Here is a 71,742-nt window from a genome sequence, read left to right as displayed (position 1 = left end):
ATGATTTGTAATTATGTTCTGCCGCCGACTATATGCTCAAGACAAAATCGGCCCTCGGCTGAATCTACATATAGTTGACGATCCCTGCCTTACGGTATCAATACAGCTTTAATAAGCCTGGCTCTGAAGCACCACCTCGTGGCCAAAAGTAGAAAAGCATATAGCTGTAAAGCATTCAGTATCGGACAGAGGAGGTATATTACGATCCCATTAACGCCTGGGGTGGGAAATTCGTATCAAAGCCTGCTATTAGTAGTGGCTCGGTTTATGGCTTAGACAAGCCAACGGAGATAATAATGTATTGATTTTTCTTGTTCACTGTACCGACAGTGCAAGCCCTCTACACACTAGACTAGATGGTATACTACAGGATAGGGTGGAGTGGGGTCCAAAGTGATATACACTCCCAAGGGCACATAGGCTGAGTATGCACTCTGCTCTGATAGTGCTCTGCTTGTAAATATCGTTATGTTTGGGAAATGCTTATGTAATATTGCTGTAACTACACCCAAAAAGAGGCCAGAAACATTCAGTAGATGGATTGTGTTTGGACACATTCTCATTCACCATTACCTTAGTGACCACTGCCTGATTCAGAGGGGTTGGGTTATATGCGACAATTTCCTCTCCGTGGGATCTGTACTGAGAGAGTCAGGGCCTCGTTTTAACATCTCACACAAAGGACGGTTTATATCTGATTCAACTTGTACTTTAAAAACTGCCACTAAGACACTTGAATCCCCCAGTACTACCTATTGCTACAGCAACCCAATCTCATCAAGCTTCCTTGTTAAACACGGCACAACAGTTCCCACAAGCAGTCATGACATTCAATTAAAATACCCCTTTGTATCAATTGATATACATGATTACACGCACTGAGTATCCAAAACATTAATGACACCTGCTCTTTCCATGACAGGCTGGTCCAGATGAATACAGGTGAAAGCTATGATCCCTTATTGACGTCACTAGTTAAATCCACTTCAAAATCAGTGTAGACGAAGGGGAGGAGACGGGTTAAAGAAGGACTTTAAAGCCTTGAGACATGATCGTGTATGTGTGACATTCAGAGGGCGAAGGCAAAATATTTAAGTGCCTTTGAACGGGGTATGGTAGTAGCTGTCAGGGGCACTGGTTTGTGTCTAGAACTGCAACGCTTAAACACAATATTAGGAAAGTGGTCCTAATGTTTTGCATAGTAGTGTACACTGAGTATACCAATGACAGAACACCCTATAGTCTGCTTTGCCTGTGACAAAGGTGCCACGACTTCCTTTGGGCTGTAGTGTGCCAGAACCCTTTACTTTAATATAATGTTCGGCAAAACAATCTGCACAATTTTAATTGCAATTGTTCTACATTTTATTGCGTCAGTGACCACTCTCAGTATTTGCTAAAAGAGAGCACCACACGTTTATCCACAAGGCGGCAGCATTGAATAACCTTTGGAACGCATCCTTCCACATTAACCGGTGTGGACAATGCAACGGCATTAACAATGCAACGGCAAATAATTCATGTGTTACTTTCCTCAGCTCCTGCAGTGCCTCTTGCCCCATGATGCGTACAAAGTAGGGTTTTTGAGCACAAAACAAAGATAGAAGTGGGTGATGCATTAAAGGTCTCAACATCACGACAACATGCAGTAATCAAAAGAAAACATAGCATTTGAATTCGAACTGAAATCATCCTAGAACGTTATAAAACACATACAACATATCCCAACAACACATGGCAACACTAAACACTACATTCTAAGAGTGGACCAAAAAACTACATTCTACACCAATTCAAATAGCTCTACATTGCTACCAAAGAGAAAATATTCACTGCAATTTGGTGGATAAGTAAGTATTTTTATCATAAATTAGAGCTTCAACAGGTTTGCCATTTATCCATAACTCTAGCTCCAGTCTCTAAACTACCATAGCAGACAGGTAATGTTGTGTGTGCCTCTGAGTGTCAAAGGATGGGTTCATATACATCCTATCAGCTTTGGGGTCCTCTATCTGCCTTTGAGAAGTCCCTGTGTGGAATGTGGTGGAGCTTGGCCCTGGAGGAGCCTTCAGTGGACAACTCATCAGTCTGGGACCTCCATCCTGTCAACACCACTGATTGGCCAAAGGAGCCAATGACCTCAGTGTTTGACCAGGTTGAGCGTGCCATCAAAAGGCCCTCGCCCCTGGCTTTCAGCAGGCCTGTAAAAGGCCTTAGGGAGATGAGCCTCTCTCTCAGCCTCCACTGCTTCAGTGACAGGGCAATACTTCCCACTGACCAGCACGATGGAGACCTTTGCTCACTGTCCCACAACCACACTCCACGAGAGCTCTATATTTAACTAAAACATATATACTGAATAAAACAGAATTGTTCTTTTTACAGTAAACTGTTTTGTGCCTTTCATTTACTAGCATTACCATTCAGAATGATGATATTCAGATACATTTTATGGGTTGAAATGTATATTAAACAGTATTATGAACTGCGTAGTTTGGGTGCTAGATGGCGCTGCAGTGGATAGCAGCCTTCTTACGGCCCCTGACCAATTCTGCTATTTTGTGTGGGTTTTTTTGTACCCTGATCCTAACTTTTTTTTTATTTTTAAATGCCTACTTCAACGAGTCGGCTGCTCCGGACATTCCGTTTCCTCCGGAACAGGCCCTAAGCCCCAGGACTCGAAAGAGGAAGTGGCGGCGAAAAAGAGGCAGGCCAGTCTGTAACATTGGCGATCAAACAAGAAAATGCACATTGAAAGGTTTCTCTTGGCCGGTGATTTTAATGGAGGGAAACTGAAATCCATTTTACCTAATTTTTACCTGTGCAACTAGGAGGTGAAAAAATACTCTAGATCATCTTTATTAAAAACACACAAACTCATGCAAAGCCCTCCCTCACCATCTTTTAGGAAAATCAGACCATAATTCTATCCTCCTGCTTCCTGCTTCCAAGCAAAAACTCGAATAGAACGTACCAATATCAATACGGAAGTGGTCTGATGATGGTTTCCCAAGCACAGACTGGAATATGTTCCGGGATTCATCCGATAACATTGAAGAGTTTACGTCATCAGTCGCCGGCCTCGTTAAAAAGTGCATCGACGACATCGTCCCCACAGTGACTGTACATATCCCAACCAGAAACCATGGATTACAGGCAACATCTGCACTGAGCTAAAGGCTAAAGCTGCTGCTTTCATGGAGTGGGACAATAATCCGCAGTAGTGGAGCGTGGAAAAAAAAGAGTAGCCAAGTCAGAAAAAAAGACATTTTACACCTACGTGTTGTGATAATTGCGTTGTTTGCTGTATAACCAGTTTGTTCCTATGACTTGACACTGTGATATATAGGCCTAAGGCCGAGGCAATAAGAAGACACAGTGGCAGAATAAACTCATCCACACCTTTGTTTCATCACAAAACCGGAGGAGAGCAACATCTGTCCAGTATAAAGTCCACAAAACATAATGCATGAAACAAACAGTTACATGACCTACAGCATGTTCAAACATGTTAATGTTTCCGACATTTTCGGACTACTAATCAACCATTGATTTAGAACCACGGAGAGTTACTGCAAGTCGCAAAGAAAACATATGCTGCCTCCACTATTCACCACCATTTCAACATAATCTACCTATACGAATACAGTGACAACTCAAAGATCACAAAAACTATTTAGTCCAATAAACGTAAGTTAGTTGTTTTTGGATTGCTTACACACTAAAATTAAAAGTAGTACATTAAAAGTAGCACACTATTAGCAAAAATCCAGCATGAGTTCATTTACGTAGATGAGGCTGGGTTCAACCTGACGAGAACACGAAGGAGGGGAAGAAACATTGTCCACAGGGCTATACATTACATTTACATTTAAGTCATTTAGCAGACGCTCTTATCCAGAGCGACTTACAAATTGGTGAATTCACCTTCTGACATCCAGTGGAACAGCCACTTTACAATAGTGCATCTAAATCATTAAGGGGGGGGGGTGGTGAGAAGGATTACTTATCCTATCCTAGGTATTCCTTGAAGAGGTGGGGTTAGTCAATGTCCCAGGGCAACGTGCGGGTAATATAACACTCTGTGCAGCCATTACACAGAATGGGGTCCTCCCCCGCCATGCCAATATGGGCCCTTACAACACAGCACTCATACTTACATTCTTGGACCAATTGCACAACATAACAGCAGCAAATCAAAACGATCATATGCAATACATTGTTGTCTGGGACAATGTGTCTTTCCACCGCTCTGCTCTGGTTCAGAACTGGTTTCAGCAACATCCACATTTCACCGTCCTATATCTTCCACCATACTCTCCATTCCTCAACCCTATAGAAGAGTTTTTCTCGGCATGGCGGTGGAAGGTATATGATCTCCGTCTCCAGGCTGAGGTACCCCTCATCCAAGCCATGGAGGAGGCCTGTGACCAGATGGAGGTAGCAGCAATGCAAGGATGGATTCGTCATTCAAGACGTTTTTTTCCCAAGGTGTCTTGCTAATGACAGCATTGCCTGCGATGTTGATGAAATTCTCTGGCCAGATCCAGCTAGGCGGAACGACAATGTCTAGTTATTTTTATTTATTTTTTAATTTAACTTACAATACGTAAAGTGACGTTTGGTTACAGTATTATGAATCTCCATGTAAACATTTTGTGCGTGTTGAAAAATAAATGAGTTTCTTCAGTCTGCAACATTGGTCTTGTGTAGTGTTTGGTGAATTTACATTATATTTGTACTTTGTTGATAGTAGCCTACTCTAATCATAGGGAAGTAGAAGTGCTAAAAGTGTTTTAGGTTTATCACAGCAGAGTGTAACTCGTGCAAACAGAGTATAGTAATGTGAAACGTGTGTGTGTTTCATATGGTAACAAAGTGTGTTTAAAAAAAATAAGTGTATAGTTTTTACAAGAGTGTTTAATTTTGCAAAGGATCTGTATTGTTTTGCTAATTGGGTTTGTGGTTGTGCTAATTGTGTGTAGTGTTTTGAAAACATGAGCCCTGTTTTGAAAATTGTGCTTAAGCAATCAAAAAAGACTGTAAATATGATGTGGCTGTCCATGGTACTGATTGTGTGTGTAACTAGAAAAAACATGTTGACTCACCCTATTTTTAGAGAGACGCCAATGCCAACCTCATCTTTCCTGTTGCCTAAATGATCTGACTGTCGTACAGTACACACTTTTAGTTTTTGTTGTCCTAGTCTACCTAGCTAAAATCCTTGCTAGCTAGCCTATCTCCCTTCCATGGGCAACGATGCGCCAGGCCAGCTATTTAACATTAGCCTACTATATATAGCTACATGTTGAAATTCCATCCTCTCACGCCAGGGGCACAATGTATGGTTGGATTAGAATCACCATTTTAATCATTTGCCAGTATGGAGAATTAAGTAAAACCACAAGTCCAAATCCCTATCTATGCTAATTTAGGAAAGGGACAATTTTAGCTAGCTAGCCACCGGAGGATAACGACAACAATTCAAGTGTTTTTTCTGTCAATGACATTTGGCTTCTGGTGTGATGTGATTGGTGCGAAGCCAAATCCCAACTGGCTTCCCTTTTGGGGTGATCCAGGACCATTCACAGCTGAGCATATTCAGTTTAGCTCAATGCTAAAGCGGCTTTTATTATTTATATATATTTTTTTAATCAAGGGAGGCCAAATGCTCGCTGGCTTTCCTTGCATTCAATGCTACGGTGGCAGCAATGTCTTACTCTTTTTGACCAGATGGCATCAGATAGATGGGCTACACACGACACATGCCATTTCGTTCACTTTGATGCTTTCTCCAGTGAGAGAGTCAGCTTCTTGCGAATGTAAGGACATTTATGAAACAGAGAAGAAAGATACAAAATAATGCAATATTTTCTTCTTGGAACATTTTTGGGGAAACCTAGCGTTCGTTGGCATCTCCAAATACATGCCACTGCTAATCTGGACGGTTATACAAAATCCTGCTACAAACGCCAATGAGCCATCAAACAGACAAAGCGTCAATACAGGGCTAAGAACAAATCCTACTAAGCTGGCTCTGATGCTCAACGGATGTTTCAGAGCTTGCAAACCATAATGGATTAAAAAGGGGGACCCAGTCATGAACTGCCCACACCAGCCTACCAGATGAGCTAAATACCTTTTATACGTGCGTCGAGGCAAGCAACACTGAACCATGCATGAGAGCACCAGCTGTTCTGGACATCTGTGTGAGCTCGCTCTGCGTAGCCGATGTGAGTAAGACCTTTAAACAGGTTAACAGGGTCGGCAACTACACATACGCAACGCTGACCATCAACACCAGGGCCCCTCACGGGTGTGTGCATAGTCCTCTAGCATACTTCCCGTTCACCCACGACTGCGTGGCCGTACGTGACGCCAACACCATCATCAAGTTTGCTGACGACACGGTAGTGGTAGGACTGATCACCGATGACACCACACAGCCTATAGGGAGGAGGTCAGAGACCTGGCAGTGTGGTGCCAGGACAACAACCTCTCCCACTACATCAGCAACACAAAGGAGCTGATCGTGGACTACAGGAAACAAATGGACGGCCACTCCCCCATCCACATTGAGGGGGCTGTAGTGGAGTGGGTTGAGAGCTTCAAGTTCCTCACACACACAGTTGTGAAAAGGGCATGACAGTGCCTCTTCCCCCTCAGGAGGCTGTAAAGATTTGGGATGGGTCCTCGGAAAATAAACAAGTTCTACAGCTGCACCATTGAGAGCATATTGACTGGCTGCATCACCACTTGGCAGAGGTGGCACCACAGGTTCAAAAGGGGTTTGGCAAAATTAGTATGTGTCTTGTCTGGGGCCTGGAGTTTCCTGATCTCCAGGTAAAACTCTGGGTCCTATTTGTAGGCTATGACAGGATCCAACACTAATGTTTTTTCTTACTGGCCCGAACAGAATTTCTACTGGCTCAGACATGGTGTAGTTTTTAAATGCATTGGGCTCATGCAGGCCTGTAGGTTGGCATGTTTTCTCTCTATAAGCAGCCATTAAAAGGCTATATTTGGTTATTGTGATGTGTATTAAAAAGCTGTTTTAAGATACTTTAGCAATGGAAGTCATTACTATATTCTTTAGAATTACATTGTTTTAATTGCATGAATTTTTGTTTTGTTAAAGTATGTCATTTTGAGAATATATATTGTTTTACATCTCAAAATAGCACCCTACTCGTTTAAGAGATCTGCGTTCTCCCATCTGCATTCTCCCTGCTAGTATGTTGTTCACTACTTAAAAACTTCTTAGGGCTAGGCGTATCGTTAGCGGGACAACTTCCAGTGAAACTGGAGAGCGCACAATTCAAATAAATAATCATGAAAATTATGGATATTAAACATGTAGATACACACAAGCGTCTTACATCAGTTGAAAGCTTAAACTCTTGTTAATCTAACTGCACTGTCCGATTTACAGTAGCTATTACAGCAAAAGCATGTTGTGAATGTTTAAGGACGGTGCCCCACATCAAAATATTTTTCCACCGGCACAGGTTTCATAAATTCACAAATTGCGATTAAATATTCACTTCACTTTTTGAGAATCTTCCTCTGATTTGTCATCCAAAGGGTCCCAGCTATAACATGTAAACTCCTTCTTTATAGCCCAAAAAGTCTGCTTAGATGGCGCCATCGATTTGAGTAATCTACTCGTTCAACATGCATAGAAAGTAATCTGAAAATATACCCCTGAACTTTGTTTCAACAAGTCAAAATGTTACTATTTACTCCGGGGCCTAAAAGGTTTACTTATGTAAATGACATTCCCTCAAATAAATAAACTCAGCGAGCAGATTGACGGGTGCTTCATTTTGCGCAGGACCGCTTGCACGTGCCGTGCATGTAGTTATCAACTTCCGTTCTGCTCGAGAAGTTGTGAGTGTCTCGTGGGAGTTTCGTGGAGCTTGAATGAACGGCCAAACATATTGCTAAATTACAAATAGCACGACTTTTCTGCATGTAGTTTCCAATGGTAGGAATGCGACAGAGCATGTAAATGTTCAACTGGAACGCAAAAATGCACTGAGAACTGGCCTGGTAGGTGCTGCTGCTCTGTCACCACACCAGATGGAAAAGTAGTGGGGTAAATGCGGTTCTCTCTGCTACCGCACGGCAAGGGGTACCAGTGCACCATGTCTGCAACCAATAGGACCCTGAACAGCTTCTACCCCCAAACCATGAGTCTGCTAAACAAGGCTGCTAAATAGCTAATCAAATGGCTAACCCAGCCACCTGCATCGACCCTTTAAAAATAAAATCTCTTGCACAAACTGTGCACACACACTGGTCTCTACCCACATACTCAAGCTGACACTGCAACAGACACCCACACAAAACGTGCACACATGCATACGGACGTCAAGCACTCCTGCTACAGCTCAGTCTACTATTTATCCTCTTGCCTAGTTCACTTTACACCGAGCTGAAATAGAAGATCCCAGAAATGTTTGATATGCACAAAAATATTATTTCTCTCAAATGTATTTACATCCCTGTTAGTGAGCATTTATCCTTTGCCAAGATAATTCATCCACCTGACAGGTGTGGCATGTCAAGAAGCTGATCAAACAGCATGATCATTACACAGGTGCACCTTGTGCTGGGTACAATAAAAGGCCACTCTAAAATGTGCAGTTGTGTCACACAACACAATAGCACAGATGTCTCAAGTTGAGGAAGCATGCAATTGGCGTAGGAATGTCCACCCGAGCTGTTGCCAGATTATGGTAGATGAACATTAAATTGTCTCCAACACCATTCTAGAGAATTTGGCAGTACGTCCAGCTGGCCTCACAACTGCAAACCACGTATAACCACGCCAGCCCAGGACTTCCACATCCGGATTCTTCACCTGTTGGATCGTCTGAGACCAGCCACCCACAAGGCTATTGAAACTGTAGGTTTGCACAACCAAAGAACTTCTGCACAAACTGTCAGAAACCGTCTCAGGGAAGCTCATCTTCATGCTTGCCGTCCTCACCAGGGTCTTGACCTGACTGCAATTTGGCGTCGTAACCGACTTCAATGGGGAAATGCTCATTGTGAGCTCTTTATGGATGAATCCCAGTTTCAACTGTACCAACCTCGCCTTCTGGGTGATAGCAGGGTGAACAGGCCGTGGCTCGGGTGGTTGATGTCCTTGACAATCTTTTTGTCCTTCCTGTGACATCAGGTGCTGTAGGTGTCCTGGAGGGCAGGCAGTGTGCCACCGGTGATGTGTTGGGCAGACTGCACCACCCCCTGGAGAGCCCTGCGGTTGTGGGCGGTACAGTTGCCGTACCAGGCGGTGAGACAGCATGGCAGAATGCTCTCAATTGTGCATCTGTAAAGGTTTGTGAGGGTCTTAGGGGCTGTTGCTCTTTCTTCACCACACTGTGTGCGGGTGGACCATTTCAGATTGTCAGTGATGTGTATGCCTAGGAACTTGAAGCTTTCCACCTTCTCCACTGTGGTCCTGTCGATGTGGATAGGGGCGTGCTCCCTCTGCTGTTTCCTGAAGTCCACAATCAGCTCCTTCGTTTCGTTGAGGGAGTTATTTTCCTGGCACCACTCTGCCAGGGCCCTCACCTCCTCCCTCTAGGCGGTCTCGTCATTGTTGGTAATCAGGCCTACCACTGTTGAGTCATCTGGAAACTTGATGATTGAGTTGGAGGCGTGCGTGGCCACGAAGTAATGGGGGAACAGGGAGTACAGGAGGAGGCTGAGCACGAACCCTTATGGGACCCCTGTGTTGAGGATCAGCAAAGTGGAGTTGTTGTTACCTACCTTCACCATCTGGTGGCGGCCCATCAGGAAGTCCAGGACCAAGTTGCACAGGGTGGGGTTCTGACCCAGGGCCTCAAACTTAATGATGAGCTTGGAGGGTACTATGGTGTTAAATGCTGAGCTGTAGTCAATAAACAGCATTCTTACATAGGTATTCCTCTTGTCCAGATGAGATAGGAAAGTGTGCAGTGCGATGGCGATTGCATCGTCTGTGGATCTATTGGGGCAGTATGCAAATTGAAGTGGGCCTAGGGTGCCAGGTAATGTAGAGGTGATATGATCCTTAACTACCCTCTCAAAGCACTTTTTGATGGCAGGAGTGCTACGGGCCGATAGCCATTTAGTTCAGTTACCTTTGCTTTCTTGGGTAGAGGAACAATGGTAGACATCTTGAAGCAAGTGGGGACAGCAGACTGGGATAGGGAGAGATTGATTATGTCTGTAAACACTCCAGCCAGTTGGTCTGCGCTCTGAGGACGTGGCTAGGGATGGCGTCTGGGCCAGCAGCTTAAATGTCTTCCTCGCATCAGCCACGGAGAACGAGAGCCCACAGTCCTTGGGAGCGGGGCCGCGTCAGTGGCACTGTGTTATCCTTAAATCGGGCAAAGAAGGTGTTTAGCTTGTCCGGAAGTAAGACGTCGGTGTCCACGACGTGGCTGGTTTTCCCTTTGTAATCCGTGATTGTCTGTAGATCCTGCAACATACATGAAGACACATAGGGGAAGACACAAAGGGGAGAAGCTGCTACCTGCTGCAGTTCATACAGTACATCACCAGTCCAAAAATAATAGAATGACATGAAGTTAAAGCATGTCAATCAGCTTTAATTCACCAAATAAATTAGCATGTACAGGAATTTGACTACGTGAAATGGTGCTACCACAAACACAATACACATAGATGCAAATCCACATACAGTATGTACACTATGAGCACAATAAGCTACATTATAAAATGACGCATGTGTAAAGGCTGTCACGCTGCTTGCTTAGCGAGTGCCACTTCCTCTAAAGTCAGCCCACACCTGGCGGAATCTCAGGACCTTTGCCTCACAAACACACATCTCTCAAGCGTCTTAGCCAATCGCACCACCTCAAAAGCTAGCTAATAACAGGAGGAATGGGCCCAAAAATGATCCTTTTTTTGGTTGCACTTCCTGCAGCCAGTATTGCTTCAAACACGCATCACTCGTTCGCTTACAGCCAGTAGTCATCCAAAGCCCATCGGATCTACACGTATCACATAGGTCACCTATTTTGGATTCAAAACGGCGAATTTCGCCAAAAGGTGACTAGTGTCATCCCTGTAATAAGGAGACACAAACGGGACAATTAAGGCTGAGGATTAAGTTTCCCACATCCCCATGTGCTACACATGTACGGGATGTGAGGAGAGTGCAAAGAGCAATGTGCAGTTCTGGGATAATAGTCCAAGGTGCATAGTCTGTGGATAAGAGGTAAATCGTGAACCAGGTGGATGGTTGGTGAGGGCCACGGCACAGGGGATGAAACTGTTCAGGTGGCTTTGAGTCAACACTATACATGTCAGCTAGTACAGTGAGTGAAATCACTGCAACACTTAACAAAGAGCTGCAGCAGGTTTCAGAGTGGGTGGCAAGGAATAACTTAGTCCTAAATATTTCTAAAACTAAAAGCATTGTATTTGGGACAAATCATTCACTAAACCTCAACTAAATCTTGGAAATAATGTGGAAATTGAGCTAGTTGACGTGACTAAACTGCTTGAATTAACCCCAGATTATGAACTGTCATGGTAAAAACATTGATACAACAGTAGCTAAGACGGGGAGAAGTATGTTCATAATAAAGTGCTACTCTACCTTCTTAACAACACTATCAACAAGGCAGGTCCTACAGGCCCTACTTTTGTCGCACCTGAACTACTGTTCACTCGTGTGGTCAGGTTCCACAAAAAGGGATTTAAGAAAATTGCAATTGGCTCAGAACAGCTGGCAGCACAGCTGGCCCTTGGAAGTACAGAGAACTAATATTAATAATATGCATGTCAATCTCTCCTGGCTCAAAGTGGAGGAGAGATTGACTTTGTCACTATTTGTATTTATGAGAGGTATTGACATGTTGAATGCACCGAGCTGTCAGTTTGAACTAATGGCTCACAGAGGACAGCCATGTATATCCCACAAGAGGTCTCTTCACAGTCCCCAAGTCCAGAACAGAGTATGGGAGGAGCACATTACGACATAGAGCCATGACTACATAGAACTCTATTCCACATCTAGTAACTAATGCAAGCAGTAAAATTAGATTTTTTTTAAACTGATAAAAACACACTTTATGGAACAGCAGGGACTGTGAAGCAACACACACATACATACACACACACGATAACATACACATTATACACACACATTCACATGGATTTTGTTCTGTAGATATGTGGTCAAAACCTGCTGTTCTGCCCCTGAACAAGGCAGTTAACCCACTGTTCCCCGGTAGGCCGACATTGTAAACTGACTGGCCTAGTTAAACGAAAGGTTAAATATAAAATATATATAAAATGTGGTAGTGGTGGAGTAGGGGCCTGAAGGCACAACAGTGTGTTGTGAAATCTGTAAATATATCATAATGGTTTTTAAAAAATGTATAAACTGTCTTACTTTTGCTGGGCCCCGGGAAGAGTTGCTGCGTTGGTAGCAGCTAATGGGGATCCATAATAAATACAAATACTCTGAAACTGTGGAATTGTCCTGTACAGTACTGAACAGCCCGCTGTCATTTCATGCCCAACCCACCTCGTGGAGAGCTATTGTTTAGCAATGACTATCACACACATTCAGTATAGAACAATCTTTCTAACCAATTGACAGCAGCTGGTCATCATCCTCTCTACGTGACAAATGTCCTATGCACAATGCCTTCATACAGCATCAAAGGAATTTGAGGAACTTTCAGTACCAATGATTAAGTTAAAATGGGTGATTGGTGGATGTCGTGGTTCCCTGCAGGTAGTCTCCAGAGTGCTGTGCATACAGGAGAGCCAAGGTAACCTACTTGGAACAGAATGGGCTCCTGTACCTCCGGTCTCTTGTCAGCTGAGCTGAGAACAACTTTCACCACTACATGTTGGTGACAGTGGACCTACATGGAAAGAGGGATGGAGAGAAAGAAAGAGTTTAAGGTCAATCTCATTTATTGTAACTGCACAAAAAAAGTGACATTTACAAATCTTTATTTCAATCAGATTGTATATCTCAAATTATGCAGTTAGCCATTGTTGTAAACTGCTATTATTTGATTAAGAGCCTGACCTCTTTTGGCTACCCATCCTCAATCACTGACCTCTTCCCCTGTCGGTTCTCACCCTGCCTCTCACCCCGTCATGCTGGTCTTCCAAGTCCTCCTTTACTAAACCCATATTCAACTTAGGTACAGTGCTCTTAGTTAAACCAGAGACGGTATATTAAACTAAACCACATGGTTAAACGTTAGCGAGCTAGTTAGCTAACGTTACCTGCTTTAATAACAGAAGACCAAATAACCACTTACTTCAATTTCAATATTGAAATCATAGTTGATTAGCTAGTACCTCTACTGAAAAACTATTGAACCTGACTCTTTATTCTTGTCAGCCATCGTTCATCTTTCACTGTGCCCCTTTGACCTCTATGGTTAAAAATCTGGTTAGAGAACAGTCAATCCGTGATTGGTCCAACAATCTGACCAAGTGGATTTCAGCAGACTGCAACAGCACAGGCTGTGTTCATTTGGTGGGTATAATTTGTGGAACGTTCCAATAGGAATCTGTTCCAAAAACTTCGTAAAGAACAAGATTTCCAACAAACAACGCATACAAAGTAGCGCGATCAATTAACCTAGCTGCAGAATAGGCATCAACTCACCACGTAGTTTATTCTTAATGTTTGTCCATAGGCTACCAGAGTGAGGACCGACATGTTTCGGAATAAACGTGGTGAAATACCTCATGTAAATAGTCCACTCTCTACTCTTTTTTATCCGCCCGCGATACAACTTTGAATGCGTTGTTTGTTGGATTCCTGTTGGAATGTTCCACAAATTATACCCACCCTGTTCATTGGCTAGAATTTCCACCTGTTATAAAATTATATTAAGCAGTATCGAAAGAAAACTGGACAATTGGTGTGAGGGAGAAAATACATCCGTATAGGAACGCGGCGTATTTCTGAGTCTTGACATGTAGGGATTTCTTCAGGCGAACAAAAAAGATCTGCCCTGTTATTAATTTACTGCATGCAGAAATGTTGTTGTACTCGCAAGCTCTCAAGTTTAATTTGCGCACCACGCTGGCCTGCGTTCGCCAGACCCGTCCCCTCTCGCTCTACATTTGTTCTCTCGCAACTCAAGTGTTGGTTCGCGCAATTATATTGATTTAATCTTTATTTAACTAGGCAAGTCAGTTAAGAACAAATTCTTATTTACTATGACGGCCTACACCTGCCAAACCCGAGACAATTGTGCACTGCACTATGGGACTCCTAATCACGGCCGGTTGTGATACAGCCTGGATTCGAACCATGGTGTCTGTAGTGATGCCTCTAACACTGAGATGCTATATGCTACTGACCGCTGCGCCACTCAGTAGCTCAATGATGTTTCATCTTTCGTGTGAGCACCATCCCACCCCATTCGACTTTTGAATTGCATTTGGCACAATACATGCACCACATGACCAACTACTCTCTCAATCCAAAATCATGGGCATTAATATGGAGTTGGTCCCCCCCCCATTGCTGCATTAACAGCATCCACTCTTCTGGGAAGGCTTTCCACTCGATGCTGGAACATTGCTGCAGGGACTTGCTTCCATTCAGCCACGAGCATAAGTGAGGTTGGGCGATTATGCCTGGCTCGCAGTCGACGTTCCAATTCATCCAAACGGTGTTCAATGAAGTTGAGGTCAGGGCACTGTGCATGCCAGGCAAGTTCTTCCACACTGATCTCGACAAGCCATTTCTATATGGACCTCGCTTTGTGCACAGGAGCGTTGTAATGCTGAAACAGGAAAGGGCCCCAAACTGTTGCCACAAAGTTGGAAGCACAGAATTGTCTAGAATGGCCTTAAGATTTCCATTCACTTGAACTAAGGAGCCTAGCCTGAAACATGACAGCCCCAAACCATTATTCCTCCTCCACCAAACTTTACAGTTGGCACTATGCATTGGGGCAGGGAGCATTCACCTGGCATTCGCCAAACCCAGTCGCCCGTCAGACTGCCAGATGGTGAAGCATGATTCATCACTCCAGAAAACGCTTTTCCACTGCCCCAGAGTCAAATGGCGGTGAGCTTTACACCACTCCAGCCGACGCTTGGCATTCCGCATGGTGATCTTAGGCTTGTGTGCAGCTGCTCGGCCATGGAAACCCATTTCATAAAACTCCCGACAAACAGCTCGTGCTAACGTTACTTCCAGAGGCAGTTTGGAACTCTGTAGTGAATGTTGCAACCGAGGACAGACGATTTTTACGCACTACTGTTTTCATCTCTTGGAAGTTCCTTTCTGTGAGCTTGTGTGGCCTACCACTTCATGGCTGAGCCATGGTTGCTCCTAGATGTTTTCAATTCACAATAACAGCACTTACAGTTGACCCGGGAAAGCTCTAGCAGGGCAGAAATTTTACAAACTGATTTGTTGGAAAGGTAGCATCCTATGACGATGCCAAGTTGAAAGTCACAGAGCTCTTCAGTATGGCCGCGCTACTGCCCATTTTTGTCTATGGAGATTGCATTTCTGTGTGCTTGATTTTATACACTTTTCAGCAACGGATGTGGATGCAAATTAATTACTTAAATCATACAATGTGATTTTCTGGATTTTTGTTTTAGATTCCGTCTCTCACAGTTGAAGTGTACCTATGATAAAAAATTACAGACCTCTACATGCTTTGTAAGTAGGAAACCTCCAAAATCAGCAGTGTTATCAAATACTTGTTCTCCCCACTGTATAGTGTAGTTACCTCAATTACCTTATACCCCTGCACATCGACTCGGTACTCCCTGTATTAGCCATGTTATTTTTACTTGTTATTGTTAATCATTATTCACTGTGTATTTATTCCTCATGTTACTATTTCTATATATCTTTAACTATGCATTGTTGGAAAGTATGCATTTCACTATTAGTCTACGCCTATTGTTTATGAAGCATGTGCCAGATGGGTCCTTGATGCTGATTGGCTGAAACAGCATTTCAGCCGTGTGTATATCGGACAATAATCCACGGCTATTCAAAAATACTTGTTTACTGTTCTATTTACGACAAAGAGCTGTATACAGGCACTCCACTTTTCGCATAAGAATTTACCTGTGGTATATTGGCTATATACCACACCTCCTCGGTCCTTATTGCTTAATTATAATAGTCATTCCAATGGAAGCACATCTCTTGGAAGGTTGATCCCAGGCTCATCACTGTATGTAGATTGTAGACACTTTTTTTCTACAACACATCACTTTCTGTCTTTATTTTTCTCTCATCTGACCCTCTTTTCCTTTTACTCTGTTTCTCTATATCTACCCTTCTTTGTCTCTGTCTCCCCCCCCCTCTCTCTCATACCACAGGGCCACTGGTCCTAGTGAGTAATGGGGTAATTAGACCAATCATGCTGCAGAGACACAAGATGAATTCTGTGTGCTCTCCTCTTTTGTTCTCCGCTAAAACCTAATCAGGTTTCTTTCCTCAACATTACCTGAGAGAGACCCTCTCACCCCTTATCCCCCTCCCTCCTTCCCCACCTCTCCCTTCACCCCTTCTCTCTATACCCTCTTTCATCCTACTGGGGTAGACTTCACCCTTCTCAACCTCGGTTATCCTCCCCTCTTTCAGTAAGATCTCAAACTTTTCCTTGTCCCCGTTTCCTCCCAGTTCGTTCACAACCTGTTTCAATTTTTTGCTCACCTCTTTCCTCTATTGGGAACTGAGATTGCTGGTTGAAGATAGAGAATGTTCCTTCTTTTCTACTGATTTTCAACAGAACATTGTGGCAAGTGGCAGCAACATGCTGATTTGTGACTGCAACTTACCTTTGAATATAAAATTGGCAATACTAAATTAAGGACATGGACCAGACAATTGGAGAAGTTCTTTGGCCACTATATCATTTTTCTTCATATACCATGAGAGTTAGGGTTTGTTGAAAGTTCCCACGAAAGTCACCTCCTTCCTACTTGTAATTGACTTGGGATCCTGGGTGAATAATGGGCTTCCTGTTAAAAGGGGTTGCTATTGGCTAATGAAGCTGAACGTGTTGTTTGCCCTGTCCTCCTCCCCCTACCCATCTCCCTCCTCTCTGCATCTCCTTCCTCTTCCCACTTACTCATACTTCTAATGCAGACACCACATGTGTGCATGTGTTTGTGTACATGCAAAAGGGGGTAGGGGTGCAGATGTGTGTTTGGAGGGGGAATAGGTGTGTTTGCATGCATGTGCGTGTTGTGTGTATTCATGTATTTGAAGAACACATATGTTACCCAGCCTCAGGAGACAGGGGACATGATCACACCACTTGTCATCCTGCCTGACCCTTAACGCTTCGCCACACAGTCAAATCAATTAGGGATCTACATAAACAAATATGCATTATACTGTCCACCTGCCCTTATAGACCTATGAGTTCATTCCTTCTCCTCTAATTCAATCCTATCCAATTGATTGGATTTGTGGTTTTGATGGGAAACGGAGAGGCATTTGCATTTCCATTCCAAAAGTACAGGTAGGGTTGAACACCTCTTTATTTTTAGTGTCAAAGTAGAGGTTATGGCCCTATGTGCTTTGACAAGATCACATACTGTAGCTGTGGGAGAGCGGAGGATCCTGTTTAATGGCTTTGGGTTCGTGCATTCCAGATACAAATCATAATATCACACACACTCATCATCACAAGCACATACACACACACACACAAACAAGTTGGATACAGTGTCAGCCGCAAGTCCAAGCTCTGCAGCAGTCTAGTCTTGTTTTTAACAAAACTGTGACTGGTGCATGTGCAGGTAATGCAAGCTTTTTACTGGTATTTTGTTAGTACGCATTACTGCCATGCTCTAAATCCTTTACACATTACTTTTGTGTTTTTTGTGTGTGTGTGTTCCTTTCGATTTACATGACAACATAATGAATGCACATATTGACTGTAAACTATTATGATTAATGAACAGGGTGGCTTCTAATGATATCCCAGAGGACATAGAGAGGGTGAAGATGGCACCTCTCATGGGTGACATCTTCATCAGAGTTCTGAGGGTTTTCACATACAGCAGTTTGTCAGTCGGGACATCAAAGACGCTATACCTTCAGAATATGTATGACGTAAGGGTCAGTGCAGTCAGTTAAAAAATACATCTGGCAGTGGAGAAGAAGAAGGGAAAGACTGTCATTCGCTTTTCACTGGCTGAAGTCAGTGAAGGCTAACCAGCCAAAGGGGGATAGAGAGAGAAACATGGAGAGCAAGGTGGGGGGAGTTCAGGCTTCCACAACTGATCATAGGTTTTTGAATTACTAAAATGATATATTTTTTAATGGTAAAATGTATGAATCAATCCTGAGACTCTAGAGTAAAGAACTAAGTACAAGACATTGTAAGTAAAGTAATTGCTCTACCCATTGGCAAGCTTGACCAATAACTAAACATTGAAAATAAAGATCATCAAACATCTCTGAATAATATGTTTATAATAGAGAAAAGAAATAAAGAACAATAACATGCTTAAAGACTTCATCTCCCATGGTGCCATACAATAACACGTTGCGTAGCCACGCTTCGCCGGAGTTGGCGGGTACGAGGGAGGCACTGGATGGCTATTGTCTGTAGCTTTACGCAAAAACGAGAAGTGTCCTTTTAAAATATATTACAAGCTGATCTTTACATAAGATAAGCACGACATCTATATATATTTTTTAGATAAACCATTGGTGTAATACTGGTTTTCATTTGATAAAATTAACTCAATTTCCGACAATTCATTCATTAGAGTCAAATCTCTGTGAAGGTAAGTGGCTAGTTACTTCACCATCGCCTTTGCTCTTTAGCGGTCCCCCCAGCGTTAACCTTGTATTATGCACAGTGGGTGATAAACATATCTCCATAGGCCAATATATTGACACGGCAATGTGCATATTGCTACATTGTTGCATGCGAATTCTGTTTTGAGTGTTCAATGGTATTGTTTTCGCGCGAGTTCGTGTAGATTGCTCTCGTGCTATGATTCAGGTCAACATGGACGACTCGTCATTCCATCTCGACAGCTCTGGGGGGGGAAAGAACCCCCTTAGCACCATCATGTGAAACGGGATCTGCTGATGGCATAGTGAACGGGTTGGTTAATACATTGCAATTGTGTGTATGTAGCCTTCTACATTTCCCCTGTATTCGACCATTTTACTTGGTTGCACTGCGCGATTGCCCGTTATTATTGAAGTAGGAAAACGATTTAGGTTGCTACATTTCATTACCCCCTTTCGGGCAGGAATGTGGCTCGTCGAATTGGTTACTCCTAAAAGAGAGGAAACGTGCTGTAGCAAAGAAAGGACTGCTTATTAGACATATATTTGCATCGATTTACAAGTGGCTAAATTCACATCATTGATTGACATAGCCCGTTAATACGAACAGTATAGCCACCAGCGAACTGCAGCGTTCACCTAAAATCAATGCTACCCCAATAGGGCAATGGAATCAGAAATCATCACCTTCTTGAAATGACTTACATTTTGAAACGAACTGTTGAATTGCACGTTAAAGCTGGCACTCAAATGCGTTGTTTAGCCTACACAACATTTTGATGATACTGAAAAACGTTGTCTTATTGAATTATGCTTTGAATACATTTGTTTTTGTATGATAGTGATGCTTTACCCCCTGCTTACCCCAATGTTGAGTTAGGAAGGGGTGGGGGTAAGTGTTTTCTTGGTGTTGTGTGTTCCATAGGGTAAGAATCAGGGTGTCTATGTGCCCCCCTCTTCTCCTCCAGACATTCCCTTGTTCTCACCATGTTTGTTTTCTACCAGTGGTTTGTAGTGATTGTGTGCCTAAGTTGATTTGAAGCTTGACCCCTTCATGCTGAATCTCATGTAATTTGATGTGCTTGACTGTGTGATTGCTGGTCTGATTGATATGATTGTGCTTCTGACATTTTAAACTTTCCAAACATATTAGTAGGTGTGCGTTGGTCTGCACCACATCAAGGCTACAGCCCAATGGAATGTTCAAGAACTCGTATAGTCCCTACCCCCTGCCGAGATCATGTATTCAAGATGGGTACCAACCCCTGGGGCTCTCCTCTGGGAATCATGCCAACAGTGTACCATCCCATAGACTCTCTAGTCATAAATATTTCTGGAAGTAGTGATGACAAACCTAAGAGGGCTTCTAGTCAAATATTTGCTTTTCTGTGTATTTGTTTGCATCAGTTGCAGACTTGCAGTACAATGCATGCCAGCTTTTTTTAATAGAAACATAATATATCGTAGCTCCATGCGTTTTAGTCCTGACCATGTAGTAGGAACTATATTCAAAGATGATTTTAGAACTAACCCAAGATGGACCACAGCCTGTTTCCAAGAGGCGCATATGGCTTTTTCTGTTTGTAACAGAATGGAGGTTTGTTCACAGAACTGTATTGAGATCAAATGTTTTATAGATGAGAAAATAAGCAGAATGTCGGCCAAAATCCATCTCGCTCCATCTTCTCCCACTGCCAACCACTGGTCTTCCTCTGGTCACCATATTTGGTGGTGAGCGGAAATGCCAAACTGGATGCTTCACATGTACACAGCCGATAGAACAATGAGACAGATGTTCCATCTGTGCTGTCGTGGTATGCATACATTACACGTTAGTAATTTATTTGACTGTGAGAGATGATACCATGTGGTTATCTTACCGTTGTCATTCTCTCCTGCCTTCTGTGATATCTCCCTGATGCCTCTGATCCATGACCCCCCCCCCCCACCCCCGGTTCTCCCATCACCCATGCCTAAGTAACACCCCTCCCCTCTCACCCTGTTTAGCTCTGTTGACAAGGAACCCGCTGGTTCCACTGCCTTCTCCCAGCCTGAAAATGAGTGAGCCTACCACTACAGAACCCCCTAGCGATGTGACCCCCATTGTTACTACTGGTGTTACCACTGAAGGTGTAGATCAACCTTCTACTAATGCAAACGGTAATCCATTGTTTCTGTCTTGTGAATGCAATGGGGGTGGGTGGTGGACTGGCCAGCTTCGGCAGAACCTAAACGGCCGCAAGCGGAAATTCGTTTTTTTGGGGGGGGGGGTTAAAAGACAATGCCGTAGCTTTACCCATGATGTTGCACAAGGATTTAAGTCAGTCGCTTTAATCAAAGTATGATATATTTGGGCTTGAAGTGATAACTTCAGATATTTTCCGTGTCAATGTGTTTCCCCTATGTGATGACATGCTAATACTTTTCAGCCTCAAGTTTTTCCACTCCACATGGAAATCACCTCTGGAAGATCTCAATTGCATAATCCTCGCGTCCTCTCTCGTCTCCTTCTCAAAACGATTGGAGGATAAGGTCAGAGGGGAAGGACCTCTGGCTTTCTCAGCCAATGGTTTTTGAGAAGATGAGGATGTGAGGGTTCTGCAATTGAGATCATTCCCTCTACGTTCCTTCTCACCTCCAATTCGTGAATATGTAATGTTGCTTGCATCATTTTTCAGAGGTGGAACCTAAGCAAGCTTTTCTGCTCTGGAAGAGGATTTACCTCCAAATATTTTTTTATGGGGCCTCCAAAGGATTCTCTCTTACTTGGCTGCCCATCTTGACAAGATTAGGGGGATATGTACTAGGCTTGGGCGGTATCGAGATTGTCATACCTTCATACAGACCTTGTGCCATACCGGGAGATAATACTGGCACTGAACACGAGGGGTCGTGTTTTCAAACACCACTGATACTCGGTAATCTGAAGGTTAGCAATGTAAAAAGTACATCTAAAATTCCATAGAGAATGCTAACTAAATGCTAACAAGCCAATTGCAAACATTTTGTAACTCAAAAATTAGTTTGTAACTCAAAAATCAGTTTGCTGCACGCGAATAACAAATATTAGCCAGCAGGGCTCTTGATCCCGGAGGGGGTTCTCTGCTGTTACCAAACAAATGCTTGATTTTGGAAGAAGCTAACCACTTAGCAAGATAGCTAACTAGCTTCTAAATTAGCAAACTAAATGCACAACTGCAAAGCATTTAGCACATTTAGACAGTTAACTTAATAGTAATAAGATATCTAGCTGGCAAACATTTAACTGTGAATTCCATGCTGTAATTAGATTACCTGGCGCATGCTCCACAACAGTGAGTGACTCAAGGCTCCGTTCTCTTGTCTTTGTGTGCTTGTAAACAAATCACCTGACTGTGGACTAACGTAAGCTTCATAATAATGTGACAGCTGAAATCTAACATATTACAGGCATTTACTTAAGTAGCTATAAATATTCAAATTTATTAAAACATTTCAAATAAATAGTTTAAACAGTATTGGAAAAACCATCCCATGGCTTTTTTCTAAATACCCCGGAATACGGTATAGTGCCCAAGCCTAATATAATGCACTGTGTCCACCCTCTAAACACACACACACACACACACACACACACACACGCATTCATCAACTATGCACTCATGTGACTGTTTGCTTTGATAGTCATCCTTAACACCATCTTGTCCATCCTCTTTCAGATATTTATATTATTATATTTTATTTATATTATATCCAAGAATCTTATAGGTCGTGACCTTGACTTTTTCAAGGGTGCAGACCCTCCCTTTGATGTTATGGTCCACGCTAGAGGTGAACCATAGTTTCAAAAAAAATTGGTAGCACTTTTTTTTGTTGGCTAGTCGAACTGTAGATGCTCTACAGACTATCAGTAACATTTCAACTAATTATCTGCCAAACCTTTATCATAACTCTAAACGTAGCCCTAACCTTTACCCTAACCCTTATGCTCAACCTTAACCTCACCAAGCAGTTGCATATCAACAGATAGTTTGTTGATAGATCGTCTGTCGATGCTCTACAGATAATATCCAAATAAAGTGTGACCGAAACCTTTCATTGGCTGTGTGTGGCACCTCTTATCCTTTGCCCAACCTGTATTTCTATTTGGGCTTCAAATCAGCAATGATAGTGCATCCTTCTCCATGACAATGTATGTACACTACCGTTCAAAAGTATGGGGTCACTTAGAAATGTCCTTGTTTTTGAAAGAAAAGCAAAACATTTTGTCCATTTTAAAATAACATCAAATTGATCAGAAATACATTGTAGACATGGTTAATGTTGTAAATGACTATTGTAGCTGGAAACAGCTTTTTTTAATTTAATGGAATATCTACATAGGTGTACAGAGGCCCATTATCAGCAACCATCACGCCAGAAACGAATAATTTTATTCTGAAACTCGTCAGTCTAGGCTATTCCGTGCGAGAAATTTCCAAGACATGGAAGATCTCGTACAATGTTGTTTACGACTCCCTTCACAGAACAGCACAAACTCTAACCAGAATAGAAAGAGGAGTGGGAGGCCCCGGTGCACAACTGAGCTAGAGGATAAGTACATTAGTGTCTAGTTTGAAAAAACAAACAATTCACAAGTCCTCAACTGGCAGCTTCATTAAATAGTACCCTCAAAACACCAGTCTCAATGTCAACAGTGAAGAGGTGACTCCAGGATGCTGGCCTTCTAGGCATAGTTGCAAAGAAAAAGCCATATCTCAGACTTGCCAATAAAAATAAAAGTTTAAGATGGGCAAAAGAACACACACTCGACAGAGGAAGATTGGAAAAATGTGTTGTGGAGAGAAATCTAAGTTTGAGGTGTTCGGATCACAAAGAAGAACATTTGTGAGACGTGGAAAAAATGAAAAGGGGCTGGAGAACTGCTTGATGCTATCTGTCAAGCATGTTGGAGTAAATGTGATGGTCTGGGGGTGCTTTGGTGGTTGTAAAGTGGGAGAATTGTTCAGGGTTAAAGGGATCTTGAAGAAGGAAGGCTATCACTGCATTTTGCCATTCCATACCCTGTGGACGGCGCTTAATTGGAGCCAATTTCCTCCTACAACTGGACAATGACCCAAAGCACAGCTCCAAACTATGCAAAAACTATTTAGAGAAGATGCAGTCAGCTGGTATTCTGTCTATAATGGAGTGGCCAGCATAGTCACCGGATCTCAACCCTGTTGAGCTGTTGTGGGAGCAGCTTGACCGCATGGTACGTAAGAAATGCCCATCAAGCCGATCCAACTTGTGGAAGGTGCTTCAGGAAGCATGGGGTGAAATCTCTTCAGAATACCTCAACTAATTGACAACTAGAATGCCAAAGGTCTGCAAGGCTGTAATTGCTGCAAATGGAGGATTCTTTGACGAAAGCCAAGTTTGAAGGACACTGTTTCAATTAAAAATCATTATTTATTACCTTGTCAACGTCTTGACTATATTTCCTATTCATTTTGCAACTCATTTCATCTATGTTTTCATGGAAAATAAGAACATCTCTAAGTGACCTCAAACTTTTGAATGGTATTATATGTCCTTGAAATGTTAAGTCCTTGTGTCCAGTCCCCATACCGAACACCTTAAAACTACCCCTGGAGCATACCAAGCTCATCTAACTCCCTCTAAAAACAAATCCATGAGGATCTCTCTTTGAATACAGAAACCCATTGCCATGGTTTGGTTATATTTACAGACTTACAAAAACCCAATTTGAAGGTGGATCAACCAGATGCTAGTTATTCAGAGTCAGAGATCTTGAGGCACACTGAAGCCTACATCAGAGAGCCCTTCTCAACATAGTCCTCTACAATTCCATGAACTGTAATGAAAAAAGTGTTGGCAAACAGGGTTGATGATAAAAAGGTACAAAGGTTGCCATTCTGCCACTGCTGCTTAATTGCGAAAAAGACCACAATTTTGTATTTTGATTGGCAAATCAAGTCCAACAGACTAGATTTGGACTTGAATCCAACGTTTTGTCACGAATCGCTTCTGTGTAATCTGACCATAGTGAAGTGTGCCCATAGTCATTGGGGCTTTATAGCTGTGAACAAAGTCTTTGTGGAGTCTAACCAAACTGTTCTGCACTCCTTCCCTTCACCAGAGCCCCCCAAGGAAGAGGTCAAGTTGGCAGCAACAGCAGGGAAGAAACAGACCAAGAAGAAGGTGGAGGAGGTGGTAGAGGAAGAGGAGGAGGAATATGTGGTGGAGAAGGTGCTGGACCGACGGGTGGTAAAGGGACGCGTGGAGTTTCTGCTCAAATGGAAAGGCTTCTCAGAGTGAGTTGAGACTTGATGCTTGTAATGCTGTAGTCACAGAAATGAAATGATCATACATTACATACAATCCTGTATACATTTTTTATTATAATTTTGCATCTCCTTATTGGTACCTATGGGGTAGTGGCGCTTGGGGAAGCTTGGGGGCCTTGTTGCCATGCAACAGCAGTTGTAAAAAAAAACTGGGCCCTCCGGATCTGCAACAGGTCGGACGTATTGGACGCCATTTTCCTCGCAGAGCATGTTGTGCAAGGTCTACAATGGTCTCCAATGTCTTTGGCTTGTGACAAGTGGTGGTGTGGAACACTTGCCAGTGGTTGGCAAGTACAGTGCATTTGGAAAGTATTCAGATCCTTTGACTGTTTCCACATTTTGTGACGTTTCAGCCTTACTCTAAAATGGATATAAAAAAAATGGCCCACATCAATCTGCACATAATACCTCATTATGACAAATAGCTTTTTTATTTTGCACATTTGATTAAATTTACATAAGTATTCAAACGCTTCACTCTGTACTTTGTTGAAGCGCCTTTGGCTGCGATTACAGCCTCGAGTCTTCTTGGGTATGACGCTACAAGCTTGGCACACCTGTATTTGGAGAGTTTCTCCCATTCCTCTCTGCAGATCCTCTCTAGCTCTGTCAGGTTAGATGGGGAGCGTTGCTGCACAGCTATTTCAAACCAAATATTTATTTGTCAAATGCGCCGAATACAACACAGTGAAATGCTTACATACAAGCCCTTAATAACCAACAATGCAGTTTTAAGAAAAATAAGTGTTTAGTAAAAAATAACATAATTAAAGAGCAGCGGTAAAATAACAGTAGTGAGGCTATATATAGGGGGTACCGGTTAGTCGAGGTAATTAAGGTAATATGTACATGTAGGTAGAGTTAAAATGACTATGAATAGATAATTAACAGAATAGCAGCAGTGTAAAAGATGAGGGGGTGGCAATGCAAATAGTCTGGGTAGCCATTTGATTAGCTGTTCAGGAGTCTTATGGTTTGAGGGTAGAAGCTTTTAAGCCTTTTGGACCTAGACTTGGTTCTCCGGTACCGCTTGCTGTGTGGTAGCAGAGAGAAGTCTATGACTAGGGTGGCTGGAGTCTTTGACAATTTTTAGGGTCTTCCTCTGACACCGCCTGGTATAGAGGTTCTGGATCGCAGGAATATTGGCCCCACTTGTATATTGGGCCGTTTGCATTACCCTCTGTAGTGCCTTGCGGTCGAGGCTGAGCAGTTCTCATACCAGTCAGGATGTTCTCGATGGTGAAGCTGTATAATTATCCTTTTGAGGATCTTAGGAGCCATGCCAAGTCTCTTCAGTCTCCTGAGGGGGAATTGTCTTTGTTGTGCCCTTTTCACGACTGTCTTGGTGTGTTTGAACCATGATAGTTTGGTGATGTGGACACCAAGGAACTTGAAGCTCTCAACCTGCTCCACTTCAGCCCCGTCGATGATAATGGGGACATTCTCGGTCCTCCTTTTCCAGTAGTACACAATCATCTCCTTTGTCTTGATCACATTGAGGGAGAGGATGTTGTCCTGGCACCACATGGCCAGGTCCCTGACCTCCCTATAGGCTATCTCATTGTTGCCTGTTATGTCATTGGAAAACCTAATGATGGTGTTGGATTCGTGCCTGGCCGTGCAGTCATGAGTGAAGAGGGAGTACAGGAGGGGACTAAGCACGCACCACTGAGGGGGCCCTGTGTTGAGGATCAGCGTGGCGGATGTGTTGTTACCTACCCTTACCACCTGGAGGCAGCCTGTCAGGAAGTTCAGGATCCATGTCAGAGAGAGGTGTTTAGTCCCAGGGTCCTTAGCTTTGTGATGAGCTTTGAGGGCACTATGGTGTTGAATGCATTTTATCCAGGTGCATAAGGGCAGTATGGAGAGCAATAGAGATTGCATCATCTGTGTATCTGTTGTGGTGGTATGCAAATTGGGGTGGGTCTAGGGTTTCTGGGATAATGGTGTTGTGAGCCATGACCAGCCTTTCAAGCACACCGTGGCTACAGACGTGAGTGCTACGGGTCGGTAGTAATATAGGCAGGTTCCCTTAGTGTTATTGGGCACAGGGACTATGGTGGTCTGCTTGAAACATGTTGATCTTACAGACTTGGTCAGGGACTGGTTGAAAATGTCAGTGGAGACACTTGCAAGTTGGTCAGTGCATGCTCGGCGTACACATATCCGTAACCCGTCTGGCCCTGCGGCCTTGTGAATGTTGACCTGTTTAACCTCTAGCGTCGAGCAATCCCATATCCGGGAGCGTAATCATAGCCTCAAGCTCATTAGCATAACGCAACATTAACTATTCATGAAAATCGCAAATGAAATGAAAGAAATATATTCACTCACAAGCTTAGCCTTTTGTTAACAACACTGTCATCTCAGATTTTCAAAATATGCTTTTCAACCATCGCTACACAAGCATTTGTGTAAGAGGCATTGATAGCTAGCATAGCATTAGCCTAGCATTCAGCAGGCAACATTTTCACAAAAACAAGAAAAGCATTCAAATAAAATAATTTACCTTTGAAGAACATTGGATGTTTTCAATGAGGAGACTCTCAGTTAGATAGCAAATGTTCAGTTTTTCCTAAAAGATTATTTGTGTAGGAGAAAACGCTCCGTTTTGTTCATCACGTTTGGCTAAGAAGAAAAACAGAAAATTCAGTCATGACAACGCCAAACCTTTTTCCAAATTAACTCCATAATATCAACAGAAACATGGCAAACGTTGTTTAGAATCAATCCTCAAGGTGTTTTTCACATATCTATTCGATGATAAATCATTCGTGGCAGTTGGGTTTCTCCTCTGTAGCAAACGGAAAAGTCCTGGAGCTGGAGATTACGCAATATTTGCGACGGAGGACACCAAGCAACCACCTGGTAAATGTAGTGTATTATGGTCAATCTTCCAATGATATGCCTACAAATACGTCACAATACTGCAGACACCTTGGGGAAACGACGGAAAGTGTAGGCTCATTCGTGACACATTCACAGCCATATAAGGAGTCATTGAAACACAGCTCCTTCAAAAATCTGGGGCACTTCCTGTTTGAAATTTAATCTTGGTTTCGCCTGTAGCATCAGTTCTGTGGCACCCACAGACAATATCTTTGCAGTTTTGGAAACGTCAGTGTTTTCTTTCCAAAGCTGTATGCATAGTCGAGCATCTTTTTGTGACAAAATATTGCGCTTAAAACGGGAACGTTTTTTTATCCAATAATGAAATACCGCCCCCAGAGTTTCAAGAGGTTAATGGCATAGGAAGAATCCCGGGAAACATATTCCAGTCTGTGCAAGCAAAACAGTCCTGTAGCTTAGCATCTGCTTGATCTGACCCGTTTTTTAAATTTACTGAGTGACTGGAGCTACCTGCTTTCGTTTTTGAAAGCAGGAATCGGGAGGGTAGAATTGTGGTCAGATTTGACAAAAGGAGGGCGAGTGAGAGCTTTATATGTGTCTGTGTTTGGAGTAAAGGTGGTCTAGATGTGTTTCCCTCTGGTTGCACATTTAACATGCTGGTAGAAATTAGGTAAACCGGATTTAAGTTTCCCTGCGTTAAAGTCCCCGGCCAATAGGAGCGCCGCCTTCTGGGTGAGCATTTTCCTGTTTGCTTATGGCCTTATACAGCTCATTGTGTGGTCTTAGTCACAACATTGGTTTGTGGTGGTGAATAGACAACTATGAAGAATATAGATAGTGTGGTCTACAGCTTTTCATGAGATACTCTACCTCAGGCGAGCAAAACCTCGGGACTTCCTTACTATTAGATTTCGTGCACCAGCTGTTGTTTAAAATATACATAGACTGCCACCCCTTGCCTTACCAGAGGAGGCTGTTCTATCTTGCTGATGCAGCGTAAAACCCGCCCGCTGTATGTTATTTATGTCGTTGTTCAGCCACGACTCAGTGAAACTTAGGACATTGCAGTTTTTAATGTCTCCTGCGTAGGGTATACGTGATCGTAGTTCATCTATTTTATTATCCAATTACTGAACGTTGGCTAATAGGACTGATGGTAAAGGCAGATTACCCACTCACTGTCGGATCCTTACAAGGCACCCCCCGACCTACGTCACTAATATCTCCGTCTCTCCTGCGAATGATTAGAATGAGGGCCTTGTCGGGTGTGTGAAGTAGGTCCTTTGTGTCGACTCGTTAAAGAGAAAATATTCTTCCAGTACGAGGTGAGTAATCGCTGTCCTGATATCCAGAAGCTCTTTCTGGTCATAAGAGAGAGTTGCAGAAACATTTCGTACAAAATCAGTTACAAATAATGTGAGAACACACAATAGCACCATTCCTTATGAAAGAGCCATCTCCTCATGCACCATTTTCAGGTCTCAAGAGATGTTCAGTTGAGTTCAAGTCCAAGTTCTTGCTGGGCCACTCAAGGAAATTCAGAGACTTGCCCCGAAGCTATGCGTGCGTTATCTTGGCTGTGTGCCAAGAAAATCCAGCACGGTGAGTTATGTGGCTCTAGAAGGTTCTCAAGCCGAGAAACAGCCTCCTCCATTTGCAATAACTTAACTTCAATTCATTTTTAACGTTGTGAAAGTGACAACATTTAGAAAAGTCCCAGAATCACAAGACTAGGCGCATTGAAACTGCCTCGGCCCATGGAGACGGACCCTAAAGTTTCTGTCCGATAGTTCTCATGGACCCCATAGCAATGCTCGTAAAAAAGTGCATTTTCAGAACTAATTAAGGTCGCTGCTCGGGCTCCGAATGACCTATTGAACCAAAACCCGGGATTCTGGGTCGCCTCAGCTAGGCCTAAACATAATGTCAGAACTGCACCTGCAGCTTGAATGTAACTGTTTTTGAAGTTTAAAAATATATATATATTTTAACAGGAGGCGCTGCGAATTGTGGGCCGACTCTGAAATATGTGATAGTTGGCTTTTAAAAGAGTTGGACAAAGTGAGTTTGTTGTCAGTATGATATCTTATTGACTGATGGCAGTATAATATATTGGTATTGTACATTTTATATTGCAAATGGACAGTGTACATTTCCATGTATATTTTTTACCGGGTAGGCCAGTTGAGAACAAGTTCTCATTTACAACTGCAAACCGGCCAATATAAAGCAAAGCAGTGCGACAAAAAAACTACAGAGTTACACAAGCAAACGTACAGTCATTAACACAATAGAAAAATCTATGTACAGTGTGTTGAAATGTAGAAGATTAGGAAGGTAAGGCAAATAGGCCATAGAGGTGAAATAATTACAATTTAGCATTAACACTGGAGTGATTATATGTGCAGATGATGATGTGCAAGCAGAGATACTGGGGTGCAAAAGAGCAAGAAGATAAATAACATTATGGGGATGAGGTAGTTGGGTGTGCTATTTACAGATTGGCTGTGTACCGGTACAGTGATCGCTGTACAGTAAGCTGCTCTGACAGCTGATGCTTAAAGTTAGAGGGAGATATTTTTGCAATTTGTTCCAGTCATTGGCAGCAGATAACTGGAAGGAAAGGCGGCAAAAGCAAGTGTTGGCTTTGGATGACCAGTGAAATATACCTGCTGGAGCGTGTGTTACGGGTGGGTGTTGCTATGGTGACCCATGAACTGAGATAAGGTGAGGCTTTACCTAGCAGAGACTTATAGGTGACCTGGAGCCTGGAGTGGGTTTGGCAACAAATATGTAGTGAGGGCCAGCCAACGAGAGCATACAGGTCTCAGTGGTGTGTAGTATGTATATGCATTTAGCTTTACTAGCATTTAAAAACAGTTGGAGGCCACTGAAGGAGTGTTGTATGGCATTGAAGCTCGTTTGGAGGTTTGTTAGCACAGTGTCCAAAGAATACAGAATGGTGTCGTCTGCGTAGAGGTGGCTCAGAGAATCACCAGCAGCAAGAGCGACATCATTGATCTATACAGAGAAAAAAATTGGCCTGAGAATTGAACCCTGTGCCACCCCCATAGAGACTGCCAGAGGTCTGGACAACAGGCCCTCCGATTTGACACACTGAACTCTATCTGAGAAGTAGTTGGTGAACCAGGCGAGGCAGTCATTTGAGAAGCCAAGGCTATTGAGTTTGTCGATAAGAATGCAGTGATTGACAGAGTCGAATGCCTTGGCCAGGTCGATGAAGACGGCTGTACAGTACTGTCTTTTATTTATGGTGGTTATGATATCGTTTAGGACCTTGAGCGTGTCTGAGGTGCACCCATGACCAGCTCGGAAGCCAGATTGCATAGTAGAGAAGGTACAGTGGGATTTGAAATGGTTGGTGATCTGTTTTGTTAACTTGGCTTTCGAAGATTTTACAAAGGCAGAGCAGGATGGATAAAGGTCTATAACAGTTTGCGTCTAGTGTCTCGCCCTTTGAAGAGGGGATGACCGCGGCAGATTTCCAATCTATGGGGAGCTCAGACAATACGAAAGAGGTTGAATAGGCTAGTAATAGGGGTTGCAACAATTTCGGCACATTATTTTAGAAAGAGAGGACCAGATTGTCTAGCCCAGCTGATTTGTATGGATCCAGATTTTGCAGCTCTTTCAGAACATCAGCTATCTGGATTTAGGTGGAGGAGGGGGGGATGCTTGGACAAGTTGCTGCAGGGGGGTTTAGAGCTGTTGCCCGGGATATGGGTAGCCAGGCTGAATGCATGGCCAGCCCCAGAAAAATGCTTATTGAAATGATCGATTATCGTAGATTTATCGGTGGTGACAGTGTCTCCTATCCTCAGTGCAGTGGGCAGCTGGGAGGAGGTGCTCTTATTCTCCATGGACTTCAGTGTTCCAAAACTTTCTGGAATTAGTGCAACAAGGATGCAAATTGCTGTTTGAAAAGGCTAGCCTTAGCGTTCCTAACTGACTGTGTATATTGGTTCCTGACTTCCCTGAAAAGTTGCATATCGCGGGGGCTATTCGATGCTAATACAGAATGCAACAGGATGATATTGTGCTGGTCAAGTGCTGTCAAGTCGGGTAAACCAAGGGCTATATCTGTTCTTTGTTCTACATGCTTATTTAAGATGGTGAGGAAAGCACTTTTGAAGAGCAACCAGGCATCCTCTACTGACGGGATGAGGTCAATATCCTTCCAGGATACCCAGGCCAGGTCGATTTGGAAATGCCTTCTCACTGAAGTGTTTTAGGGAGTGTTTGACAGTGCTGAGGGTTGGTCGTTTGACTGCAGACCCATTACGGATGCAGGCAATGAGGCAGTGATTGCTGAGATCCTGGTTGAATACGGCAGAGATGTATTTAGAGGGCAAGTTGGGCAGGATGATATCTATGTGGGTGTTCATGGTTACAGATTTAGGGTTGTACCTGGTAGGTTCCTTGATCATTTGTGTGAGATTGAGGGCATCTAGCGTAGGTTGTAGGACGGCCGGGGTGTTAAGCATATCCCAGTTTAGGTCACCTAACGGTACGAACTCTGAAGATAGATGGGGGGCAATCAATTCACATATGCTGTCCAGGGCACAGCTTGGGGCTGAGGGGAGTCTATAACAAGCAGCAACGGTGAGAGACTACTTTCTGGAATGGTGGATTTTTAAAAGTAGAAGCTCAAATTCTTTGGGCACAGACCTGGATAGTATGACAGAACTCTGCAGGCTATCTCTGCAGTAGATTGCAACTCTGCCCCCTTTGGCAGTTCTATCTTGTTGGAAAAAATTGTAGTTAGGGATGGAAATTTCAGGATTTTTTTATGGCCTTCCTAAGCCAGGATTCAGACACAGCTAGGACATCCGGGTTGGTGGAGTGTGCTAAAGCAGTGAATAAAACAAACATAGGGAGGTTGTTAACAGGCATGAAACCAAGGCTTTTGCGATTACAGAAGTCAACAAATGAGAGCGCCTGGGGAATGGGACTGGTGCTGGGGGCTGCAGGGCCTGGGTTAACCTCTACCTCTACGACCAGAGGAGTAGGATAAGGGTACGGCTAAAGCCTATATAAACTGGTTGTTTAGTGCGTTCAGAACAGGGAGTAAAATGAGCAGATTTCTGGGTGCGGAAGAATAGATTTAATGTACAGACAAGGGTATGGTAGGATGTAAGTACAGTGGAGTTAAACCTAGGCACCAGATAAGCCAGATGAGGTCACTACATGTGTGGGGGGGTGGGACAAAACGGCTATCTAAGGCATTGGGCAGGGCTGGGGGCTCTACAGTAAAATAAGACAATAATCACTAACCAAAACAGGAATAGACAAGGCATATTGACATTTGGGCGAGGCATGTGTCACCGAGTGATCATAGGGTTCAATGAGAAGCAATAGGTGATTCAGTTAGTCGCTACTACGCTAGGCGAGCCTGAGACACGGCGATTCAGACAGCTAGCGGGCCGAGGCTAGCAGATGGGCCTTTGGCAATGTCGCAATGGTAGAGCCTGTTGAAACCACCTCGGACGATTACGTCAGCAGACCAGTCGTGATGGGTCAGCGGAGCTCCGTGTCGGCAGTAAAGGGTCCAGGCCAATTGGCAAAAGAGGTATTGTAGCCTATGAATTAGCTGGTGGACCTCTTCGGCAAGCAGGGAGATTTTTATTTTTTAAATTAAAAAACAACTTATTTAACTAGGCAAGTCGGTTAAGAACAAATTCTTATTTTCAATGACTGACATGGGAACAGTGGGTTCACTGCCTTGTTCAGGGGCAGAACGACAGATTTTACCTTGTCAGCCTGGGGATTCGATCTTGCAACCTTTCGGTTACTAGTCCAGCGCTCTAACCACTAGGCTACTTCCCGCCCCATGGGCCTAGCTAGAGGCTAGCTCAAGGCTAACTGATGCTTTCTTCGGGACAGAGACGTTGAAGGTGAAGACCGCTAGCTGTGGCATACTGACCAGTAGCTTGTAGCTAGTAAGCTGGCTAGCCTTTGATGGGGGTTCTGGTTCTAAAGTATAAAAATAGCAGATCCATACTACATTGGGTGAGGCGGGTTGCAGGAGTATACTCAGTCTGTTGATGGAAAGTGAGATTAAAATATATATGAAATAATACAAGGAAACTATATTTACAACGGGACATGATGGGACAAGACAAAACACACTTCCGACTGCTACGCCATCTTAATGAGGGATTTACTGAAGGGTTTACCATCACCAAATGAACAGGCAGAAATCAACACAAACAAGCGATGGAGAGGAACCACTATCACTGCTCGGCCATCCATAATTCAACAAGCCAGTCAATTGGGCATTTCTGCAGCATGTCCAATTCGTGATGGTACAATTGGAAATGTACAAATAAGGGATTTAATAACACCAAATGGACAGCTGAAATCAACACCAAGGAGCGATTGGACAGTGTCCATTACACATGCTATATTGTCAGTGTGAACATGCTCTTCTGCAAGTTGACAGTGTCCATTGCATATTCATAAGGACTTCCTGTTTTGAAATGGACATGCTGAATCAACATCAATGATAAATTCTTAGTTCCTATGATCAAACATGACAAATAGATAACATTCGTGATCTATCATTTGTTCAGTATGTATGCCATTTGGACATGGTTCACTAACTTTTGGGTTCGGAATCTGACTTCCTATGATCATATATGGCAAATTGACAAAACATGGGCCTTATGGAACAACTCAATAAAATAAGACAATATATCCAGGAAGTTACTACATATGTATAATATGATGTTTTAAAAGTGTGAATTTATTTTGTGATTTTGAAAATGTCACCCTTGAGACTTGAATTTGTGACCATTTCCCATATGGAAAATCTACGGTAGCGCTCACTCGCCACCTTTGGGATTTTTGGAGTATCACACTTGGCATTTGCCATGTTCCGCTTGCAATGTTTTTGATGATCTGTCGTTTATTTGTGGTATTTGTGGTTGTGTATATCGTTAGCCTAATGCCAGTAAGCTGCCATTAATTTTTGTCCATTTCATGGGGGTCTCCCCTTACTTGTCTTCATGGTTGTCTCATTGTCATGATGACCATCTAATACCAACATCAAACATTGAAAAATTAGGTTAGCTATTGCTCACCAGTTGTCAGGAATCGCAGAAATGCTGTCCTTGAAATTGGTGTCTTGATTCCTGATTTAGAGGGGCCACCAACTCCACTAGCGTACGGAATTGCTTAAGATACAACCGTGAAAGATTATGGAACTGGGGTACATCACCCAATTCCCGCTCCCTACACAAGTTTGCGTATGCTCCTTTTGGGCCCTATAAAATAATTTATTTTTTTGCCTAATTCCGTTTGTTTTTTCCCCCCATTTTTATTATAGAACAAAATTGGATGTTGTAAGTCCACAACAGTGCTTAAACCACACCAGCAGACCACTTTTGAGGTCTGGGAAAAATATACATTTTTGGGTGTAGATACCCTTTTTTATATTCAAGTGTGCAGCCTGGCACCAGCGAGAGACCTGTAGCACACATGATTTTAGATTAGTTAAACAAATCACCATTGGATTGATGCAAATAATAATTCTGCCAGGTAGACAGACTACTTTGTAGTAAACATTTAATTGAGAAGGTTTTTGGGAAAGCCTTGTAGTTATCATCATCGCTAATGGCTATGTGGCAGACACACTCCTGCACACACAGGGGCCCCTTCAAAGTTAAAGAAAAATATGAATCCCTTATGCTTTTAGTTCATGTCTTATTATAACCTTGGGAAAATACATTTTCTAAATGATAGATTACATTAAGTTGATGTCCTAAGTTCAATAAATGTTTGAATATTCCATTTTAATGTCTGGATTCTGTCCGGGTTCTCCATATTGCAGATTTTATAGGGCCCTACTCTTTGGGCTTTGCACAGCATACGTGGTCTCTCGAGTGGCGCAGTGGTCTAAGGCACTGCATCTCAGTGCTAAAGGCATCACTACAGACCCTGGTTCGATTCCAGGCGGTATCACAACCGGCCGTGATTGGGAGTCCCATAGGGCTGCGCACAATTGGCCCAGCGTCGTCCGGTTTAGGGTTTGGCTGGGTTAGGCCGTCATTGTAAATAATAATTCATTCTTAACTGACTTGCCTAGTTAAATAAAAAATAAAGCATCTGCCAAGGCCTGATAACCTAATTCTAGGATTATTTGAACCATTGAGTGAAATCACAAAACTTGACCTTGGGTCAAGTTCTTTCTTCTTTCCTTTGTTTGTTTGTTGTTGCTCTCGTTGGTTACTCTCGTCTTTCTACAAAGAGTCAGTAGCCATTGCAAACATTTCCATCTTTTGCTGGTCCATGGTGACACAGAGATGGGACTTGCTTGGTCTTCGGCTGCTGTATATTTGGCATCCGTCTGTTTTGCTACTTTATCTTCAAGTGTTGCGGTGGTAGTCCTGCTGTATATTTGGCATCCGTCTGTTTTGCTACTTTATCTTCAAGTGTTGCGGTGGTAGTCCTGCCACATCGGGCCCTGCACCCCCCCCCCCCATGTGCTATTACGACCACATTGGGATGATCTCAATTGTTAGTTGTTCCCTGGCCTGGGGAACCTTCGATCAGTTAGTTCTGGGGGGTTTGGAACTGAATCATCTGATGGTTGGAGCCCAGGTACAAATGGTCCTTTTACAGGTAGTGTCTTAGTTTGGAAATGCAAGCTGTTGTAGTCTTTTTAACCTGTATTTGTTTACCACAGTGAGGACAATACATGGGAACCACAGGACAACCTGGATTGCCCTGACCTGATTGCGGAGTACATGCAGAATCATCATAACAAAAAAGAAAGCTGCAAGAAAGAGTCTGGTGGCAAGAGGAAAGCTGGCGAGTCTGACACAGAGGCAGGGGGTGAAGAAGGCAGGCCCAAGAAGAGGAAAGATGAGGTGAGAGCCTGTACTTGGTGTCAATATTAAAGAACATGCCTGATACTATAGACCGTGAATGTGGCCCTGTACTGAACCTTTTCTCCTTATCCATCACTCTTTCAGGCAGAGAAGCCCAGAGGCTTTGCTCGTGGTCTTGACCCCGAACGGATCATTGGAGCCACGGACTCCAGTGGAGAGCTGATGTTCCTCATGAAATGGTGAGTTCTGGGCTGCATTGGGATTTTGACCCTTTTCGCTATACGGTACTGGGAGAGTGGAAGATTGGTCAAATACTAGTTGTCCCCTCGAAAAAAAGTGGGACATAACTGATTGAAGTGGCATCACCCTTAAATTCTGTCTCCACAGGAAGAACAGTGATGAGGCTGACCTGGTGCCGGCCAAGGAGGCCAACATTAAATGTCCACAGGTGGTCATCTCCTTCTATGAGGAGCGCCTGACATGGCACTCCTACCCCACCGAGGAGGAAGAGAAGAAGGATGATAAGAACTAGCCACAGGTCCAGGATGAACGGGGGTACAGAGGGTGGGGTTTACAGTGGAGGGTGTCGGATAGAGAAGCTGATTTGTTTCAAAACCTTTCTGCAAACCCGGACTGTTACAACTAAAACAGAGGTTGACAGATGGGTAGGGATGATACAACTTGGCAAGGAGGTGAGGTGGGGGGGGGGGGCATGGGTAAATACAACTCCTAAGTCTCAAGATCACTTTATCAGGCCTCACTTTTGGGTCTCATCAGCTAGAATCATGGGATAAGTAGTTTTCAGTCCCTGAGCACTGAATTGCTTCAAAATCACCAGCTCCTCATACTGTAGTTTCGCCTCTGAAAAGCTTTTGTCAAGATACACTTTTGAGTTAGCGAGGTATCACTAAAGCAGCTGAGTTTACAAAATGGAATGGTCAGATTCCAAAACACGACCCAGCTTAAAGTTCTCAGCTAATTCAATTGAAATAGCCAATCTTAATTTCCATTTTTTTTGCGTGAAATGTTGAAGTTGATTTCTTGTCAGAACATTATCTTGTACCGACACATCCCTCATTGAGCAACTCGCAGTGCTTTTTGTTTGTCTTTCTACTTTTTAAGAAACCTGTTTTAAGTGTTGGCACCTGCCTTCCCTTGCCATATCATTATCATATAATGTGTAAATAGTCGTGGTTATATTTGGTTAGTTTTAATTGGTTATGAGAGCGATCTAAGAAGGATTTTATTTTAGATTTTTTTGGGATGTTCAGACTAGAGATAACCTAGATCCTGGTCTTTAAGTGTTACGCATAGGAGGTGTATAGAGTTGTGAACAATGGTATGGAGCAGGGTTTCCATTAGGAAAACGTGGTGCTGAACATTTGACTGGCAGCATTTTAATTGACCAGACATTTGAGACTTTTCCCCGACCCATATGCATTGTGTGTGTGTGTGACCTGATTAGGGCGTACAGCCACGGCACTCAGAATGACAGCTTACATTTTAGATGATGGTAATTAGTTACCGAATTCCGATGCGCACTTTGAAGAAGTTAGAATAACTGTCCACATTTACTTTTCCTCAGCCAACAAGATGAGTAACAAACAGCAAAAATCAGTAAAAAACAAGTAATTTTTCCAACAATTGTTTACAGACAGATTTATTTCACTTATAATTCACTGTATCACAATTCCAGTGGGTTAGAAGTTTACATATACTAAATTGACTGTGCCTTTAAACAGCTTGGAAAATTGCAGAAGATTATGTAGTGACTTTAGAAGCTTCTGATAGGCTAATTGACATAATTTGAGTCAATTGGAGGTGTACCTGTGGATGTAGTTCAAGGCCTACCTTCTAACTCAGTGACTCCTTGCTTAACGTCATGGGAAAATCAAAAGAAATCAGCAAAGACCTCAGAAAAGAAATTGTAGTCCTCCACAAGTCTGGTTCATCCTTGGGAACAATTTCCAAATGCCTGAAGGTACCACGTTTATCTGTACAAACAATAGTATGCAAGTATAAACACCATGGGATCACGCAGCCGTCATACCGCTCAGGAAGGAGATGTGCTCTGTCTCCTAGAGATGAACGTACTTTGGTGCGAAAAGTGAAAATCAATCCCAGAACAACAGCAAAGGACCTTGTGAAGATGCTGGAGGAAACGGGTACAAAAGTATCTATATCCACAGTAAAACAAGTCTTATTTCAACATAACATGAAAGGCCGCTCAGCAAGGAAGAAGACACTGCTCCAAAACTGCCATAAAAAAAGGCAGACTACGGTTTGCAACTGCACATGGGGACAAATATCGTACTTTTTGGAGAAATGTCCTCTGGTCTGGTGAAACAAAAATAGAACTGTTTGGCCATAATGACCATTGTTATGTTTGGAGGAATAAGGGGGAGGCTTGCAAGCCAAAGAACAGCATCCCAACTGTGAAGCACAGTGGTGGCAGCATCATGTTGTGGGGTGCTTTGCTGCAGGAGGGACTGGTGCTCTTCACAAAATAGATGTCATCATGAGGAAAGAAAATTATGTGGATATATTGAAGCAACATCTCAGGAAGTTAAAGCTTGGTCTTCCAAATGGACAATGACCCCAAGCATACCTCCAAAGTTGTGGCAAAATGGCTTAAGGACAACAAGTCAAGGTATTGGGATGGCCATCACAAAGCCCTGACCTCAATCCTATAGAAAATCTGTGGGCAGAACTGAAAAACTGTGTGCGAGCAAGGAGGCCTACAAACCTGACTCAGTTACACCAGCTGTCAGGAGGAATGGGGCAAAATGCAGCTAACTTATTGTGGGAAGCCTGCCCGAAACGTTTGACCCAAGTTAAACCATTTAAAGGCAATGCTACCAAATACTAATTGAGTGTATGTAAACGTCTGACCCACTGGGAATGCGATGAAATTAATGAAAGCTGAAATATAAATCATTCTTTCTATTATTATTATTATGACATTTCACATTCTTAAAATAAGGTGGTGATCCTAACCAAACTAAGACAGGACATTTTTACTGGGATTACATGTCAGGAATTGTGAAAAAACGGAGTTTAAATGTATTTGGCTAAGGTGTATGTAAACTTCCGACTTCAACTGTACATGACAGTAGCTCTCCAGGAACAGGAGAATGCCCTGGTCTATGCATGTGCACTTCTGTTTGACTAAATCCCTGTTTTAAATGCAGATGACGGGTCCTTAGGTAGTCTATATTGTGATTCAAAGTAAATACAACGGTTTTATGGTGGTCTGTAAAGTAAATCTATCCAAGGTGTTAGCAGCCATGAAATATAGATCAATCTAGCAATTTATTCATCTCACACAACTGACAAACTGAAATCGCAAGACCAGATCAAGACGACCTCTCCAAGCTAATTCTACTTTCAGACTTTACCTTTGAGCGCTGATGTTAATTCTCGGCGTGTCTGGATCTGTTATATTAAAATGAGCTGCCAATTAAAGATCTGACACCCTCAGAGGTGGGTTGGGTTATATTCAAGTTTGGTTTGTGGGGCTTTGCTACCTCTCCATTAATTGAAGAATTGTTCACTGCTCTATTGCATCTGAATATCCCTCTTCTGGCATCTTTTAAATCCTACATTGTTAAAGTAATGAATTTAATTGATTCATCACGGCTAACAATAGCTTGTATGAAAAATTGTTAATCGATTTAACCGATTTAATGGTGACTAACATTTAAATGTTTAGGTACTGAAGTCAACCACTGTTACCAGGGGTTCTACAGCCCTGGTATAGAGCCTGTTGCCTTGGATTGATTTTTCATTGGTATTTTACTGCTCATTTTAACATGACACGTCTAAGAAGGCTGTATATCTTTTCTAATATACCAGACCGGAAGATTTCTATATATATATATGTGTATATATATATATATATATATGTGTGTGTGTGTATGTATGTATGTATGTATGTATGTATGTATGTATGTATATATATATATATATATATATATATATATATATATATATATATATATATATATACACACACATATGTATGTATATATACAGTATATCCTAGTCAAGTGGCTCATATGTAAGCTTTTAGTTATTTTGTCTCTGGCTCCTTCTTGTGTCTACTGAAGATACATCTCTTGTTGCATGTTTCTTGCTTTCCAATCAGTCACCATTTTGCAGTGGTTACTTTCACTTGTTTAAATGTTTTTGGACAATAAATCTTTTTTTGTTAACAATGGTGTTTCATATAATTTGTGGGAGCAAGTTAACTTGTAATTTTTTACTACGTATTAGAATTCTTTGTAATATCACTCAATCGTCAAGGAATAAGGGATCAAAAAGAGATGTAAGGTTGAAAATGTTTTATCCACCCAAAAGTAACATCCCTTGGTTGCCAGCAAGTATTCAAAAGTATGAAACAGAAATGGGGTGAGAACACATTCTCGACAAAATCGGGTTCTTTTGAAACCAATAATACAATGAAGCACCTCCAATTCAGTGTTTTTGCTAAATACTTTTCTTTTGCTGATATTGGACACTTGGAAAGTGCTTTACAAAGCTTTTAACAGTAGTGTGAGGACACAATCACAGTACTTGTAGTGGCATTTAATACATTTCAAACTTTTTAAAACATTTCCAAAAATGCTGTGATATTTTATGCAGCTTTAACAGTTGTATTCCAATAGGATACTGGTGATAAAGGCATTCCAATTTCAACTTGTTACAAATAAAAGTCCACAACCATATCATTAACACAATATTGTTGGCCCTGGGCCCGAGTAGATACTATTTCCAGGTACTTTAAACTAGTCTATTTCCCGAATATCATTGTACCATATCATGCAGTCACATCCCCTGAGAACCACAGATAGCTGTGTTGGTAACTAAGGCTTTACTAAAGGCACTATCCAACTCCTTCACTACTAGTTAATGGCAACTTGTGTTCGGTAGGCTTTAGACAGGAGCAAACCTTTTTAGTTCCCTTTTGTTCTCAACCAGGCTACACAACCCCGTTCATTAAAATGGATCACTCCTACAGGCGGTGAGTCTTGTGGCCGAGGCTTGCTATATAAAGCAGGTAGATGGGCATCGAGGCATTCGGTTACTGTTTGATTGAACATTAGAATGGGCAATGAGTGCCCTAAGTGACTTTGAGCGTGGTATGATGGTCGGTGCTAGGCTCACCGGATCCAGTATCTCAAACGTCCACCCTCCTGAGCTTTTCACACACAACGGTGTCTAGGGTTTACCGAGAAGGGTGCGACAAATAAATGAAAAACATCCAGTCAGCGGCAGTCCTGTGGGCAAAAACAGCTTGTTCATGAGAGAGGTCAAATGAGAATTGCAAGAATCGTGCAAGCTAACAGTTGGGCCACAAACAGACAAATCACGCCGTTGTACAACAGTGGTGTGCAGAACGGCATCTCGGAACGCACAACTCGTTGATCCTTGTTACGGATGGGCTTTTGCAGCAGACGCAATACCGGGTTCCACTTCTATCAGCTACAAACAAATGACTCCAGTGGGCATGTTATCACCATCACCCCCACTGTAAGCCGAATCCCAGTTCCTGTTGCGTCATGCTCATGTCAGAGTCAGGACTTGGCATAAGCAGCATAAGTCCATGGACCCATCCTGCCTGGTACAGACTGCTGTAGGTGCTGTACTGGTGTGGGGAATGTTTTTCCTGGCACACGTTAGGTCCCCTTGATACAAATTGAGCAACAAAAGTTTCCGACATCTTGTAGAATCCATGCCCAGAAGAGTTTGTTGTTCTGGAGGCAAAGGGGGGTCTGGGCCGGTACTAGATGTATACCTAATAAACTGCCCTGTGAGTGATGACTTCAAGGAACCTAGGCCCAACCTCTCAACATATAGGCACTGGAAAACCGGAACAGCAATGTGCCGGCATTGCGCTAAGGGCCCGGTCTTGTCTTTTGGCTGAAGGCCTTATAGGCTAGCCCTTCTTCCTTGTCACCTTTTTAGTGTTTTATGTACTGTATTTCTTTGGAAAGCTGACAGGGTCCTCCCAACAGTTATTCTGCTCCTGAAACAGGTTTTCCCTTTGTTTTTCCATGACCCTCACAAGATTCTTGCATGATCATATTTGTGCTACATGTCCTTTCCAGAAAATAAACGTATCAGTGCAGATTAAATCGACTTAGGAAGAGCATCCTCTTGCATCTTGCCTTTTCAGGTCCCACTTATTGTGAGAAATTCTTGAAACTTTACAGCCATCTCCTTGTCAATCGACTCCAAACTACACACCCAACTAATTTTTTCACTTTTTTCCATCCTTCTGTTTCTTGTGAGGCTTGCCGTTTTGCTCAATGGCTGAACCGTTCCGTGTAGCAAGCAGGACCTGTCCATCATTGCCAAATTGGAGGCTGTAGTCAGTGGCAAGCAAGGGTCTTCCTTGCTCATCCCGCAGACGGGAAAAAACCTCCTGGTACAGACCACTTAGCCGCTGCTTCATTTCCCGGACGGAGCGAAGGTTCTCTGCCTTTTCCTTCAACAGGCGGGCCTTGTGGCGGCATAATCCTTCTACCCCCTCTTCGAGCCCAAACAGGACATCAAGCTTGCGCCGGCGGCAGTTCTGAGCGGCCATCTTGTTTTTGCCCCGCCTGCGAATGTCTCGGATCAGTTTGAGCTGGGCCTCACTGAGACGATGCTTGGTCAGAAGTTCGTTGAACTCCTCCACGGGCAGGTTGACAATGAGATCGTTGGAGAAGGGGATCTTCATGGTGCGAGCCCGGCGCTCATCACGGCCCCAAAGCTTATCGGAAATGTCATGCTTATAAGGTTTGCTGTAACGCGACTTTGGAAGCTTGAGGGATTTTCCCTGCCTGGGAGAGGTGGCCCTAGGCTGGTTGTAGGTGTGGTCGTGGCCCACTTGTTCCAGCCAAGGTAGGTTGTTGAAACGCCCAGGCTTCTGGTAGCTTGTGCTGTACATCTTGCTGACTTCTGGGGAGTAGCCTCCCACAGCACCCTCCTCTCGCTCCACAATAACCTCCATGTCAGAGCTGTAGCCCACAGCCCCTTCTTCAGAAAACACGGAAGAGTCAGACGATGAAGAGGACGAAGAAGAGGAATAGGATGCCTCTGAGCCGCTAGGGGATGCAGGACTGTGGCTGAAGGTCAAAGAAAGTCCAGAATCAGAGTCTAGCTCCTCCTCAAGTTGGGAGGCCTGTGTTGGGTTGAAGCCTTCCTCCAGAGCCAGGTCCTGGAAGCTAAGCTCATCCAGCAAGGCATCATCCAAGAGGGAGCCGAGTGGACTAGGCAGGACTGGTTCCTCCAGAAAGAGACTTGACTGAATGGAAGGCATGGGGTTGCCAACTGTGCCATTGAGTGCCAAAGGAAGGGTGCTATCTGTCAGGTCAGATGGGCCAAAGGTCAAGTTAAGGTCAAAGTCAGGTACGCTGGAGGACGGACTGAGCAGGGCTAGCTGGAGTGGGGCCTCCAGGGGAACACTGCCCCCGAAGCTGGGGTTGAAGGGGTAACTATCCTGGCTGCTTCTGGGCAGGATTGCCTGCTGAAGGCTGACATCCTGGTGAACGGTGTCCATCAAGCAGGAACTCTGAATAGATCCAGATTGCATTACATCTGTGCCAAGGTCCATATCCTTCCAAAATAGTGCAAGAAGTTAGATTAGATTTTCTTTTGAATTACTTTCAGGGCCAGGGTATTTCAAAGTTTATACACTTTTCAACATTTTAAATAAATTATGAGGGGGATAAAATCAGAAACCACTTAGGACTTACTTCTGGGTCCATGATGGCAAGAATATCATGCCACTGCTGCTCCAAGTCCAGGGAGGGATCCCCGTGGGACGACAGGGGGGACAGAAGAAGCTCTCGGACAGGGGTTGGGTCCTCTCCGCTGGCTTCCCTCAGATCTACGCCAACTGGGTCTGACGGCTAAAAACAGAAACATCCCAATGGTCATCCAATGGTCAACAAACCTATCAATGGTCATCTCTTGCCCTAGTACCATCAAATATAACAACTGTACTGTACCTCTGTCTCCTCTCCAAAGGGGAAGGTGTCTTCCAAGAGCCGTAGACATTCTTGGAAGGACATTGAGGACTGAGCTTCCAAGCTGGCAAACTGATGGAGAAGAGAACAGGAGTGAGCAGGGAGCTACCTGGATGTTCTGGATGGTGACAATGGTTCATTTTCTTCCGGGCTGAACTGACACAGATGGTGGAGATGATTTAGGCTTTTATAGAACATGTTATGGCAAGAGGGTAAACTAAACAGAACAGCGTGGCTTTATCTGAATCATTTTGTAGTGTGGTATCGAATGTCAATTTCATTTCACTCTGCTTGACCTAAGGAGGAACACAGTAATCTCATGCTCCAGCTATACACCACTGAGGCATGCAAATGCCTTTGTAATGATATGTGGCTGCCCCTGTTCCCATATTTAGGTATAGCGGATTAGCAAGTGTTTCAGGTCTCTTCTAACCTGTAGGAGTGCAATAGATTGGGGTTAGAAACTGCCCTATAAAAGGGAAGGTTTCTGGGTTATGTTCTTATTTTACACACTTGGGAAGAATGTTTCCTATCTCCACCTCATTTACCCCAAACACCCTATCCTTCTTCATGACGCACAGCCAGGATAGAAAACCCATATTTTGTTTCAAGCAACCGGAGTGTAACGCTTTCCCAAAGTGCACCTGTCAGGGCCTCTCAATCGGTCTGTGAGCTGAGGCAGAAAGTTTCCAGTGTTTGGGGAAAGCGGCTCCTATTCCATCTTGAATGCCAGTCTTGCTATGTCTTAACATTTCAGCATGTGCGTTTATAACATAATTGAACCAGGATGTCCAAGTGTACAGGTATATATGGCATATGGACATTTATAGTGGCAAGACAAAGTTTGTGAACCCTTTGGAAATACCTTTCTGCATAAATTGGTCATAAAATTTGATCTGATCTTCATCTAGGTCACAACAATAGACAAACACAGTCTGCTTAAACTAATAACAACAACACAATTATAGGTTTTCATGTCTTTATTTAACACACTGTGGAAACATTCACAGTGCAGGGTGGAAAAAAGTATGTGAACTTTTGGATTTAACTGGTTGACCCTCCTTTGGCAGCAATAACCTCAACCAAATGTTTTCTGTAGTTGCGGAACAGACCTGCACAACGGTCAGGAGGAATTATGGACCATTCTTCTTTACAAAACTGTTTCAGTTCAGCAATATTCTTGGGATGTCTGGTGTGAACTGCTGTCTTGAGGTCATGCCACAGCATCTCAATCGGGTTGAGGTCAGAATTCTGACTGGGCAACTCCAGAAGGTGTACTTTCTTCTGTTGAAGCCATTCTGTAGTTGATTTACTTATGTGATTTGGGGCGTTGTCCTGTTGCATCATCCAACTTCTGAGCTTCAATTGGTGGACAAATAGCCTAACATTCTCCTGCAAAATATTTTGATAAACTTGGGAATTCATTTTTCCGTCGATGATAGCAAACTGTCCAGGCGCTGAGCAGCAAAGCAGCCCCTAACCATGATGCTCCCTTCCACCATACTTTACAATTGGGATGAGGTTTTGATGTTGGTGTACTATGCCTTTTTTTCTCCACACATAGTGTTGTGTGTTCCTTCCAAACAACTCAACTGCAGTTTCATCTGTCCACAGACTATTTTGCCAGTAGCGCTGTGGAACATCCAGGTGGACTTTTGCAAACTTCAGATGTGCAGCAATGTTTTTTCGGACAACAGTGGCTTCTTCCGTGGTGTCCTCCCATGAACACCATTCTGGTTTAGTGTTTTACGTATCGTATACTTGTCAACAGGGATGTTAGCATCTTCCAGAGATTTCTGTAAGTCTTTAGCTGCCACGAGGATTCTTCATAACCTCATTGAGCATTCTGCGTTGTGCTCTTGCTGTCATCTTTGCAGGATGGCCACTCCTAGGGAGAGTAGCAACAGTGCTGAACTTTCTCCATCTATAGACAATTTGTCTTACCATGGACTGATGAACATCAAGGTTTTTAGAGATACTTTCCAGCTTTATGCAGGTCAACAATTCTTAATCTTAGGTCTTCTGAGATCTCTTTTGTTTGAGTCATGGTTTACATCAGGCAATGCTTCTTGTGAATAGCAATAGTTTTTTTATAGGGAAAGGCAGCTCTAACCAACCTCTCCAATCTCGTCTCATTGATTGGACTAGGTTAGCTGACTCCTGACTCCAATTAGCTTTTGGAGAAGTCATTAGCCTAGGGGTTCATACTTTTTCCAACCTGTGAATGTTTAAATGATGTATTCAATATAGACAAGAAAAATACAATAATTTGTGTGTTATTTGTTTAAGTACAGTTTGTCTATTGTTGTGACTTAGATGAAGATCAGATCAAATTTGATGACCAATTTATGCAGAAATCCAGGTAATACCAAAGGGTACACATACTTTTTCTTGCCACTGTAAGCCTCAGGACTGAGTCCCACCTGATCAGATAAATCCTGTGCAAGTTCTCTATTCGCACGGTCGTAAGAGGGTCCACCATCCCTCCAGATTTCTCTCCAGGTGTCCCCCACCAGCAGCTCCTCCTCTCCCCCCTCAGGCCCCTGATGGCGTCCACGATCAGAATGATCCTGCCAAAGTGTATCTGTGTCCTGTGAACACACAATAATAATTGAAATGTTAGGCGTAGCAATGTTATCTGCACCTCCTTATTAAGCATAATAACTATGACATTCAATCATCCATACAATGCCCTATGTATCCTTGTATGTTTGATTAAAGTTATCGCTGTACCATTTTTAGATGGGACACATGCCGGGGACAAAAAGAGGGGATCGGAGCCACTTTGCGTTTTATCTACTTGTTTATTTTTTCCATGAAGGCCCATACATTAGTAGACATTGCATACAAACAGTGAGATGGCTATGAATAGACTTAACCTTTTCCTTAAGTTGGAGCTTAGTGATACCAACTGCTCCAGTCATGTCCCAAAACCAGTTCTAAATTTGTAGCTGATCCTCTCGCCCTCCACTGAAAAGAGACTACTGGAGTGCGGGGTGATGCCCCGGTTCTACCTTACAGTACAGCGACCTGGGTGAAACTGACTAACTAACCGTCTTTGGCTTCTCCTTGGCTTTGACACTTTGACTGTTTGGAACATTCTGATATTGTGACCCCTTGAACCGTATTTGACAACATGTTTGACGTCTGACCAGGGGTTGGAAACTAAATGACACACTACACATTAGGAGTATTTTGGTAACATGAAAATAACATTTATAACCGGTTCTCAAGGTTAGAAAATAACGGTTCTGTTCTGGAAGAATAGAGCTCACTTTGGTTCCAGGTTCTGTTTCCCTTCCTCAGGTTTTCTGTTCTGTTCCCTGAACCGGTTCCAATCCCTGCCACTGACCATTCCCTGAGGCCTGTGGTCCTGCTACTCTGGCAGCACTCTTATGGGTTTGGATCAATGTGTACCTGAATGTGACTGGAAGGGATTGCACAGCATGTTTTCCTCAAGCATAAGCACAACATGAGAAGTATTAGGTAAGGGGGGTGTGAGGCCAAAGGCAGCAGCTCTGGACAGATTTGGGCAGTGGATGGGGTCCATGGGGCTATGTGTATAGGGCTATACATATACCTCTTTGAAGAGGTAATATACTACTAGCCTAAGTTGGTAAACAAGCGTTGCGAAATCAAAGGTTCAACTGTGTGCTAGAATGATGCCACCTCGTGTTACAAAACAAACAAGCAGTGGTCACGGGGGCAATGTTCTGATTGTAGCATAACTACAAAGCTCTCTGAGCTCCGAGTCCAAGTTTCCAAGACCAACATCTGTGGTTTACAGCAGAGCCGGCGAGTCCATACTAATGTTGTCAGTCTGCCACCTTCCACAATATTGACACGTCACATTATTACTGCCCTGAGATGCTCAGACAAATGAGCTCGGCAGCATTTGTGTTTCATTGAGCAAGTCAAGGTAATAGAGCAGAGATTAGTTGTAATAGAACAAGTCTGGGAAGTTAAGACAAATTATCACACATGGCCTTAGGAGAGGTCCTTGTACCCTCTCTGTATGAATGTACAGAGCGAGGGGAGGGGGCAAAGGGGAGAGAGCACTATCCCAGAGGAAGCTTTGTTGACTTTTCTCCTCTCACTTAATACTGTAGGACTGGTGATGTCTGGCACGCGAGACCTGTCCAGCCTAGCCCTGTAAAAATAGCAACACCTATAAGAGGGGGAGATGTGGTGACATGCCCCAGACCCAGACAGTACCACACATTGCTACCATAATATGAACCTGCTGGGGTTGAAAAATACAGCCCAGCTCTCTCGGTGCGGTTGCTGCTTCACTGATGAGTTAGTCTGTGTGAAGATCGTTATCAGGGACACTTAGATCCTTGGAAGGAACTAAGAGTATCAGTATGTCTGAATCGTTACATCACGATTGCAGCACCTAACTTGGTCTCAGATGCTCAGTTCAATATCACTTATTGGAATCTTGGATGACCCAGAAAGCATAACCATCTAAGGTAGGAAGAGCCTCAAGAATATATATTGTTAACTATGTTACAAAATATTTGTCAACATGACTATTCATGGGGGGGGGGGGGGGTTGGTGGGAAAACATGAGGCATGTACATTTTAAACTGAGTACCATTTAGCAATGCCAAAAAGCATGCCCTCCCGTCCAGAAATAGCCAACAGGGCTACACGTCCAGTCTGAACCACTTTCACTGCCCTGAGAGTGGCTTCTGATTTGGGACTAAACTCAAGCCTCCGTCCGATGTCTGTGGATGTCTGCAGTCATCGAGGTTGAGACTGGGTACACAGTCAAATAACCCAAAAGACCAGAAGCCAGGAGATGGCAATGACACGCAGAGGACTAAAACAAAACAACCCCCATACTTTCCCCAATCCAAAACAAGTCCAGTGTAGGTAGGGTGCGTACTCGGGCATGTTGCCAAGCAGATATATATTTAGACCCTAAAGTGACTGAAAACTCCCTACACTCCCAAAGTGTCTAATATTGTACCTCAGTGCTAAATGGAAGTGATTTTGGAATTTCCCTTCAAGGTCTAGATTTTAGCAGTAAAAGCTGTCCCCTGTGTAAAAGCTGTCCCCTGTGTAAATGCTGTCCCCTGTTTAAAAGCTGTCTCCTGCTGTCCCCTGTGTAAAAGCTCTCCCCTGTGTAAAAGCTGTCTCTGTGAAGAGTAAATAAATAAATACACGTTTTAACTGTAATATTTCAGGTATCTTCAGATATATTTATTTCCTCAGTAAAATCAAGGATTATTGTGATTTCACTTCTAAATATGATTGGTGTACAAATACAATTATCCTACACGGAATGTGTGTACTTTGACAGTTTATCCCTACACCAAATCTGCTGGGCTTCGATGGGTATGGAAAGCTGTATGTATGGGGCAAGACTAAACAGCCAGTGGCTAAAGTGGGACACATTTCCAGTCACGCACCCCTCTCTGGCCTACTTTCCCCCTGACACAGAGTCGCCTGGGCCCGGCCACCGCTCCCCTCACAGTGGAACATATCAACAAGCAGCTCTCCCTCAGCTGTTGGAAAAACAAGGGGATGTCCAGCCAAGCTTTTGGCATGCTGCTGCACTCACTCCCCGTGATTCTGTCATTCAATGCCCAACACTGTTGCTCAATGAGTGTTTCGGGTGCCAAAAAACAGGCTCGAACAAAAGTGAGCACATGCTAAAACATAATGACGGGGTTGTGACATGGGTTAATTGTAATTTCTTACAATTACTCTAATGTAACTGTTGCAAAACAGTTGGATATCCACACTTATCAAAAAATAGACTGGATAAAACAAGACTGTTGATATTTTTCCTGTCTTTTAAAGTGATTTATGTCGTGTTTTCAAGTTCAGCAAGTCCTCAGAGAGTAAATATTGACTACGAATGACCTAAGTGGTTTGCCTCGTCATATTGGTCATGATACTTCTGCTATTGAAATCTGAAGAGGTCAGCCCACCAGACACCATGCCAAATATACAATCCCCGGGAACCCTTTTACTATAATTAAAACAAACATTATAACAGGAAAAATGTTTAACTTTAAGGCCTCCCCACCCTGTACGTCAGATTCAGTCTTTTACGATTATTACATAGTTATAATCGATTATTATAAGATTCGATTAAAATAGTGCAGAAGGGAACCTCCCCCAACATCCCCCCCCCCCTTCTCGTCAAGACCAGTATGTAGGGCGTCTAATTTCAGGCATGTCTTTTACGCCTGCTAAGTTATGTTAGTCACACTGAATAAGCCAAGACGTCTGGCAATCGTTGACGACCTAAGAATTTGCGCACGACGTGGACATCTTGTCTGAGACGGCAAAATTGTGGCGTAAGATGCCTACAAATCGTACAGTCTGCAGGCCTTGAGGATTAGTTATCAGTCACTTATTCTGAAAAGTAACCGACACGTCATTCTTGACTTGCAATCTTAGATGCTGTAAAATTGAAGGGAGTTCTAAAATAGTAAATATCTTGCCTTGTGTGCATCGCAATCTCTCAGTTATGCAGGTTTGAAATGAACAGCATGATACAGCAAATACAACCAGGAAGCTTTTGCTTGCTTGAATCCGAGGAGGGTGGGAATCCCCACTGTGTTTACTGAAAGGCTGTTTTCATACTAGGGTGTTCTTCTCTCCCAGTTAAGCCTCCTTTTATAGTGATCTCAGCCTCCGGTAAATCCTGCCCTTGATCCCTAATGATATATGACCGGTGTATCACTTGCCTACTGGAAATCAACAGTTTGATTGTTGCCTAATTGAACCCACTTCTCCAGTGGCAGAGTCTTGGACTGATTTGCAGTAATGTAGTTCACTATTGTGTATTCATTTGTTTAAGGCACTGCATTGTATTTGAACATTGAATAAGCTCTGACACAGCCAATTCTCTTGAACACCACTCTATGCTGCCACTGGTCTTACTGACATAGAGTGTAGAAGAGTTCACCATAGTTTACCTCTTCATAGAGATCCTCATCCTTATCCTCCTCCTCATGGCTTCTTCTTAGAAGGGCCACCATGGTGTCCAGATTGTCCTCTCCGATTGGCCCGTAATCCGACCCCGCCACCACGCTTGACCTCATGACCGACCCTACCTGGTCACCCGCAGGAACCTCCAACCCACCTGCACCTCCCTCCAGGGGGGCTGGCTGGCCAGGAGCCCCCACCACCAGGGCATCAGGTTCGCGCCGCACCAGCCAGGTTTCTAGCTCCGAGCTGGGCACCCGGAGGCGGTCCAGGGAGCGGACCCAGCCCAGAAGCCTCCAGGCTGTGAAGAAGCCGTCCAGGTCTACACTCTTGGGGTGGAGGTCCTGGCCGTCCAGCTGGCTGTGGAACTGGGTCTGGGTGAGGGTAGAGGTGGGGCCCAGAATCATCTCGTGCGAGGCGGGCAAGTAAGGGCCCACATCTACTCTAACGCCAACCAGGCTGAGCAGGATGGCGACTTGGATCAAGCCCTCTGTGAAATATTTCTTCAGGCACATCATGTCTTGTCTTCAGAGTTTTACAGGGCGAGTGCAAGACACGAGGGAATGGAGACGTGGTGGGTGGCAAAATGCCAAGTGCAAGCCTCAGAAGACTTATTGTCTGTTGATGGATTATCTATAGCTTCAAGTCAATGTAATAAAGAGGCAAAATAAAGCTATTTTGCATACACCAAAATGGACACTATGGTGAGATAAAAAAAAAGAAGTGATGTGTCCTCCACTTCACTCTTCCAAATATCGTTAAATCCTATAAGGACAAACACAACATGAAAGAATAAAGTTAGATAATACAATTAACTGGTTAGTTATTTCAAAAGAATATCACATTGAAAAGACCATTCATAAAATAAAAAGTAGTGAATCCAACGTAATTGATGAAACAGCAGAGGAAAAGGCTGCTGAATTCAACACCATGCTATAAGATCAGGGTCGCTTAGGGCCTACGGCCGATAGGGGTCCCATAACCCAAAAATAACATTTTTTAGATTAGTTGTTAGCTTCCTAGACTAAACTTGTGGTAATCATGGCTGAATACTGACTGGGCACGTGGGCCCTGACCTCCATAGGGCCCCCAATGATTTTGTTAGTCATTCTCACTCAGATATTATATTAATATGCCTTTTGTCGTTACAAAATGTGTAGAATTGCATGAATGTGCTTTAAAACTGCAGACATTTCTCTCCACCACATGGCAAAATGTGTAGAATTGCAGGAAATTTGCTATAAAACAGATTTTTTTCCTATGCCCCATGGCAAAATGTGTAGAGTTGCGGGAGATTAATTTAAAAACAAATAAATGTCTCTCCACCGTCAAGAGGGGGCCAGAGGTGGGGGGGGCACCCAACCAAATCTTGCTTTGGGGCCCCAAAAGGCTTAAGTGTGCCCTATATACGATTATTGTATACTTAAAGAGTATGACCCAAAGCGAATTTAAAAAAAATATTCCTAAAGATAACAAACAGGGGAGTGTTCTTATTACCAACAAATACCAGTGTCTTCACTTCCACTTACTTCCTTCTGTTCGTTCTAGAAGTTGTTTGGTACAGTAGTTAGCGCCAGGGCGGGTACTAGACAGACAGTGGTGAAGGTTACACCACATTATGTAATCACACTGTTACCCGGGAAATAACAAGCATATTCTGCCAACCAATGGGTCAATGAATAACTTGACAACGCAATTACTTCGGTAACTGTAGGCTACTGTTTGTAATGTATTACGTAATGTTTTCAATAGGCATGTCTATTGCAGTTGTTCCTGCATTAAACATCATGTCATGTGAGGGGCCCGTTCAACCAAAGATGGATTAAATTACTGAATTTGAACCTGTCTGACAGGGAGAACGTTGAGAATTTAACCTGTGGGCTTTTTCATCAAAGTGCACTGAAGGAACCCGCGAAATCATTAGAAGTTCATTTGAAAATATCTGGAATTATGTATGGACGTCAAGGATCTTAAAACCGTTGACATTAATTCTCCACCCCCATTCTTCAGAAATGTTCCACTTTTATTGGCAAATAGAAATGGGTCGAGCAACTGAATATCCCATGTATAACTGTTTTTAACTGTCCTGTAAACTCCACTTCATCTCAATTGAAGGTATAAAATGTGTACAGCCTGTTTACACATTTGCGTACAGCAATAACACCCATATTAGACCTACATAACTGCCAAATAACACAAACAAGTGTAGGTAATGTTAGTTTCCTGGTTTGACTCTCTTACCGGACTATGGAGACAGGAGTTGTCAAAACGAATGGGCACATCAGTGGAAACGCAGCAAGCCCAATCCTTTTGGAAGATTTTGTATTCTGACTCTAAATCCGAGAGTGGATCATTTTAAACCCTGCTCAGTTCAACGAGCAGCTCGCTGTCCCCTCCCTACATGACGTGAAGCCTACCATTTCTCTTTTCTATAACTACGCGGCGTCAAAAAACCATACCCCCCTATAGGCTATACCGCCCATCTATATCAACCCTGCCAAATCAATTGAACACCCACAAAGCCACACCGTACGCAGGCTCCAAAGTAGAATATCCTACTGTCTGTCTGTCAGTCCATCTCTATGTGCATTGCTGCCATCTGCCGTTCTAGAATGAACTAGAACAGAAAGACATCCACGCTGGCTAATCCAGACGAGCCTCGCAACATGGTTTGAATCACATATATTTTTTAAATAAAGTAGGCTATCACTTGTAACAAGAGTAGTTGATTTTTGACGTATTCTATACACATTAGTTTAAAGATACTACTGATAGGATGCATATGCATAATGTCCCATAATTCACTACTTGGCCATATGAAGTAGGTGGCCATCAAAACCTTATCGGTGTTCATTTTGGAGTAACGCGTAAAAACACCACTGTAAGAAACTGACGCCATTGTGGTTCCTAGAGAACAAGGACCTAACATCATTCACGGATTTGAGGGAGCCAACATGGCCGAATGAGGGGCTTGGTTTCGCGGAGCCTCCTCTAGGCCAGCGGAGGATCCGCCCACCCATGAGTCAGAGGATTTTGTGAGGTCTACTAGAATGACAGCTCAAACCTGTCCACGTCAACACCAGAGAACCACTATGGAGATCGCGTCTTTGGTAAGCAATCGGTAGGGATATGGAGCTTTTTATATATTTTCTAAACGAGTATTAACTTGCAAATGCATGATTAGGCCAGTTGCTTGAATAGCATTCATTATAGCCCTTTGCTGCGTAAAATGTTGTATTCAGTATTTTTGCATCATGCCCAGGCTAAGAAGTGATTTTTTTTTAGGTCTCTGACTGGCTGGATCTAATATTTTCAGGTGCGATAGCAGACATTAGGAGGTACTGTATTCTGCACGACTATCGTTGTAATCTGAATGTAGTCTATGCGCTATTTGAGTGTAGTGTAGTGTAGTGAGATTCCACAACCAGCAGCAACATGTGTTGCACTTTTCCTCGTCAATGGGCAATTGCTGTTGTACAAACTCGAACAGTTGACAAATTAGCCCAGAGAGAGGGACATACTGTCTAAAAAGCTACCCCATGTCGCATATCTGAGATTATAACCTAATTTATGATTTGCACTTAAATGAATGACATGAGTTGTCGGCTATCCGTTATACTTTTATTATAACTGACATCAGCCTGCCCAAGCATTGAAGGGTGAACACTGGATATATTGTGTGCCACGTCTACGATATTTGGTTTCAACCGGAGGAGCTGCGTTTCGCAGCATTTTACGTTTACCAAAAACTTGATTCCACAGGTGGGTTGTTCAACTAAATATGCATAGAATAATTTTCCACTTTTGAACTAAACTCTAGACAGATGATCGTTGCATAAATTGTTTTTGTTAGTATTTTCTACTGTAATTGAAACTTAGAATAAAACAAGCAGCGCTGGACAAGGCCGCAATTACTTTTCGTTGATTATCCAACCTGCTGTACTTGACCCTCGGCCTCAAAATATCTCTCTCTATATATATATATATATTTTTTTTTTTACTGATATAATTGTATCTGATGTATTGCCCAGTGTTTTCTGTTAGTAGGCAGTCGTTATGGCTGCACAGTACAGTGTCTGGATGTGGACTTCATAAGTTATGCACTCTTGATATTGATATTCACTGCCCTTAATTCACAAGATAATGTTGCACAAAGGACCTTGGGACTGTTGACCTGACACCTGCACCTCATTAAACTTTTCAAGTAATTAGTTCCACTGTGGACTGTTTCTAATTTGACACAGACATCTGGATGACTGGTTTGCACTTTCCTCCAGTTCATCTCAATTCGAGGTCTAAAGTCCCGAATGTGATGTTCCTGGCCCAAGTTCTGTGATACACTTAGGCTCTGAGTCTGTGGTAGTCAGTGCATAACAGAACTTTGGCCCGGGTTCAACCAAGCCACCGTGGGATGGAAAGAACTGAAGGATCTGGGACCATCGACATCTACGCTCACGTCTCTTTCTGACATTGGGGCGGCAGGGTAGCCTAGTGGTTAGAGCGTTGGACTAGTAACCGGAAGGTTGCGAGTTCAAACCCCCGAGCTGACAAGGTACAAATCTGTCGTTCTGCCCCCAAACAGGCAGTTAACCCACTGTTCCCAGGCCGTCATTGAAAATAAGAATGTGTTCTTAACTGACTTGCCTGGTTAAATAAAGGTAAAATTAAAAAAATTGTCGTATCCCTCATGTTTTTGAAGAACATGACTAGATTTTTTTATCATCACCAATGTCGTCTTCATCATCAGTGCTCTATTAATAACCGTTTAGGAATGTGTTCAGTACGCCTCGGTCCTATGGGAAATGCAAATTGTCCTTTTATTCTAGTCAACGTGTGGTCACACTGTCTTTCAGGAACCCTCGCTGTACACCGTGAAAGCGGTCTTCATTCTGGACAACGATGGCAATAGACTTCTATCAAAGGTATGCTAATAACAGTTGTCCAATGGCGACCCACGTTGGCTATTGTTGTGGATGGAGTCAAGACATTGTGAGAACTTCCCCAAATATCTACCCCAAATGAGGTTTATTCATCATAACTAATGCGGCTAATGTCTGACTTTTGATGTGTTTTTAGTACTACGACACAGAGCTCTACCCCTCCATGAAGGAGCAGAAGAACTTTGAAAAGAACGTTTTCAACAAGACACACAAAGCTGACAGTAAGTTTTGCACCATCATTTTTTTTTTTTTATCCAGGAGACTATTGGAGTAGATGGTTGAGCTTGAGTCCTGATAGTCTATTCCATGTTATAGTTTTAATGAAACAGTAAGATAAAAAATCAAATAACAACATTCTAACAATGTGGCGAGAGAATTGAGAAGATGTGCACCGTCAGGGAAATCAGTATCAACAGGATCATCATGTAAATCAATGCATATGTGTACCAGTCTTCTTTGACTTCAAGTTAGTAGACAACTGTGTAAATAATGATTTAGTTAGGACCCGTTGTTCACACACCTTTTGTGTGTCCTCCACCATAGAAAAACAAGAGACTGTGCTAGCTGTATAGCATTAGCCTGCGGCTCAACCCTCATGGGTCAGTTTATCTAAACATGAGAAACGGTATTGGTTCCTCTGGGTTCTTCAGTCTTCCCAAGCTCACGTTACATTGAACAAAAGGGGAGGGAACCAGTTCAGCGACAGACAGCTCTCGCACTCTTTTGTTCCAATGAAATTCACAGCAGTCATCCGACACTCCGGGTCCACCTGCCCCTAAGGAGGATGCCCAATCTCTATCTCTATATCCCTCCTTCCTCTCCATCCCTTCTTCCCCACACACATAGGAGTTATATATGACAAAACTCACATTTTAAATTGGAAGACGACCATAAAACCTCTCACTTGGATATTCTCCGTAAATGTGAATAAGGTGTGAATGTGCTTTAATGTTTACTTGGTGGATTGATCCCCCCCCCCCCAGCAGATGAGATTGCCTTCGTGGAGGGGATGACGATCGTGTATAAGTGCAGCATCGACCTATTCTTCTACGTGGTGGGCAGTGCACAGGAGAATGAGGTAGGTAATGTGATGCAGAGGGAGTACAAGGCTAGACTGGTGCTTCAAAGACTATACATTATGGCCCGGATCCTTTTTGCACAAATCTTCCATTGGCATCAATGCATAATTCACACAGTCTGAGTTAAGCGCTCACATATGAATTTAGAATTCGGATCTCAGAAAGCAACATGTAATTTGTAGTAGCGGTGCATGGGTGAAATCACTGGGGAAGCCAAGCCCCTCCCAATTACAGCCTATGTGTTGTGAAAATTGCGTTGTTTTGGCTTTGACCTGTTAACCTGTAATATGCCTTGTAACCATGATATAAGGAGACACAGTGGCAGAATAAATTCAACCACACCTTTTTGTTTTATCACACAACCAGAGAGCAACCTCTGTCCCGTGAAGTCCACAAAGCGCTGCTTTCACTAGTCCAGCACCATTTCAACTTCAACATTTCATCATCATCAAATCTCCTCTGATTAGTCTAGTATAGTGACAGCTAAAAGATACCAAAAATGTCATCCAGTCAACGTAAGCTAAATATGATGTGCCTGTCCATGGTTCTGATTTCTGTGTGTGCGTGCATACGCATTCGTGCAAGTAGGAAATCATGTTGACTCACCCTACTTGTAGTGAAACGCTAATACCATCCTCCTCTCTCACGTTGACGAAATGGTCAATCGCTCTGTCATACAGTACACGCTTCTAATTTTTTGTTGTCCCAGACTACCTGGCTAAAATGATTGCTAGCTAGCCTAACTTCCTTTCATGGGCAACGTTAGCAAGTTAACATGAGCTTTCTACATCTAGCTATACACTACCGGTCAAAGGTTTTTAGAACACCTACTCATTCAAGGGTTTTTCTTTATTTTGACTATTTAATAGTGAAGACATCAAAACTATGAAACAACACATATGGAATCGTGTAGTCACCAAAAAAGTGTTAAACTAATCCAAATATATTTGATATTTTTCAAATAGCCACCCTTTGCCTTGATGACAGCTTTGCCCACTCTTGCCATTCTCTCAACCGGCTTCACCTGGAATGCTTTTCCGACAGTCTTGAAGGAGTCCCCACATATTCTAAGCAGTTGTTAGCTGCTTTTGCTACACTCTGCGGTCCACCTCATCCCAAACCATCTCAATTTGTTTGAGGTCGGGGGATTGTGGAGGCCAGGTCATCGGATGCAGCACTCCATCGCTCTCCTTCTTGGTAAAATCGCCTTTACACAGCCTGGAGGTGTTTTTGGGTCATTGTCCTGTTGAAAAACAAATGATAGTCCTACTAAGACCAAACTAGTTGGGATGGATTATTGCTGCAGAATGCTGTGGTAGCCATGCTGGTTAAGGGCACCTTGAATTCTAAATAAATCACAGACAGTGTCACCAGCAAAGCACCCCCACACCATTACACCTCATCTTCCATGCTTTACGGTGGGAAATACACATACTGAGGTCATCTGTTCAGCCACACCGTGTCTCACAAAGAAACAGAGGTTGGAAACAAAAATCTCCAATTTGTACTCCAGACCAAAGGACATATTTCCACTGTTCTAATGTCCATTGCTTGTGATTCTTGGCCCAAGCAAGTCTCTTCTTATTATTGGTGTCCTTTAGTAGTGGTTTCTTTGCAGAAATTTGACCACGAAGGCCAGATTTACACAGTCTCCTCTGAACAGTTGATGTTGAGACGTGTCTGTTACTTGAATTCTGTGAAGCATTTATTTGGGCTGGAATTTCTGAGGCTGGTAGCTCTGATGAACTTATCCTCTGCAGCAGAGGTAACTCTGGGTCTTCCATTCCTGTGGCGGTCCTCATAAGAGCCGGTTTCATCATAGTAGTGCTTGATGGTTTTTGTGACTGCACTTGAAGAAACTTTCAAAGTTGAAATTGTCCTTATTGACTGACCTTCATGTTTTAAAGTAATTATGGACTGTTTCTCTTTGGCCTGGCTTCCTTTTGCGTCCATGAATACACGCCACTGGTAATTTGTCGGCATGACGTGACAATTGGAGACCCTATATATTGCAAATGCCCATGAGAATAAATGACTGATAATTAGATTTTCTTCAGCACTTCTTGTTGCTATGTACGTTGCTAAGGAAGGACTAGTCCTTTTATGGCAAATTGGCATTTATATTCTACAAGCAGTGTGCTTAAACCACACCTGAATTTTTGCTCTCTCTGTCCCTTTCCCACAACCTTTTCTCTGTTTACTTCGCCTGGCTTCCATCTATACTTCTCAATTCTCTTGTTTTCCTTTCATCCTCCCCTCACCCACTACCCTGCTCTCTCTTCCTACAGCTCATGCTCATGGCTGTACTGAACTGTCTGTTTGAGTCCCTCGGTCAAATCCTAAGGTAAGTGTTGTCTATGTTGAAGTAACCTCCCTTTTTAAAATGTGAGGAAGTCGGTCACCTTTAGGAGGCTAACGATTGTAGGAGAAAAATGTAACAAAGTCAACAGCAATGCAAGAAACGATTATTCAAAATAGGTTTGTTAATTATTAGAGAATGTCTCGTAAATATTTAAAAAATATATATATATTTAACCTTTATTTAACTAGGCAAGTCAGTTGAGAACAAATTCTTATTTACAATGACGACCTAGGAACAGTGGGTTAAATGCCTTGTTCAGGGGCAGAATGACAGATTCTTACCTTGTCAGCTCGGGGATTCGATCTAGCAACCTTTCGGTTACTGCTCTAGCCACTAGGCTACCTGCCGCCCCAAATATAGGGACAGGTCAACAAAATTAGAAAAGTTCATTTCTGATTTGACTAGCTCTGGTGTAATTGTTTCCTTCGTGCGTTCAAAATATGGGGAACCGAATCAGTTGAAGGCCGCACTAAGTTAGTGATTGTTTATTTTGGGTTATATATATAATGGGATGACAGTGACACACCCTTGGCCTCTCAGTGAAGGGGAACAGCTTGACAGGGGCTGGTGCCGTTACCATAGAAACCAATGCAGTAGCAATGCAGGGAGGGAGAGGGAGTGTATGAATCTATCCTTTTTTATGCAGTTTTCTCCTATTATTTTTTTTCAAATGCCAACTGTTCGGTATCATTTCAAACCTTGACAACTGGTGCTACAGGAAGTTCATTTAAGTCAGTGTTTGAAATGTACAGAATAGCCTAAGGTGTTATGAGCCCTACATTTCTGGCCCACAAGGCAATAATATGAGATCCTATCACAGGTTTCAGCCCTATTGGCTCAGACATACTAACCACAATTCAAGTCAGTCAATGAAGTTTTCTTACTCACAGGAAAAATGTGGAGAGAAGGTGTCTATTGGACAACATGGACGGAGTCTTCTTAGTAGTGGACGAAATTATTGACGGGGGGTAACGTATAGATTGGGTTGATAATTGGATTTGTTCTTGATTTCTTGTTTTGGCAAAAAAAAATCTGATTTTATTTGTGTCCTTGTTTGACATATTACTGCATTGTTAGGAGCTAGTAACACTGCACCCGCTATAACATCTGCTATACTGTGTATGCGACCAATACACTTTGATTTGAGGTATCATTCAAGGGATGGAGTTGGGAGTTACTGGTACGCTATCTTGTGTTCTCTTAATGACTGACCTTACCGTTGTGTTACCAGGGTGATCTTGGAAAGCGACCCCCAACAGGTCATCCAGAAGGTCAATTACAGGGTAAGACAGCTACAGTCACGGACTGTGTCTACTGTATGGATTAATAAATGGATTCTGACATGGGGACAATACTTGAAGACACAGATGACTATAGGAAATGGTGATTTTTATTTTATTTTCAGACCAACAGACGTGGGGATTGTGTCTCGTGGATTGTTGTTGAATCTGATATCATGTATGTTTGAGGAAAATGTAATTAACTTATTTGATGTCACAACACCAAATGCCAGTCTTCAGCCCCCCCACCATCCCCTCAACACCAAGTCCATCTTCCTCTCATTTGTCCTCTCTCCCCCGACCCCACCCTCACATTGTCAGCTGGATGGTTCAGAGCAAGCCTACGGCTTAGGCCTCTTTGATTACATCGTTGGTAATGGACAGAAACCAGTGTGCATAGCAACAGACTGCCCCTACCACCAGAGATGACGGGTGAGGGATAGAGGGTGAGGGAGATCTAGCGCAGGTAACTGCATGGTGAGAGAGCATATCACTTTAGGTTCTGATAAACCTCCAGATAACCACCTCACAACGTTAAAACAACTGTCCACGAAGTCTGTGTCTTGCTGTGGTTTGTCAGTGGTTAGCCTCAGGTTGCCCAGCATGTTTCAAGGAGTCCATATGGGGTTCTGGGAAATGCCATAGGTGTTGGTACGCTAAGAGCAGCAGGGCCCTTTGTTGTTCTCCCTTGCACAATGCATGTCTTGTGTGAGGCAGCCATTTTAATTGGATTGTGGTGGTCACTGACATATTTAGCAATGTCGGAGTGAATTTACATTCGCAGTGCAAGGCATCAAATTCCTTCTTTTAGGGCATTATGTTATCTTACACGGTTGTAGCTTGCTTTATGTGTTTGACTCTTTGCACAGACAGCCCCTAATGGTGTGTGTGCTTGATTTGCTATGATGTCATGTCTCCCTTCTTTTACGGTATCTATTCCAGGCGGATGAGAACCCACTGTCAGAGCAGAGCGTGGCTCAGGTGAGGTCATACACACGCACCCACACGCCAAGCAATGTCACCCTACATGTATAGTACGACTATCTTTTCTATTGATAGAACTTTAGGCATTTAATTTCCGCTCACACCTGATGACATAACCTTCTGTTCTACTGTCATATACAGTATATTAATGGCATATAAACTGTAACATGATTCTTATCAGGGTTGGGGTCAGTTCCGTTTTGAATTCTAGTCAATTCAGGAGGTACACAAATTGTAATTCCAATTATCTTCAATGCTTTAAAATGGAATTTGGTTTACTTTCTGAATTGACTGGAATTTCAATGGAATTGAAATCCATTTGACTCGTGTATTCTTTATGTGTGCCAAACACACTGCATTCACACAGAATGCTTTCAATATCATTTAGGAGAATTGCCAGCATGTACTAACCTGCATCTGAATTTGATGCCATGCTCACACCTGCATAGTCAATGATGGAATGGCTCACATTGCATGATCAGCATAGCTGCTTAATTGCTCTTACCGTCATGCAATGTTCTGCCTGTTACTTCCTCTTTCCTTCTTCTCCTAACCCTTTGGTTTAACCCTCACAGCACATTACGGACAAATTGGCTATGACCTCCAATGTAAGTCCTCTCACTCCTCACCCTCCGACGTGGGACATTTTGAGTCTCCTGGGGCTTGTTCAGAAGACCAGAATGTTGCAGATATAATAATATATATATATTTTTAAATGTAACCTTTATTTGACTAGGCAAGTCAGGTAAGAACAAATTCTTATTTACAATGACGGCCTAGAAACAGTGGGTTAACTGCCTTGTTCAGCGGCAGAATGACAGATTTTTACCTTGTCAGCTCGGGGATTCGATCTAGCAACCTTTTAGTTACTGGCCCAACGCTCTAACCACGGCTACCTGCCGCCCCTGATAGATAGATAGATAGCATATAGAATGGACATGACTGTTCTATACTGGTCATCTCTGTGTGACTTTCAGACTGCTCTGTACTCCTGAATCAGACCCTGCTTGCAAGGAAGGGTGAATATCCAAAGCTATTAATTAACTATTTGCCTTGTGGCATTTTCTCTCCCAAGTTGGAACCAAGCTTCAAACGACAATACCTTGAAAAGCCTCTAAGAGACATGGAATTGTCATGGTGCCTATATTATTATTATTATTATTATTATTATTATTATTATTATTTTAAACTAGACCTAGACAATAAACCCAAAACACTGCACACTATACACAAGTTCATCCTTTTACCTGGGTTCCTTGCGCCCCCTGGTGTATAGTTTTACGCTATGCGTCTCTGTTTCAACAGCCCCCCCTCCCAAAAATGCTGTTTTTCTTGTGGAATTTCATTTTAGCAGGGAGAGTGACTATTATATATCAGAGGCACACTTGCATCAGGTCATTACCAATATTGAATAGAATTGAATTGTGTTTCTAAGCTAGATGAAAATGCATTTTAAGTGTGCTCAGAGAAGCCGACTCACTTTGTTTTGTGTCTACTACACAAAATACACTTAAAGTTTGATGTTACACTTACGAAGCTTATGGGGCTCGTGTTTCATGTAAAATATGAACGTTTGAGGAGTTCCATTCAAATTCACATGCATACAATAGTGACACCTACTGGTTGACTTGTGTCACAATTAACAATAAATATAACACTACTACAGTACACTATAATAGGCTACTATTATTGTTCTGAGATAATGTCGTTTTCTCCACACTCAATCTGAAAAGGTGTTTTCTGTTTTTTTTTCTCTCCAGATAATGCAGTCTGCCAAAGAACAAATAAAGTGGTCAATACTCAAATGATCTACACTGCCTGTCCAAAGGTCAAATGTTTACAGTAATGGACAGTACGAATTTATGTGTAAATATTAAGGGGTGTATTTAGCGTTTTATGCTTAAATAGGCTATATTTATAGTAATTCGTGGCAAATACAGCATTTTTCCTATGAAGGCAAGATGATATTTGTAATTATGTTTTTGGAAATAATCTGTTTTAATTTATTTGATTTGCAATAAAAATCTGAAGAATTATGCTAGATTATAGCATATGATTTTGTTAATTTCCCTTAACCCACACAAAATGCTCTGTAAAGAACTTTAACCAAACTAAGAGAACTGAATTTTGTTTTAATTTGCTCAGGCCTACAAGACAAGGGGAACTGTTGCTTGGGCTTCAATGATTATGAAGTTATGTTACAGAGAACTTTAAACATTATATTTTGATATACTACATTTTAAAGCTTTGTAAGTTTAACAGAAAAGGGGCAATAGCCTGTGTATTGTTACAGTAGTTCAGGTTCTGGTTGAAAGTCAGGTTACTCCATGTTCATTTTAGAATGATTGTGTGCTCATAATAAAACGAAGTTGGCATAGGTTGGTAGGCGTATGGCTTTTTTTCTGAAGCACTGAGAACACCTTTAAGACCATAAGAATAAAATATATTTTGCTAAGAGCCTGTGATGAGCAAATAAACTATTTGAACATTTCCTCATTTTAACGCCAAATAGGAAGATAGGCTAATAATTGTTAGTTTTGTTGATTTATATTGCCGTCTGTTTTCTAATTTGAGTGCCTGTTGTCAAGCTAATTAAACTATTTTTTTTTGTATTTTGTGTTGTCAAAATGTCTCTTGTTCCATATTTATCATATATAATTTGACACATTTTTTTATTGTTTCCTCGAAAAGGCTTCCTGTAAGTAGTGAAGGCTGTAGCCCAGTGTCTTTTGAAATGAAATCTTACTTGTTAATATTCATGACATGGGATGTGTCTGTTTTGATTGGACGTCAGGGTCTGACGTCAAAATCTCCGCCTTCATATCAAGAGCCAATGAAGCGTTTCAGATGTTAAATATAAAAATGTGATTGGATGTGTCTGGTGCAGGGTGGAGCTTTCTGTGTTCCATATCATTCTGTGCTAAATGTCGTTTTAATTGTTCAATGTAGGCTGTAATTAGGCAAATTTAGCACAGACAATGAAGATGTGTCTGTGGTGAATATTATAGTACATGTAAAGACATTGAATAGCAAGCAAAGCTGCTTGTAGGCCTATTTTAGATTAAATTGCGATGCTTTAGATTTAAGAATTTGTAGAACTGGTTCGCTATTATATAATTGGAAAACATTTATTATAGGTTTTAAGAATTATTTCGATTCTGAAATGATAATGTTTAACGAATTTCATGGCAAGAGGGCATATAGGTCTCTTAAAATGAACACTTGGTCCAAATGTACAAGGCGCACCTGCTACTTTCATATAAGGATGAAGGAAAGGGAAACGGATTACATTTATTTAGCCTACACATCTAAAAATCGAATTAACTCTCTAAATCTTTAGTTTACGATGTTATATGCAATTTTACTGCCATTCGTGTTTAGCCTATTTTCGTTTGAAAATAATATGCACAATTGCATTATAAATAAATAAAATTTGTATTATAGGCTACATACGCTTCAAAACGCTTGTCAGTCTGGCGTTTTCAAATGTATCTATATGAATATAAATGTGTAATAGTGAAGACAAATGCAACATGTTCAATTCACAGGGTCTGTAAGCTATAAATTGTGTTAGGCTACAGTGGTCCATTCATTAGTTTTAACGACACCAAAAACGAATGAATCTTTATTGAACGCACGAAATTGCCAGCTCATAATTATAATCGGCCTGATGATAAAACCTGTCTGCGTACACTGCCCACCAAGGATTAGTTTCCCCAACCTTGGCATTGCTGCCATCTAGTGGCATATCACCGCCTTGCAGCATTTCATGTGGAGTAATTCCCTCTCTCCCCACCGAAAAGTCACTGATAGGGATATCATTCACATAATATTGGGATTGACAAACTACCATGACATTCAATCTCATAACCCAGCCCAATCAAATAGTTGGGAATATTACCAGAATATCTCAATCTCATCATGGATCGCCTAGTACTAGTGCCTTGTAGTATTGTAGGCCTATACTTAAATAGCCTATCTCGTTTTGTACTTTACCATTAGGCATATTACATATTAAGTTCCATAATCATAGGCTAATAATAATTGAAAAAACATATAGGCCTAGGTTATTTCAGAAACTTTTATAATCCAATAATAGGTTTATTGTAATCTGTATTTATCTACAATGATTGAAACGTCATTTTTATAGCGTAGTTCACTTTCCCTCTGTGCCTTAGCCAAAGCTTTTATTTCGAATCAAATCAAATGTTATTTATCACATGCTTCGTAAACAACAGGTGTAGACTAACAGTGAAGTGCTTACCTACAGGTCCTTTTTCCAAACAATTTAAGATGAAGATAAGAAAATAGAAAATAAAACACAAATATTGACACGGGGAATAAATACACAGTGAGTCCAAATCACATGGCTCTATACAGGGAGGACCAGTACAGAACCGACGTGCGGGGGTACCAGGTAATTGAGGTAACTATGTACATATAGGTAGGAGTGTACATATAGGTAGGAGTGACTCGGCAACAGGACAGATAATAGACAGCACCAGCAGCGTGTGTGTGTCGTCAGTATGCATGTGTGCGTATGTTGTGTGTGTGTTGTGGTGTCAGTGTAACTATGTGTGGGTAGAGTCCCGTGTGTGTGTCGTCAGTATGCATGTGTGCGTATGTTGTGTGTGTGTTGGGGTGTCAGTGTAACTATGTGTGGGTAGAGTCCCGTGTGTGTGTCGTCAGTATGCATGTGTGCGTATGTTGTGTGTGTGTTGTGGTGTCAGTGTAATTATGTGTGGGTAGAGTCCCGTGTGTGTGTCGTCAGTATGCATGTGTGCGTATGTTGTGTGTGTGTTGTGGTGTCAGTGTAACTATGTGTGGGTAGAGTCCTGTGTGTGTGTCGTCAGTATGCATGTGTGCGTATGTTGTGTGTGTGTTGTGGTGTCAGTGTAACTATGTGTGGGTAGAGTCCCGTGTGTGTGTCGTCAGTATGCATGTGTGCGTATGTTGTGTGTGTGTTGTGGTGTCAGTGTAACTATGTGTGGGTAGAGTCCCGTGTGTGTGTCGTCAGTATGCATGTGTGCGTATGTTGTGTGTGTGTTGTGGTGTCAGTGTAACTATGTGTGGGTAGAGTCCCGTGTGTGTGTCGTCAGTATGCATGTGTGCGTATGTTGTGTGTGTGTTGTGTTGTCTGTGTAACTATGTGTGTGTAGAGTCCCGTGTGTGTCGTCAGTATGCATGTGTGCGTATGTTGTGTGTGTGTTGAGGTGTCAGTGTAACTATGTGTGGGTAGAGTCCCGTGTGTGTCGTCAGTATGCATGTGTGCGTATGTTGTGTGTGTGTTGTGGTGTCAGTGTAACTATGTGTGTCAGTGTAACTATGTGTGGGTAGAGTCCCGTGTGTGTTGTCAGTATGCATGTGTGCGTATGTTGTGTGTGTGTTGGGGTGTCAGTGTAACTATGTGTGGGTAGAGTCCCGTGTGTGTCGTCAGTATGCATGTGTGTGTGTGTGTGTTGTGGTGTCAGTGTAACTATGTGTGGGTAGAGTCCCGTGTGTGTCGTCAGTATGCATGTGTGCGTATGTTGTGTGTGTGTGTTGGGGTGTCAGTGTAACTATGTGTGGGTAGAGTCCCGTAACTATGTGTGGGTAGAGTCAGTCCAAGAGAGTTGGTGCAACAAAAGGGACAATACAGGTAGTCCGGTTGGCCATTTGATGAGCTATTTTGCATTTTGTTTAGTAGTCTTATGTCTTAGAGGGAGAAGCTGTTCAGGGTCCTATTGGTTCCAGACTCGGTGCACTGGTATCGCTTGCTGTGCGGTAGCAGAGAGAACAGTCTATGGCTTGGATGGCTGGAGTCTTTGACCGCCTGGTATAGAGGTCCTGGATGGCAGGGAGCTCGGCCACAGTGATGTGGTAAGCCAGCCTCTGCAGAGCCTTGCGGTCGGGTGCTTTGCAGTAGCCGTACCAAGCGGCGATGCAGCCAGCCAAGACACTTAACGGTGCAGCTGTAAAACATTTTGAGGATCTAAGGGCCCACGCCAAATCTTTTCAGAGTGGGGAGAGGAGATACTGTCGTGCCCTCTTCACGACTGCGTGGGTGTGTGTGCACCACGTTAATTCCTCAGTGATGTGCACGCCAAGGACCTTGAAGCTCTGCCTCATCGCCGTTGGTGATCAGTCCTACCACTGTCGTGTCCTCAGCAAACTGGCTGAACAGGGAGTACAGGAGGGGACTAAGCAGCGCACATCCCCGAGGGGCCCCATGTTGATGGTCATCGTGGCGGATGTGTTGTTGCCTGCCCTCACCGTCTGGGGGCAGCCCGTCAGGAAGTTAACGATGTTCAGTCCCAGAGTCCTGAGCTTGGTGATGAGATTGGAGGGGACTAACCTGCCTAAATGACTATCGACCCGTAGCACTCGCATCTATAGCCATGAAATGCTTTGAAAGGCTGGTCACCTGTGGATCTGTTGGGGTGGTATGCGATTTTTGAGTGGGTCCAGGGTGATGTGAGCCGTGACAAGCCTTCAAAGCATTTAATGGCTATAGATGTGAGTGTAACTGGGCGGTAGTCATTTAGGCAGGTTAGCTTGGCATTCTTGGGCACATTCTTGGGTGGTCTGCTTGAAACAAGTTGGTATTACAGACCAGGTCAGGGATAGACTGAAAATGTCAATGAAGACACTTTGCCAGCTGGTCAGCGCATGCTCGAAGTACGCGTCCTGGTATTCTGTCGAGCCCTGCAGCCTTGCTGGGAATCTTGCCGCTGCGTTTCCCTTTGTAATCCGTGATAGTTTGCAAGCCCTACCACATTCGTTGAGCGTCAGAGGTCGGCATAGCGGGATTCGATCTTAGTCCTGTATTGATGCTTTGCCTGTTTGATGGCTCGCCCAGGAGGTCATAGCTGGATTTCTTATAAGCATCTGGAATAGTATCCCTCTCCTTGAAAGCGGCAGCTCTATCCTTTTGCTCAGTGTGGATGTTGCCTGTAATCCATAGCTTCTGGTTGGGGTATTTTCGTAAGGTCACTGTGGGGATGACGGCGTATATGCACTTATTAATGGAGCCGGTGACTGGTGTGGTAAACTCCTCGATGCTATCAGATGAATCCCAGAATATATTCCAGTCTGTGGCATTTACATGGCATTAATTGGTTAATTACGTGGGATGATACATTTCCTGAGCGAAAGGGTCAGTCACAACATCCTGTCTTCTCCTTAGCTGCACTCAGCACTAGCTATCGTCATCAACGCACCAGTTGACTGTGAGCGAGCGACGCATGTGTGCCACATCCTCAGGAAACTCGCGACATCCATTATGGCCTTTTAGAAGCGAGGCATGAGTGCTAATAGATATCAGATACATCTCCATCTGTCACAGAAAACTCAAAAGCAACCCAGCTGGCCTTTTTATGAGCATATTTTTTCTGTTGCCTACGAACATCTGTTTTCCAGACGTTTTCTCAAATGTGTTCACGTCCCGCCACTGTCTGAACTGTATGGGGAAATGAAACGCACACAAACACGTGGTTCCATCATCTCATATCGGACGGAGGCAGAAGAGAATGCTGAAAGGTCAGCCGTAGTTCACGAGGAGACGAAGAATAGAAATAGCATCTGTAGGCTAGCAAATGCCCCATAATTCAATTAAAACAGACACTTTAACACACGTCAGATATGAAACGTTTTTTTATTTATTTATAGCTTGATAGACCTATAGGCCATGGCCTAGCAAATAGGCTTACCAAGTAAAATGATGAATTCATATTGGTTTCAGCCACAGAGCTAATCAGAGATAAGTTAAAAAAATGCCTTTCACACCACCCTTTCCCATAAATACCTAAAAAAAGACATCTTATTTAGGTTGTATGATCTTTTAGCAGCTTGAGTTCAGAGAAGTGGCCGTATCATCAGTCAAAATGTGCCCTCAAACAGCTCCCAGTGACTGGTGAGAGGATGAATGAGGAGGGCTCTCTGGCAACAACCTCCCTAGCCCCTAGCCCCCATCCCTGTGACGCCCACCGACAAAGCCTAAGTGGGAGTGGGAGTTTGACAAGGGGCTTTCACACAGGGATAGCCTACAAATATGAGCGAGTGAGTTCGAAAGAAAAATAGAGAGAAATGGAATGAGAGAGAAAATACACAGGGTGGGAAATTGAGAGGGAGCGAGGGAGTGAGGGAGGAGAGCAGTGATAGGAGAGAGAGAGAGAGAGAGAGAGAGAGAGACTATGAACAATAGACACGCGCACACACACACACACACACACTGGCTCTGCAGCCCCATGGTCTGGCCTCCACCAAAGCAGGTGTGACGCAGAGGTCCGAGGCTCTGAGCACAAGTGGGAAGCGCACACTTACACACATTCAGCCCCCCTTTGTGAGAGAGCCAAGTCAAACAGGGTGAATTATGTTGCACAGCTCTGACAGAGTGACAGGGGGTGATTTCTACAAGCCAGGCAGAGGCAGTGCATTGGCCATGATGGGGCCATGGTGCTCTGGGTAACGGGAGGGGTTCAAGGAGTAGAATGGGTATTTGGGGCTGAGATTGCTGAGACTCATGGACTGCGTCGGGCCGTTGGGTCAGATTCTCCCCAAAAATGGGGTCATTGGATTATCTAGGGTGCACTTAGCTAAGACAACACTGGACAGTGTTACAGACAGACCTAGAATGTGGTTATGTCATTCTGTAAATCCTGCCCTTGTCCACTCTATCAATGTATTTTCAGGCTGTTGTGTTGTGTAATGTTACTAAGGTGTTATTCACGTTTTTGATGTTCTTAACGTAGGATACTTAAGTAGTTGGTATTGACGTAAATCTAATTCAGAAAGGACACCCACATGCATAGGTGTGTATATCCTTTCTTTCGGCCTTTCTGTTCCTCAAAGATAGGCCTACATCCCAATACAAAAGTAATCGAGCTCGATCAACTCCGTGCCTGGTCTCCATCAATACGCCTAAAACATCAGCCTCAAGGTTTGTTCTGCTCAGCTTCATTTAGTTCCATACGATGATCCAGCTGGCTCCCAACTGTCTATGTGACAGATGCAGCCCAGGTCCAATATATATATATATATATATATATATAGCCATGGAGCACAAAGGCTGACTCTTATTGGCTCGAATGTATTACCATATCTTTCGCTGATTGGTGTGTGACCTGACATTGACAAATTGGTCTCCAGCTGATTGGGTATCCCAGTGATGATGTAAAAGTGGGCTGAGCTGGATGGAAACAAGGAAGGGTGGGGTGGAATAGGGGGGTACACTGTCAATCATCAACTGTGATCAAAGGAAGACATGCTATTTTTCTCTTTAAATAAGACTGTGGGATGACTTATAGGTTGTATCGTGTTTTGCAGT

At 43.0% G+C, this 71,742-nt stretch overlaps 3 protein-coding genes across 7 annotated transcripts; 2 read left to right on the top strand and 1 right to left on the bottom strand.

Annotated features, from left to right (window-relative positions):
- Positions 1 to 18,567: 18,567 nt before the first annotated feature.
- On the top strand, positions 18,568 to 40,799 carry LOC135553962 (chromobox protein homolog 1-like). 2 transcript variants are annotated; one of them, XM_064985931.1, is made up of 6 exons: positions 18,568 to 18,786; positions 20,807 to 20,959; positions 24,921 to 25,095; positions 36,686 to 36,869; positions 36,975 to 37,069; positions 37,218 to 40,798. In XM_064985931.1, the coding sequence occupies exons 2-6, from the start codon at positions 20,857 to 20,859 to the stop codon at positions 37,360 to 37,362; spliced, it is 702 nt and encodes a 233-aa protein (XP_064842003.1). In that variant the 5' UTR covers positions 18,568 to 18,786; positions 20,807 to 20,856; the 3' UTR covers positions 37,363 to 40,798. The 2 variants fall into 2 exon arrangements, with proteins under 2 accessions (XP_064842003.1, XP_064842004.1); XM_064985932.1 differs by lacking the exon at positions 18,568 to 18,786 and adding an exon at positions 18,845 to 19,112 and having other exon boundaries at positions 37,218 to 40,799.
- Positions 40,800 to 41,158: 359 nt separating this feature from the next.
- LOC135553961 (endoplasmic reticulum membrane sensor NFE2L1-like) lies at positions 41,159 to 54,347 on the bottom strand. Its single transcript, XM_064985930.1, has 6 exons — positions 54,035 to 54,347; positions 51,784 to 52,558; positions 47,269 to 47,436; positions 44,828 to 44,917; positions 44,573 to 44,728; positions 41,159 to 44,433 (listed from the first exon to the last, which is right to left on the bottom strand). The coding sequence occupies exons 2-6, from the start codon at positions 52,309 to 52,311 to the stop codon at positions 43,093 to 43,095; spliced, it is 2,283 nt and encodes a 760-aa protein (XP_064842002.1). The 5' UTR covers positions 52,312 to 52,558; positions 54,035 to 54,347; the 3' UTR covers positions 41,159 to 43,092.
- A 477-nt stretch (positions 54,348 to 54,824) lies between these two features.
- LOC135553960 (coatomer subunit zeta-1-like) lies at positions 54,825 to 65,050 on the top strand. 4 transcript variants are annotated; one of them, XM_064985927.1, is made up of 10 exons: positions 54,825 to 54,903; positions 56,647 to 56,715; positions 56,870 to 56,954; positions 57,720 to 57,811; positions 60,101 to 60,156; positions 61,065 to 61,142; positions 61,406 to 61,457; positions 62,397 to 62,435; positions 63,014 to 63,046; positions 64,199 to 65,050. In XM_064985927.1, exons 1-10 carry the CDS (start codon positions 54,844 to 54,846, stop codon positions 64,244 to 64,246), a joined length of 612 nt encoding a protein of 203 aa, XP_064841999.1. In that variant the 5' UTR covers positions 54,825 to 54,843; the 3' UTR covers positions 64,247 to 65,050. The 4 variants fall into 4 exon arrangements, with proteins under 4 accessions (XP_064841999.1, XP_064841998.1, XP_064842001.1 ...); XM_064985926.1 differs by having other exon boundaries at positions 57,717 to 57,811; XM_064985929.1 differs by lacking the exon at positions 63,014 to 63,046.
- Positions 65,051 to 71,742: the final 6,692 nt, after the last annotated feature.

This window comes from Oncorhynchus masou, chromosome 14 (genome assembly GCF_036934945.1).
Source record: "Oncorhynchus masou masou isolate Uvic2021 chromosome 14, UVic_Omas_1.1, whole genome shotgun sequence".
Lineage (NCBI taxonomy): Eukaryota > Metazoa > Chordata > Actinopteri > Salmoniformes > Salmonidae > Oncorhynchus > Oncorhynchus masou.
This window is presented reverse-complemented; position numbering and strand designations above follow the sequence as displayed.

What these genes read in the sequence shown, in the direction of transcription:
- LOC135553961 (XM_064985930.1), bottom strand. Translation starts at nt 52,311, where the DNA reads ATGATGTGCCTGAAGAAATATTTCACAGAGGGCTTGATCCAAGTCGCC. An exon ending in CCTTTGGAGAGGAGACAGAG is followed by an intron (nt 44,729 to 44,827) that starts GTACAGTACAGT and finishes TTCTGTTTTTAG; the next exon opens with CCGTCAGACCCAGTTGGCGT. An exon ending in TTGCCATCATGGACCCAGAA is followed by an intron (nt 44,434 to 44,572) that starts GTAAGTCCTAAG and finishes CTATTTTGGAAG; the next exon opens with GATATGGACCTTGGCACAGA.
- LOC135553962 (XM_064985932.1), top strand. Translation starts at nt 20,857, where the DNA reads ATGAGTGAGCCTACCACTACAGAACCCCCTAGCGATGTGACCCCCATT. An exon ending in ACCTTCTACTAATGCAAACG is followed by an intron (nt 20,960 to 24,920) that starts GTAATCCATTGT and finishes TCCCTTCACCAG; the next exon opens with AGCCCCCCAAGGAAGAGGTC. An exon ending in CCAAGAAGAGGAAAGATGAG is followed by an intron (nt 36,870 to 36,974) that starts GTGAGAGCCTGT and finishes TCACTCTTTCAG; the next exon opens with GCAGAGAAGCCCAGAGGCTT.
- LOC135553960 (XM_064985926.1), top strand. Translation starts at nt 54,844, where the DNA reads ATGACAGCTCAAACCTGTCCACGTCAACACCAGAGAACCACTATGGAG. An exon ending in CAAGACACACAAAGCTGACA is followed by an intron (nt 56,955 to 57,716) that starts GTAAGTTTTGCA and finishes CCCCCCCCCCAG; the next exon opens with CAGATGAGATTGCCTTCGTG. An exon ending in GCAGTGCACAGGAGAATGAG is followed by an intron (nt 57,812 to 60,100) that starts GTAGGTAATGTG and finishes CTCTTCCTACAG; the next exon opens with CTCATGCTCATGGCTGTACT.